Source organism: Eulemur rufifrons, chromosome 8 (assembly GCF_041146395.1).
Source record: "Eulemur rufifrons isolate Redbay chromosome 8, OSU_ERuf_1, whole genome shotgun sequence".
Lineage (NCBI taxonomy): Eukaryota > Metazoa > Chordata > Mammalia > Primates > Lemuridae > Eulemur > Eulemur rufifrons.
The window spans coordinates 21462906-21523853 of NC_090990.1; the positions used below are offsets into that span (position 1 = coordinate 21462906).

General features: G+C 53.4%; 3 protein-coding genes across 3 annotated transcripts; 2 read left to right on the forward strand and 1 right to left on the reverse strand.

Moving 5' to 3' along the window:
* The first annotated feature begins 2768 nt into the window (after nt 1–2768).
* TINAGL1 (tubulointerstitial nephritis antigen like 1) lies at nt 2769–12787 on the forward strand. Its single transcript, XM_069477585.1, has 12 exons — nt 2769–2822; nt 3370–3687; nt 4637–4700; nt 8673–8765; nt 8985–9099; nt 10178–10301; nt 10385–10535; nt 10641–10830; nt 10938–10983; nt 11248–11371; nt 12198–12243; nt 12328–12787. Exons 2-12 carry the CDS (start codon nt 3378–3380, stop codon nt 12466–12468), a joined length of 1404 nt encoding a protein of 467 aa, XP_069333686.1. The 5' UTR covers nt 2769–2822; nt 3370–3377; the 3' UTR covers nt 12469–12787.
* Nucleotides 12788–32961: 20174 nt separating this feature from the next.
* Nucleotides 32962–40365, forward strand: HCRTR1 (hypocretin receptor 1). The gene is made up of 7 exons (XM_069477586.1): nt 32962–33160; nt 33361–33539; nt 34696–34939; nt 35294–35409; nt 37042–37265; nt 38286–38407; nt 40181–40365. Exons 1-7 carry the CDS (start codon nt 32962–32964, stop codon nt 40363–40365), a joined length of 1269 nt encoding a protein of 422 aa, XP_069333687.1.
* A 2900-nt stretch (nt 40366–43265) lies between these two features.
* On the reverse strand, nt 43266–57222 carry PEF1 (penta-EF-hand domain containing 1). Its single transcript, XM_069477588.1, has 5 exons — nt 57167–57222; nt 48247–48523; nt 46565–46720; nt 45928–46071; nt 43266–44212 (listed from the first exon to the last, which is right to left on the reverse strand). The coding sequence occupies exons 1-5, from the start codon at nt 57188–57190 to the stop codon at nt 43983–43985; spliced, it is 831 nt and encodes a 276-aa protein (XP_069333689.1). The 5' UTR covers nt 57191–57222; the 3' UTR covers nt 43266–43982.
* Between the last annotated feature and the right edge of the window lie 3726 nt (nt 57223–60948).

Sequence of the window (60948 nt, forward strand, 5' to 3'; positions counted from 1 at the left end):
AGTGCTGTTTGGGACCCAAGCACCTGAATCCCCAGGCCGCAAGCAGTGGGTTCTCGGCCAGGGACCTGGGTCGAGCAGACAGTGTGTCCTGGTCTTCCCAGCAGGCCCTGCTCAGCCCCAGAGGAGAACGGCCCTTTCCGAGCAGCCAGAGCAGCTGGGAGGGTTTGGGGTGGCGAGAGCTCTGGGCCTCTAGGGAGCAGAGGGGAGGCCTGGCCCCTGCTCTGCTGTGTCCTGAGGCTTGTCACTGCCCCTTTCTGGCTTCACCTCACCCTGTGGAAAGAAGAGAGCACGGGGCGGGGGGGGGGCCCTCTAGGAGCACCTGGGTACAGATGGGCAACCAAGGCCCGAGAGGGCAGCACTGCTGAGGGTCCCAAGCAAGGGAGGACAGAGTCACCACAGAGGCCGGGGCCACCCCCCTGACTCTCAGGAAGTCCTGCTGGGTTCCCTCACCTGTTCCTCTGTCCCCGGCCCTTGGACAAGGCCTCGCTCTGGCAGAGAATTAGACAGAGAGTGAGTCACGAGGAGGGAAAGGGTCACAGAAAAGGAAAGTGAGGGTGTCCCGCACCCACGGCCCTGCCCTTTTCCTCTCCTCCTGGGCCAAGGAGCCCAGTGAGTCACGAGATTCCACTGGGGCGGGCTCGGCGCCAAGCTCAGTGATGACGGAGGATGCCGTGTCCCTGCCTCCTGTGCACAGACCGACAGACAGACAAGGACAGGCAGGCGGCCCAACCCCCCAAACAGACACAAGCAGACACCCATGCAGATGCATAGACGCCTCTCCAGACAGGCAGGCAGACACGGACAGGGACAGCCGCACAGCTACACACAGACATGCACGCCAGTAGGAACACAGACAGCGGCACAGCGACCCCTGACCCACAGAGACAGCATCCAGTCAGATGCGTACACAGACACCCAGGCACACAGCAGGCAGGCGGGTAAATGGATAGACAGACACAGACAGACAGGGACAGGCAGACAGCCAACACGCAGACGCACAGACACACAGGCACGTAGCAGCTAGACAGGTAAACAGACAGACAAGCAGACACAGACCGACAGACACTCAAGCAGGAACACCCCACAAACACAGCTACTCAGATATACGCATGCACACACACAACACACACAGACTCACACAGTTAGTCTCCGTGGGTGATTTTGGGCAAAAGACAGACCAGATGCCCCAGGCCAGCCCCCAGCCCCAGAACCATGAAACTGATCCATGAACGTAGGCTGCCTGGCACGAGCTCTTCTGAAGGCAGCCACAATCTCTGGCCCTGAGGATATGACATTTACCAAAACCGAGGGGCCCACCCTGCAGTAAGAGGAGTGGAGGTTAGATATGAAAAGGGACTTCCCAACCAGGAGAGTGTTGAGACCTGTAGTGGGTGACTAAGGTTGACGGGGGAAAGGGTGGGTTGGTGGTAAGCAGGAATCCTGTTCTGGCTGTGTGACCTCGGGCAAGTATGTTCTCCTGAGCCTCAGTTTCCCATCTAGGCTTTGTCCTCCCAGGTCCCTGCAGGAAGCAGATGGGCAGCTCTTAGGTGTGTTAGTGCCAATGCTGGGGCCCCAGGACGTTACCTCCCAGCCCCACCACCAGGGCAGGACCCCCCCTGGTGACTTGCTGCCCAGTGCCCCAGGGCAGGGGTAACCCAGCCACAGGTGTCTGTTGTCCTGGTCTGTCTCTCCTCCCCCAGGGCCTGGGCTGCTGAGGATGGCCCCAGGTTTGGGGAGGAGTGAGGGGAGGTCAGTGAGAGGGCAAAGGGAGTCCCCGATGCCTCTGCACTGGGTGGCATGTGAGGCTCAGGGCCGGGGACAAAGGGACTGTCCAGGTGTAGGCTCTTTCATCCTCTCTGCTGGTAGAGTCCTCTGGCCGGGGCCCAACCTTTGGAAGCGAGGGGATTGCGCAATGGGGAGGTAAAAGGTGATGGCGGGCCTGGCGAGACAGAAACCCCATTGTTTGGGGCCCAGGCCAGCCTGGGCAAAGGAAGGGTTTATGCCCGGGGCAGGAAGGAGGGGCCCTGCAGGGGCGCCAGCTGGCAGGCTCTTGCCTATGGACCCACGGAGGGGGACAGGTGCCAAGCAGGATGCCCTTGGGTTCGACAGAGGGGGCAGTGCTCGGCGAGGCACCCAGGCAGCCTGGGGAGGGCAGACTCCACCAGGGGTGGCGGGGTGCAGAGGCCGCCCCCACACCCCACCCAGCCGCATCCTGGGATGAGCTGCCCGGGACGTGTGCAGGGTCCTGAACTATCCTCCTCCGGATTCCAGTCATTCCTGGGAGCTGAGGCGGCTGGGGGTGGGGGGCCCAAGCCTGGGGGGTACTGTGAAGAGGGATGTGCATGGCTGTTTTTATTCCTGGGGGGTTAGAGGGGAGCTTAGAGACTTTTGCCCCGCCCACCCTATCATTTCCTAAACTAGTGTCTAGAATTCAGAGCTTGATTACCCCTTATCTCTACCAGAGCTTCTCAGCTCCCGGTTAAGCCCACTGGGAAGTCCTTCCCGGTGTCAGAACACAATCCTTTCTGTTTGGGTTCCATCCAAGGGAACGGCTTCCACCACCACCGGAGACCCGGCCAGGCCTTCACGTGCTCCCGCCCCCCACCCCGCAGGCCGGGTCCTGGGCTCAGGGCAGCCCTCCAGGTGCGAACCAGCCGGCCCCGCCCTCCCGCCGAGGGCCGGGCCGCGCGGGCGGCGCCGCGGGCGGGGCGGTACAAAAAGCGTCCCGCCCCGCGCTCCTCGCTTGACTTTGAGTGTCCGGCCGCGCATCCGGCAGGCGGGAGGCGCGTGGGGCAGCCTGGGCCCGGCCACACCCTCACCAGGTAGGGACGCTCCCCTGCTCAGAGGGCAGAGGTGCAGACAGAGAAGGAGCAGAGAAGAGGACGGGCAGGCAGAGGGACCTAGACAGATGGCAGAGCGGGGCAGCGGAGGGGGCAGAGGGACACAGGGGAACGGAAGAGAGGAGGACAGGAGAGACCGGGAGACACCAGCGCGCCGTCAGGGACCCAGGTCGGGAATGGAGGCTGTGGAGGGCAGAGGGACCCAGGACAGGACAAAAGACCTTGGGTGTGAAGGATGGGTGCTGGGCGGCTGCCGGGGGCACCAAGAAGGCCACAACCCCCATTTCCTTGTCCTTGAAGGTCCCTAGGCAGGTCAGGGAGGAGCTCCGTTTCTGCTCAGTCCCCTTCCCCCTATAAGCCGGGGCACACACGCTGTCTCCTCTGCCGGTGTCCTGCCTGGGGACTCAGGAGTCGAGGTCTCCCACCCTGACTCACAGCTCCAGGAAGCTGGGAGACCTGTCTCCCCGTGTGGCGGGAGTCTCTGCTGCCCACCCCCTCTGACCCCCGACCTCTGCCCTCCTGGGCCCAGGAGGCACCATGTGGAGATGTCCACCGGGGCTGCTGCTGTTGCTGCTGCTGGCTGGCCAGGTGGCCCCGGGTACCCGGCAGGGTCGTGGGCGCCGGGAGCTAGCACCGGGTCTGCACCTGCGGGGCATCCGGGACGCGGGCGGCCGGTACTGCCAGGAGCAGGACCTGTGCTGCCGTGGCCGTGCTGACGAATGCGCCCTGCCCTACCTGGGCGCCACCTGTTACTGTGACCTCTTCTGCAACCGCACCGTCTCCGACTGCTGCCCTGACTTCTGGGACTTCTGCCTCGGCGTGCCACCCCCTTTTCCCCCCATCCAAGGTGGGCACCAAGATGGCCAGGAGGGTGGGTCACTTTGTCAACTCCAGACTCAGCAAGGCTCAGGAGCAAGGCTGATGCAGTGACATTTCAGGTGTGGCTTTGCAGAATCTGGGAAAGAGAACCTGCCTCACTCCCTGCTCCTCTGTGAGGTCCCTGCTGTGGTCTAACTTGACTCTCTCCAATGAGACCAAAGGAGAGAAGACCCTTGGTTGGGACTCTAAGTTGGCCCAGGGAAGGCAGCCTCCCGCCCTTTCTCCCGGTCCTGTGGCCCCACCTGCTGACTCACCCTCTGCTGATAAGGCACATGGGGCTCGGTCAGGGACATCTTAGCCGTTCTCCTGCCTTTGCTCAGGATTCTGTGCCCCTGGGACGCTGCTCATATCTGGGTCCTGGGTCAAATATGTTCTTGCTTTCAGCCCTCACCACCATCCTTTTCCACCCACTTACCCCTGTCCAATGGGAAAGTCATTTGAATTCCTTCCCACAGTTCTCTGGGCCCTTGGGCCAGGTGACTGCACACCTGAGTTGTCATCCCAGACTGCTGTGTTATCTTAGGGGAGTTGCTTACCTTATCTGTGCCTTGGTTTTCCCATACTCCTCCCACTCCCCATCTCCAAGCTCTAACTCATTTAAATGGCAAAGGATCCCAGGAATGTTGTGGCTGGTATCCAAGTGAAGCAAGAGGAATCCAAATTAGAGTCACTGAAGAACTTCCTAAGTAGCAATTGGTGTGTGACCCTATAGGAGAAGTCTTAAGTTATAGTTTGGCTCTAGTTTCAGTGAGGGCAGAACAGTTGGGAGGAGCTGTGTGTGTGAGAGAGAGAGACAGAGAGAGAGAAAGACCGAGATGACCTGGGCAGGGTTGAGGGTACCTGACTCTGAGGACCCGGCCATCCCAACCCATCCTCTGTGGCCCTGGTTCCACTTCTCTCCTCTTCCCTCCCACCAGGATGTATGCATGGAGGTCGAGTCTATCCAGTCCTGGGAACCTACTGGAACAACTGTAACCGTTGGTGAGTGCGTGGGGCCTGGAGAGGGCTTGCCTTGTGGCCAACAGACTTGGTTCCACCCCTGTGCCTGTTATTCGTTTGCTGGGGAGAAGTCCTTTTCCTTCTCTGAGCCTCAGTTTCCTCATGGGAATAACATGGGAATTTTAACACTGACTGTGTGAATTTGCATAGCAACATTCCAACTACATTCCCAGGGGTGGTCAGCCATGGATGCCTGGCCCAGGTGCCACCCTGGAACTGGGAGTCGTCCCTGCCCCTCCTGGCTTGGGCTGGGCTGCCCCTCCCAACTGTTCCTGCTGTCACGGGAGAGTCAGGGAGAGAAGGGGGCGCCAGGAAGGAAACCTCTGACTGCAGCGTCCACTGCCCTGGGCCAGCGAGGGTCAGGGATGGCTGGGCTGGCGGCTGGCCAGCCTCTCGCAGGGCCTTCCCTGGAATGTGTCCCCGGCTCCCGTTCCCACCCCTCCCCACCATTCCCGCCAGGAGGAGGCAGGGGTCATGAGTGCCCCCCTCAATCTAGGATGAGAAGGGGAGCAAGGCTGGGTAGGAGGGCTGGAATGCCTGAATGGGAATAGTGGGGACCCTGCCACTTGTGGGGGCACTTGGAGGAGGTGGCCCTGCACCCCCTCCACCCCTATTCCCTCTTCGCCTGGGACCCAGAGGCCCCAGGGAGAAGGAAACTTTTAGGAATGCATTGCACATAAGCTGTTTCCATTGCCTCACTGGGGTGAGGGGTGCCTGGGTCACAGTGAGGGGAGGACACTGCGTGTCAGCTGTCAGCGTGTGTCTGGGTGAGAGACTTTGCGCGTGCAGTGTGGGTGTGTGCAGGCTGTGTGTGTTCAGAAGGATGGAGCGTGCCTGCCCGGTGCCACGGGGCCCTCTGGCTGCTGAGGGGTTAACACTCTTTCCCACTTCAGGCCCCCTCTGGAATGCTGGGACCTGCTGCCACCAGCCCTGTCTAGACCTGTGCGGGCAGCCCTGGGGGCAAAGGAGGAGGTGGCAGAAGAGGGCTGACCAGCCCACTGCCCTCCCCTCAGGACAGCTCTGGGTGGCTGTGTTCTCTCTTGTCGCCTGAGTGGGGGTGGGGGATGTCTGTGTGCCTTCCAGGGTGTGCGAGCCTTCAGGGATGCGTGGACAGAGTCCAGTCGCTGCTGCCCAGTGTGCGGAGGGGAAAGGAAGGACTGGAGAGCCTCCCCTCCCCCGCTGGCTCCCAGGGCGGCAGAGCCCGGCCTTACTGGGTCCTGGTTCCCCCTGGGGCTCCTTAAAAGGCAACATTGGAGGCGGGAGCCTCGGCGGCTTGGAAGGAGGCAGTTTAGCATCTTGTAATAGCAGTTATGAGCTTGTAAAAGCATCATAGAATTCATAGAATTCACCCCTTCGGTGGACACCTATTTATTAAAGACCTACTGCGGGACGGGCACCGTCTGGGCCGGGAGATGCAGCCAGAACACAGCAGACTCAGTCCTGGGGCCCCGGGAGCTTCTAGGCTAATGTCAAAGGACATGGAAAGACAATAAAGAAATAGATCATCACGTGCTGTTTTAGGTGTTACAGGGGAAAAGAGAAGATAACGGCGGAGTCTTCGTTGAGAGTGGGGCAGGGGGAGGGAAGGCCACTCTGAGGAAGGGACATTTATGCTGGGACCTGGGAGATGGCCGGAAGAGAGGCCCAGAGGCCCGGGCCTAGGCAGAGGGAGGTGGCACCAGCTCATTGCAGCTGCAGCTGGGGCGAGGGGGACTCACAAGCTGTGCTGAGGATTTTGTATTCTGTTCCAAGTGTCATGGAAGCCACTTAGGGAGCACACCGTCTGATGTGCACTGTCCAAAGATCTCTCTGGCTGTGGAGTCGGTAGGGAGTGGATTTGTGGTCAGGGGCGGGAGACTTGATTAGGAAGCCATTGCCTGGTCCAGGTGAGAAGGGACGAGGGGGGGCCCCAGGGCAGCAGTGGAGGGGTGGGTGAGGGCAGGTGGATTCCTGATGTGCCATCCCCAGGCCCTGCTGATGGGGGACATGGGAGGGGACACCGCAGACCATGTGGTACTCTGATTTCAACTGGGTGCCATTGTCTGAGTTGAGGATGTGAGGGGAGGAGCAGTTAGGCTGTGAGTTTGAGGTGCCTCTGACACATCCAGCGATGTCGGGGGCAATTGGAGATGAGTGTGAAGCTCAAGAGAAGGGGCTCTGGGCTTCCTGTAACAAGAACGATAACAGTAGATATCAATTCTGAGCACTTGTGATGGGCCAGGCCCGGTGCTAAATGCTTCACAAGGCTGTCATTGAATCCCTGGAAAGTGGGACTATTACTATCCTCTTTTTTTTTTTTTGTTTGCTTGTTTTTTGAGACTGAGTCTCGCTTTGTTGCCCAGGGCTTGAGTGCAGTGTCATCATCACAGCTCACTGCAACCTCCAACTCCTGAGCTCAAGGGATCCTCCTGCCTCAGCCTCCCAAGTAGCTGTGTGTGCGCCACCACGTCTGGCTAATTTTTCTATTTTTTGTAGAGACAGGGTCTCACTCTTGTTCAGGCTGGTCTAGAACTCCTGACCTCAAGTGATCCTCCCGCCTCGGCCTCCGAGAGTGCTAGGTTTACTGGCATGAGCCACCGCGCCTGGCCCTATTATTATCCTCATTTTGCAGACAAGGACTTTGAGGGAGAGAGAGCTTAAATAATTTTCCCAAGATCACTTGACTAGTAGACTAGGACTGGAACCCAGAATTTGCATCCCAGAGCCCACGTTTAGTCATGTCCCTATACTGCCCCAGTCATTCATTCATCCCACAGCTGGTTATTGGGTGCCTACTCTGTGCTAGGTTTGGTTTTCCCAGGCATTAAAGATACCAGAGAACACCTGCCCTCAAGGAACTTAGAGTCTATGAGGAAACAGGTATAAGCACCACAAACAACTAAACATATAGCATGTCAGGTGGTGATGACATGCTAAGGGGAAAAATAAAGCAGGGAAGTGGGATAGGACATGTAAAGGATGTTGCATTTTAAGATGGGGTGACCAGAGGAGGCCTCCCTGGGAAGGTGACATTTGAGTACAGACTTGGAAGAGAGGAGGGTGAGCCCAGGGGATGTGGGAGGAAGAGCAGCGCAAAGGCCCTGGGGCAGGAGGATGCTGGCGGAGCATCAGGGGCTGGCCCAGCTGGGCCTTAGAAACCAGGATTAGGAGGAGGAAGGGGTCAGAGAGAGAGAAACCAGGATTAGGAGGAGGAAGGGGTCAGAGAGAGGACAGGAGGACAGCCAGGCAGGGCCTTGTTGTCACTGTAAGAACTTTGGCTCTTACTGTGTGATGTGAAGCCAGTGGAGGGTTTTGAGCAGAGGAATGACACGATATGACTTAGGTTTAGCAGGGTCACTCTTGCAGCTGCGTTAAAAATATACTAGGGGGAGGGGAGGGAGCTGGTGCAGGGCAGATGCTAGAACAGTGAGGAGGCCACAGCAGAAACCCAGGCGAGAGGGGAGGTGATCAGCCCAGACTGCGGTGGCTGCAGGAGAGAATGAGAGTGGTTTGGATCCTGGGGGTGTGTTTTAAGGCAAATCCCACTGGATTTGCCGATGAATTGGATCAGCATGTGAGAGAAAGTCAAGGGTGACCCCCACGTTTTTGGCCTGAGCTCCAGGAAGGATGGAGTTGCCATTTTCTGAGAACTCTGGGGGGAGCAGTCATGGGAGACCAGGAATTTGGTTTGGGGTGTGTTAGGTTTGACCTGCTGTCACACACCCCAGTGGTGATGTTGAGTAGCAGTGAGACGCTCAACTCCGGAGTTCAGGCAGCGATCTGGGCGGTAGATATAAACTTGAGAATCGTGAACTTGAAGTTGACATTTAAAGCCACCAGGCTGGACGGGATCACCTAGGGGTTCTCCTATAGCCACTGGTACAGAATCCCAGGCCCACGTTGACCTCTGGGGCCACATCCCTTCAGAGGGCCCCGGGCCCCCACCCACCCTTTCCTTCCCTCCTTTCTTGCCAGCACCTGCCACGAGAAAGGGCAGTGGGAGTGTGACCAGGAGCCATGCCTGGTGGACCCAGACATGATCAACGCCATCAACCAGGGCAATTACGGGTGAGAGGCACTGGAAATGCTTCCAGCGGGCACACACGCATGCGCACGCACACGCACACATATGCTCTGCCAGAGGTGAGTGTCGGGCCAGGCACACCTGCGCTCAGGTGTTATCTCTGTGTGCACTCAGCCACCTTGCATCTCTCCCACCCCCGTCACATGCCCCCGGGACCCCAGACTGGGCAGGTTTGTGACTTCCTTGCATCCCCTCTCCTTCAGGTGGCGGGCCGGGAACCACAGCGCCTTCTGGGGCATGACCCTGGATGAGGGCATTCGCTACCGCCTGGGCACCATCCGCCCATCTTCCTCTGTCATGAACATGAATGAGATCTACGTAAGTCCATCCTTGCCTACAATCCCACCATCTCCCCATGACTCAGGGACGCTGGCACCCTATGCGTGGCTCCTCCAAGGGCCTGGACCTATCCCCTACCAATAAGCCGTGTGTCCCTGGGCAAGTTTCTCCCCTTCTCTGGGCCTTTGTTTCCCGCCTATAACAAGACTTGCTGCACTGGAAGAACTGATGCTCAGATTCTGAGTTTTGAGGTTCCAGCATCAGCCCCCCTGGCCTCCCCAGCCTGGGAAAAATGCTGTTGGTCCTAGTACAGCTGGGTTAGGGCCCAAGGGGCCAGGAGGTCACCTTGGTATTTTAGGAAGGGAGGGACAGACACTCCTCCAACTCTGGCCAGAGGGCAGCAATTCTCGGAAATGAAAGCCCAAGGGAGGAGAGGGCTTCTCCCTCCCCCCAGTGGGACCCTCTGGGGGACAAATGGGAACCGGACCCAAACAAAGTGTGGGGAAGGGGAGCTTCAGCAAGCTGGGCTGGGGCACGCACGGGTGGCTCTGTCCGTCAGTGGCAGGCAGGGGGAGGCAGGGGCTGGCCGGAGGGTCCCTCCCTGCAGGGAGACTTCAGCCCGGGGTTGGGATGACCAGACCCTGCCCTGTCCTTACTCCCCTGGGCCTCTGGCTATTTTCTGCCTCCCGCTGCTTGCCTTGGCAGCCTGCCTGGTCACGAGACCCGCGGCTTATTCCTGCCCCTCCCTTTGGGGCCTGAAGCTCAAGGCCCCGTGGAAAGAAGGGCGTGGCGGACCAGAAGGTGCAGAGGAAAGAGGCAGGGGTTGAGAATGGAAAGCAGAGTGACCCTGGCCTGGCCACTTCCCTGTTCCTGGCCTGGCTGCCTCATCTGTAAAGAGGGACCGGTCACCCCCACCTGATACTTGGGAGGCACTACATGGTGCCTGGTTCTTCCACTCAAGTTGAAGTTGGAGGTAACTGGAATCCCACAGCAGCAGGTGGGCTCAAGATCAAACTGCACAAGGCCCTGGACTCTTGGTGGCCCTCCAATGCCAATGGGCCCCTGAGGGACAGACCAGGGCAGGCAGGAGGCAGACAAGACAATCTTTGTCTTGCAGACAGTGCTGGGCCCCGGGGAGGTGCTTCCCACGGCCTTTGAGGCCTCTCAGAAGTGGCCCAACCTGATCCATGAGCCTCTTGACCAGGGCAACTGTGCAGGCTCCTGGGCCTTCTCCACGGCAGGTACGTCCCAGGCCGGGGGCTGGCAGGGTGGAAAGACGGCCAAGGCCTGAGGCCCCTGACAGCCCCTCTGCCTCCCCCATCAGCTGTGGCATCCGATCGGGTGTCAATCCATTCGCTGGGACACATGACACCTGTCCTGTCGCCCCAGAACCTGCTGTCTTGTGACACCCACCACCAGCAGGGCTGTCGAGGCGGGCGTCTCGATGGTGCCTGGTGGTTCCTGCGTCGTCGAGGGTATGCGGCAGGGGTGTGGGCAGGGAGGAGGGCAAGATATCCCGTGAGCAGCGCCCCGGCCGCGCTGCACTGAGTCACCCTGCCCTCCTCTTGCTGCCTCTCCAGGGTGGTGTCTGATCACTGCTACCCGTTCTCGGGCCGTGAGCGAGATGAGGCTGGCCCCGCGCCCCGATGTATGATGCACAGCCGGGCCATGGGTCGGGGCAAGCGCCAGGCCACTGCCCGCTGCCCCAATGGCCATGTCCATTCCAATGACATCTACCAGGTCACTCCTGCCTACCGACTGGGCTCCAGCGTAAGTGGCCCCTTTGGTGAGGGGGCAGAGGCAGGAGGGTTGGGAGGTTAGCAAAAGGCTGGAGCCTCACCCTGAAAGATGCTCTCCCTCCACCCTCCACCCTTCAGGAGAAGGAGATCATGAAGGAGCTGATGGAGAATGGCCCTGTCCAAGGTCAGTGCCCCTCTGCCTGCACCCTGATTCCAGAAGCTTGTGCCTGCTTGAGACTGGGCACAGTGGCACGAGTGGTCTGCACAGCACTGAGCAGCAAGTCCAGTGGGGTGGGAGTGGGGGAACCATGTCCCCCCCCTACAGGCAGCACCTGGGGGGTACTTAGAGTCTGGGTACAGAGAGGCCTTGGTGTCTGGGCGCATATCGACAGACTCAGGCATCAGCACTAACAGGCCGAGCGGGCCCTACTTTGAAATCTGCCCACAGCCCTCATGGAGGTGCACGAGGACTTCTTCCTGTACCAGGGCGGCATCTACAGCCACACACCAGTGAGCCGTGAGAGGCCGGAGCGATACCGCCGGCATGGGACGCACTCGGTCAAGATCACAGGGTGAGGGGCTTGTGGGCAGAGCGGGTTGGGGACAGCAGGGCTCGCACTGGGGGGGTCTGGGGCCTGCCTGGAATCCTGACAACCTCTCTGGAAAGCCAGATTGCTCTCCCCATTTCCAAAAGGAGGGAGCTGAGACTCAGAAAGAGGAGGGACTCATCTTGGGTCACGCCAAGGGTTGGGAGCCTTTGAAGGTTTTCTAGGAAGGGTTCCTTCCTGACACACGGGGAGGCAGTAACCCCAGTGAAAGACAGATAAAGATTCAAGAGTTGCTCAACCTTCTCCCATCTCAGCACCTGTCCCAGCTCTGCCTGACTCACTGAGTGACCTGGCCGGGTCACTCCCCCAGGCCTCCGTTTCCCCATCTGATATAATGGGAGATGTCAGTCATTGATTCCAATGAAACCAATGACATGTGCTTTGCAGTGGGACTTTGGGGCCTCTAAGGTACCCACATTCTCTGAGTCTCTTCCTTCTGGCCCTTGGCACCCACCCCTCCCTCGCTTCCCGAGTGAGGTGGGGCAGGCGGATGTGAGGTCCCACAGAGCTGGTGCCTAGGCTGTGGGTCCCTGGAGGACCGAGGCCCAAGTTCCCTCCCCTCCTGCTCACCCCCCTCCCATGTCTCCTTGGCGCGTGCCCCCCATGCTGGGCTTGGGAACACGGACTCACAGATGTGGAGAGCAAGGGAGGTGCAGAGAGGGACAGAGACGTGCTCAAGTCCTAAAGATGCACCCAACCTTCCCAAGGGCCTGGGATGGGGAAGGCCCTGGGTTGGAGCCCCTGACAGCAGGTGGACTCAGCGCCTCCCTCTCGCCCGCTCTGCCCACAGGTGGGGCGAGGAGACGCTGCCCGATGGAAGGACGCTGAAATACTGGGTGAGGCTGCTGTCCCCTTCCCCCGCCCCCTCCTCCTCTTGCCCCACTCGCATTCCCCTGCTCACCCCCCCTCCTTATGCCCAGACGGCGGCCAACTCATGGGGCCCAGCCTGGGGTGAGAGGGGCCACTTCCGCATCGTGCGAGGCGCCAACGAGTGCGACATCGAGAGCTTTGTGCTGGGCGTCTGGGGCCGTGTGGGCATGGAGGACATGGGTCATCACTGAGGCCGAGGGCAGCTGGCGGAAGAGCCCCCTGTGTGGCTGTGCCCCCAGCCCCGCCTGACGGAGCCCGGGGCACAGGCGGGCGCCAGGGCTCTAATCCCAGCGTGGGTTCCGCTGACACAGCGCCCAGCCTGGGAGCCGCGGGCAGGCGAGGCTGGTGGAGCCCCTAGACCTCCCAGCGGGGACGGGGCAGGGCCTGGCCTGGGAGGAGCAGAGCCTGCCGATCCCAGGACCCTGGCACCCCGACCCGAGATCACCGAAGCCAGGACACCCCCAGGTCTCCATCCCCACACTCCTGTATTCTTATTCTTCAAAGATATTTATTTTTATTTTCACTGTTTTAAAATAAAACCAAAGTATTGATAATTGCAGTGCCTTGGAACCTCTGGGAATAGAAAGCCAAGCCAAAGCAAGGTGGCAGGTGGTCAGACAGCAGAAAGGACTGCCTGAGCCGCTGATGGCTGGCAGGGGTGGGCGGACTAGAAATCCTAGCCTCCAGTCAGCCCTAATTGTCAGCGCCCTGGGCACTGACCCACTTGGAGGAGGAGCATGGATGGCGTGGCCTTTGGCTCCAAAAACGTGGGCCGTGGGAATCACCTTTCAGACGCTGAGTCAGCGCTACCTGCAGGGGGAGCCCTGCCCACCAACCAGCTGCACTGGCGCCAGGGCCCAGCGGGCAAGGGGGGCCCGGCCCACAGAAGCTGCAGCCTCTGTCTCTGCAGATCAGCCTCTCCAAGCCACCCAGGCAGGGGGGCCCCTCTCCTTCCCCGGGGCCAAGCTGAGCATGCCTCCAGAGCCCGCTTCCCACCCCACCTCCCCTGGCTCCCTGTATCAGCAAAATAAGCCCAGGCCTCGGCCTGGCTTCCAAGGCCCCCAGGACCTGCCCTGCCAGTCCCTCCCCAGCTTCTTTAGCCTGTGCTCAGGCAACTCCGGAGTCTGCACTGCCCTTCAAACGCCCAGTACCCACGCAGGCCACCAGGCATTTGCACATGCTGTTCCCCACTCCAGATGCCCTTCCATGCCAATCCCCCCGGTCCCACTCCTACTTCAAAGACAACTCCAGGGCTCCTTCATCCAGACAGTACCCGTGGAGGGTGGCTGATGGGCCAGGTGCTGTGCAAGGGACTCATGATCCCCCAAGCACTCCAGCCCCACCTAGCATGGGTGACACCCCCTCCCTCCCCTCATCTGCACTCTGCCCTGCCACCCACTGTGTCCCGTGTCTGGGTGTCTACCTACCTCCCCCACCAGGCTGGACGTTCCTCGAGGGCAGGGACTGGGTCTGGTTCAGTAGTGGGTCCTGGGACCGTACTGCTACCCTGGTATAGGTGGCATTCCAGTGTATGGAATGACTGTGACCCAATCTTTCACCTCCACTTCCCTCACAAGGCTCTGGCCACGCCGTCCCTCTAGGCACAGCGGCCGGCCTGCCGCTCCTTCCTTTCCAGGAGCCCCGGGGTGGGGGTGGGGTTTGCCTGGGGAGGGTCATCCGGGAGCGGGAATCCTCCCCGCGGCCACCAGCACACAGGGAAGTCAGGGGTGGCCGGAGTCACGGACGGGGCGCGGCGGGGATGTCCTCCTCCCGGGGCCCTGGCAGCCCCTTGGGGCCGCCGCGTCCCCCGTGTCCCCCGGTTTCGGGCATCACCTGAAAGGAATGCGGGGCGCCGGATAGCTGCCGCCTTTGTCTCGCTTCCTGTTTGCGGCCCTGGAGCCCTCAGGGGGGCGGCTTCCGCCCGAGGACGGGCCCCGCCGCAAAAACCTCCTTCTGGAGCCGCTCTGGCGAGGCTGGAATTTTCTACAAGGACCTTCGGAGGAAACCATGGGGGGCGGGGCAGGGAGGGGAACAGGCGCGCCCTGTGGAAGGCCCAGCCCTGCGGACCGACCGAGAGGTGGGCCTGGCCCTTCCTCAGCCTCGGTCCGGCCCGTGAGCCCCGGGCCGCCCTGGCACGGCACAGGGTGCGGATGGGGGCTGGGGAGGCCTAGCGGGTGCCTCGGTACCTCGTCAGCCACCCCTGCTTCTCGGCCCTCGGTGATGGACGTGCTCGTGTCAAGAGTGAGGCCCAACCTCCCATGCCCTTGAGTTGACTCAGCTGAAAGAAATGCTGGCACCCAGCCCCGGGCTGTGTGTCCTGGGGCTAGTCCTTTCCTTTCCTGGGCCGAGGCCAGGGGTCGTTAGGCAGACCTGGGTCTCAAGCCCTGCCCTGTTTGGCTCCAAGCAATCCTGGACCTTTCTCCATCTGTAGTGCAGGATAATAGTACTCACCTGCCTCCTGGGGCTGGTGGGAGGATTAAATGAGACAAAACATGCTGAGCTCTTAGCTCAGTGCTTGGAACTTATTAAGGGCTTAATAAATGGCAACAGCTGTGGTCATTTTAAGGAATTGGACTTGAGACTGCGAAGGCTGTTCATAATGAGCTAAACATTTACTGAGTGCTTAACCACAGGTTTCAGCCAGCACATTGTTCTCGATGATACATCATCTCATTTACGCCTCAAACAAACAAACAAACAAACAACAAAAACTATTGCCAGAAGCACAAAGTAGCAAGAAAGTTGCTGAAGGTCAACAGACAGGATTCAAACCCAGGTGTCTAAATCCCCATCACACTTGTTGGCTCTGAACTAATGATGGGAGTGGTTAGGATGGATAGTGGTAGTTCAAGGTCCCTCCCCAAGTGCCCTGTCTGGCAAACTCTTACTCATTCTTCAAAACCCAGCTCAAGTCTTCCTCCTCTGGAAAGCCTTTCCTGACACCCATCTTCATGTATCCTGGGCCCAGAGGAAGTGCCTGTTGACAACTTCTCCTCCCACAAAGGGGCGGGGCAGTCATTTTTCTTTTTCTTAGCTCCATCCTTTCCCAGCCACCAAATGTTCCACTTGGGCATTCGTTCTGCTCTCCTGCGGGGCCTTGCAGGGTCCCAGGGCACCTGACTCTAATCTCGCAGGGGCTGCTAAGTTACATTGCTTCACCAGTGCTGATGCCTCACATCTTCCTGGTCTCTTGCCAACCCCCCAACCCTGCCTGGTGCCCATTAAGGGAAAGGAATTCCTGCCTACTGAGCCCGCAGTGGGCCAGGCCTTGGGCTGAGCGCTCCACACACGTTAGCTCATTTGCTCCCACCCACATCCCTGGGAGGAAGTGTGTCTCTAGAAACCCAATGTCAACCATCTAGGCAACTCTGAGAATCCAAGGGAGGGGTGGACCTCCCAGCTGTGAGGAGGGCCAGTGGGCCCAGGCACAGCTGGAACCCAAAACTGCCAGGACACACACTCTTTGTTTCTCTCTCTCTCTCTCTCTTTCCTGCCTTTCTAGACTAACTCTGCGTGAGGAAGGACATGGGGCCAATGACGATGCCTGAGCCTCCCAGCCCATAGCCATTTTCTCAGTTCTGATTCAAAACATGAAAGTTTCCTGATTGGCCTGGCTCCTGTCAGGTGTCTGCCTGAGGGCAAGCACCTGTGGCCAAGGGGCAGGGTCATGGGAGCCATGGCAGCCCTTGCTGAACTGGCATTTGGGGGAGGAGGAGAGCCCCAAAGAGAGGGTTGCTGTTCCAGAGGAAAGAAGGCATTTCTGTCAACAGAAATGCTCCACAACAGCTAGGGGCTACTCTCACCTGCATTTGACAGATAAGGAGACGGAAGCTCAGGGAAGGGGCGTGACCTGTCAGGTCACACAGCTAATAAGCGCTGGCGCTAGATGCAGACCCCACTTCATGAAAACCCTGTGGCTCTGACACCAGCACCCGAGACAGCCTCTTCCCAAAGGAAAGCAAGGCCGAGTGGAGCAGGCCTTCCCGGGGGCACCCTGCTTGCTGCCCCTGGGGCTGCAGCGGGGCTCCCACCATGGGACAGGATGGGACGGCTAACAGAATATGCCAGTTTATAGATCAGAGAGGTGGGTGCCAGGCGAGCCATCCTGAAGATATGCACTACGAGTAAGGGCTCTCATTACCCCCTTTTTACCGAGAGGAAACTGAGGCTGGGGCTGGGGGAAGGCAAAGTGACTTGCCCACTGCTAGGAAGTGGTGGGGAATCTCATTTGTCATCCAAAACCTGAGCTTTCACTAAGCTGTGTCCAGGCGCCCACGTGGCCACTCTTCACCTCGTACCCAAGCGGGCTCTTTGGCCTCCAGCTCTGTGCACAGATGGCCGGGCCTGAAGTTTGGGGCTCATGGAAGCTGGCGATCAAGGTGCACCTGGCAGGAGGGGGAGGGGCTTATATAAAACTCAGGTGGGCTTGGGCTGGGGCTGCAGGGGACTGTCAGGGTCTGCAGAGTGAGAGCCGAATCACTGCTCATCCTCTCAAGTCAAGTTCAAAAGCCTCCTCCCCTGAGAAGCCCTTCTGGCTTCCCCAGACCGTCCTCACCCATCCTCTGAGCCCCGTTCTCAGCTCACTTCCTCCGTCACAGTCCGGCATGGCAGCTGTTGGCACTCCTTCCTGACGCAGGCTTCTCCAGAACGGGGCTGTGCCTCACCCGCCCTGCTCTCAGTGTTGCCTGGGGCTGTCTGCTGGGAGGACCGGGAAGTGAGTGAACCGGATGTCCCCGTGCAGGGCCCAGAGGCAGCGTCCGCCTCGGAGGTGGTGCCCCCTGGTGGCTGGAGAGGCAGCCAACAGAAGCCACCTGCGCAGCTTCTCCACCTGAGCCCTGTGGTGGCTTCTGTGACTTCGTGTTTTCCATACCTTCCCTGAGTGCGTCATAACTGCTCTGTGAGGCCTGGCGCAGGGGACAGAGCAGGAAGCGGCTGGGCTGGGCATGGATCTCAGTCTGTCTGACTCCAAAGGCCAACGGTGGCCCCACTGCTTGCCTCTCAGCCAGATGTCCTGCCCCCGCCTGGCCAGGAGAGGGTCCAGGTCTGGCTTTGGGGTTCCCCTCACTTCACGGCACTGTCCTCCACCTGGGCCTCCATTCGGGGGCCCCGTCTCCTCCCAGCACACACACACCTCCCTCAGAAAGCCTCTCACTCGGAGCCAGACAGACCCAGGGTCAAGTTCAAGCTCCTCTGGTCACCCTGAAGCTCACTTTCCATGCTGAACTTCAGTTTCCCAGTCTGTAAGGCGGGAACAGTGGTTTCTGCTGTTTCTGTGTGGGAGCTGCGCTAGGCTGAGGGATTGCCTAAGAATGAGGAAATGGGAGAAACAAGTTTGCCCACTGAGGGTTAGACCGAAGAAACTGGTCTTAATGAAGAGCAGAGAGGTGCAAAGTCACCTTAAAGGGCCAGGCTAACTGAGTCCTGACAAAGATTCTTTGCTTGGCCAAACTTCATCCAGGCTCCTGACCCTTCTCCTAGGCCCACCTGTGCACTTCCTTGTGAACTCCAGTTTTAGTAAAAGAACCTGCTTAGTCAGTTTGGCCAGAACACCTCGTCGTCGACGTCACACCATCCTCGATATCTGACCAGGTCTCCCGTCCTCTGCCATCCCTCAGGTGATGTCCGGTCACCCTGGCCTGTCTTCAGCAAGAATCCCGTTAGGTCGTTTTAGCAGAACTCCCCTTGCCCCGGATGTCTCCTGATAGTAATTTTCCACCACTGCCCCCCACGCTGCTCCTTGGCTATAAATCCGCACTTGCCCGAGCTGTGTTCAGAGTTGGGCCCAATCTCTCCTCCCCCTGCAAGACCCTGTTGCGGGGGACCCCGTGCCTATCTCAGTGGTCCTGAATAAAGTCCTTCTTATAGTGCTAAACAAGAATCACTGAATAAGTTTTCCTTTAACGGTCTTGCAGAAGTTGACAGGCACCACAGTGAAAGTACTGACCCAACAAAAGTAGTGAAGTATCCACAAAAGTGAGTCCCTGTGATCCCGAGATGCTACACATTGTCCAGGGAGAGGCAGCCTTGGCCATCAGAGCAGTGGCCAACCTGAGCCTTGTGTTGAGATGGACGTGGGGGGTGGTGTTCCTGATGGACTTTGAGTAGCTCCTTTCCCTGTGGCAGGATGGCGATCTGCAGACCTGGGTGTGATGGGCTCTCTTAGCCTGGGGCCATAAACACAGGGTCTCAGCCTCAATGCCTTTGGGACTAGGCAGATGCAGGAGTGAACCGGGAGTGGCGGAGAATTATGGAGTAGTGGGGTCTGTGTCCAGCGTGGACCGGAGAGTGCACATGTGCCTGAAGGCGCTCAGAATCAATGACTTCTGAAAACACAAGCCAGCCTGCATCACCGAGGGTCTCAACAGGAAACAGATGGTGAACTCTAATTCGGAGAATTGGGACAGAGTTTATTTTCAAAAGGACTAATGACAAAGCAGAGTGTAGGAGGGTCACAAGAGAGAGTGCAGGACTCTGGGGTTAGCAGCAGCCTGCGGGTCACTTCCTTTAGGCCTGCAGGGCTAAGGGGAGGGAGGGAGAGGTCACCAAAAGGAGAGAGTCATTTACAGCAGCGGTGACCTGCCAGGGAAGGAGCTGGAGAACAAATACCTCATCCTCCCTCCCCTTCCTCCCTCTAGCTCCCCATTTACCAAAACCCACAGGCAGCTCGCAGGCAGGGAAGCATGGCTGTGGATTTTTGCATGAACAATGAATAAACTTCCAGCTTATTTAAAACGATATTTTTTAGGGTCTTTTGTAACAGCAGCCAAACCCATAACCTAACCAATACACGGACAACAGGAAACATCTGCCAGAAAGGTGGACTTACATATATCTGGCATGTAGTAATCATGAACTTACATTATCTGGCAGTATATATTTATTTTGGTGAAACATATAAAGCAAATCTGGCAGAATTACAAGAGAAAGTCACGAATCTATAAACAAAGTGGGAAATTTTAAATGCACTTTCTTAAAACCAACGGATCAAGCAGCAAAACATTAGTAAGATACAGAAATTCGAACACCGTAATTAAGGAGGTTGATCGACTAAATAAATATAAACTTTACACCCTCCCCCCCCCCAGAATACCCATTGTTTTCCAGGCCATGTGGAACATTTTTAAAAAATACTGCAAACATGGCAATAAAGGAAGTCTAAAATTTGTTCAAAGAATCAATATCATGCAGTCACATTCTCTCATCCTAATGTAATAAAATTAAAATTCAACAATAAAAGTTGGCCAAGGAAATCCAATAAAACTTAAAAACTCATTTCTAAATAATTATTGAGGTAAGAAGAAAATCATAATGGAAATTACAAGAGATTTAAAACTGAATAACAATAAGCTAAAGTGGAACTTGGAGGAAAAATTATAGCCTTGAGTGCATTTATTAAAAGCAGGAAGAATTGGTAACAAATGAATTATGCACCCACTCAAGACACCAGGACCAGACAATCCGAAGACCCAAAGAGAGTGAAAGAAAGGAAATAATGAAAATAGAGCAGAATGTAATGATATGAAAAACACAAAGTTGAGTTAATTCTTTTAAAAGCCTTCATCAAATAAACAAATCATTAGCACAAAATACACATTACTGGGAACAAAAAGGATATGACTAGAGATGCAATCAAGGTTCTAAAAAATCACTAGAAAACATCGTGGGGACCCACAGTTCTGGCAAGACATCAGACGAAGACAACGCAGAAAACCTAGGGAATAAAACTCCGAAGGAAGAAGAGGCTTGCAAGAGGAAAAGACCAAAAAAAATTATTAAATGCAGAACATTCAAGCAAGCACAGACTTTAAAAGAAAAAATTTGTAAAGGCTGATGATTAATAAAAAGAAAAACAAAGCATGACTTAAAAAACTGGAAAACAATAAAATGTCAGGCAGGAAACTATGATGAGAGTTCAAAAGCATCCTAAGATTGCTCCAGAGATGGATATTGATTAACTTCAGACTTTGTTAACTGAAGTGTACATGTTAAAAATTTAAGGATGACTAACAAAAGAACAGAAACAGAATGTATTCTAAGCCAATAGAGAGAAAACAAAGGCAATGAGGAAAATCCAATCAATCCACCACCAGGCAGGAAATGACCAATAAAAGAAGCAAAGAAAAACTTGATGCAGTTGCTAGTATCCAATGGCACCGATGATCCTCGCCTCTTGGGACCCATGCCCTTGTGTGGTCCCTTCCCATAATGTGCTGCCTGGACTTAATGACTTGTTTCTGTCCCATAGAATATGGCAGAACTGGTGTTACGTCACTTCGGAGCAGGGCTGGCTGTATGGGCACCATCCTCAGAAGGGTTCCATGCTTGGTTTCATGTTTTGCTCTTGCTGACTTGCAATTCTCAATACTATTTTAACAATGGGCCCCACAAATTGTGTTGCTAGTTGTGCCCAAGATTAGGTTACAAATAGGGTTACCAGATAATGTATAGGAAGCCCAGCCAAATTTAAATTTCAAATAGGCGATGAATAATTTTTTAGTATAAGTGTGTTCCATGCAAATATTGCAATAATCTCTAAAATTTAAACTTAACGGGACATCCTGTATTGTTACTTGCTAAATCTGGTAACCCTATTAGAAAAGACCTGTGGCTTCGTTTTTGGTTGTGCTCGCTCTGTGCTCACTCTCTGTCGTGGATCACTCGTGCTGGGAAAGCTACGTGGTCAGCAGCCCGAAGAAGGGGCCCATGTGACCAGGAACCGAAGCCTCCTGCCCCCAGCCATGTGAGTGCACACTGGCTGCAGCCCTGGCCGACAGCTTGGCTGCAACTTCAGAGAGTCTGAGCCAGAATTGTCTAGAAACATGGTTCCCAGATTCCCACCCTGAGAAACTGTGTGAGATAATAAATGTTTGTTGTTTTGAGCTGTTCAGTTTTGGGGTAATTTGTTACCCAGCAATAGATAACGATTGGTAATACACATGGTAAATGAAAAACACAAGATCAGATGGTAGAAATAACTTTTTTAGAGTTATAGGGTCTTACTCTGGTGACCAGGCTAGAGTGCAGTGCAGTGGCATCATCATAGCTCACTGCAACTGCACATTCCTGGGCTCAAGCGATCCTCCTGCCTCAGCCTCCCCAGTAGCTGGGCCTACAGGCATGCACCACCATGCCCGGCTAATTTTTTCTATATATATTTTTAGCTGTCCAGATCATTTCTTTCTATTTTTAGTAGAGAAGGGGTCTCACTCTTGCTCAGGCTGGTCTCGAACTCCTAACCTCGAGCGATCCTCCCACCTTGGTCTCCCAGAGTGCTAGGATTACAGGCGTGAGCCACTGCGCCCAGCCCATCTGGGTTTCTTGAATGGCCATCAATAAAGTTTTGTAATTTTTTCCATAAAAATCTTGCATAACTCTTAGATTTATTCCTAGGCACCTCATAGTTTTTTACACTTTTATAAATAGCATTTTCTGCTTGTTTTTTGTATAGTCATACACCACTTAATGATGGGGACACATTCTGAGAAATGTATTATTAGGAGATTGTGTCTTTGTGTGAACAACGTAGCATGTACTTATACAAACCTCGATGGTACAGCCTTCTACACACCTAGGCTATACGGTACAGCCCATGGCCCCTAGGCTACAAACCTGTACAGCATGTTACTGTACTGAATGCTGTAGGCAATTGTAACACAATGGTAAGTATTTCTGTATCTAACCATAGAAAAGGTACAGTAAAAATACAGCATAAAAGATAAAAAATTGTACACCTGTATCGGGCACTTAGCATGAATGATGCTTGCAGGACTGGAAGTTGCTCTGGGTGAGTGAGTGGTGAGTGAATATGAAAGCCTAGGACATTACACTAATGTAGACCTTATAAACACTGTAAGTAGCTTCACTAAATTTATTTAAAAAATTTTTTCTTCAATAATAACCTTAGCTTACTATAACTTTTTGACTATATAAATTTTTAATTTTTTAAAACTTTTTGACTCTTTTGTAGTAATATTTAGCTTAAAACACAAACATTGTACAGCTATACAAAAATATTCTTTCTTTATATTTGTATTCTACAAGCTATTTCCATTTGAAAAATTATTTTTACTTTTTAAACTTTTTTGTTAAAAGGTAAGACACAAACACATTAGCCTAGGCCTACACAGTGTCAGGATTATCAATGTCACTGTCTTCTACCTCCACATCTTGTCCCACTGGAAGGTCTTCGGGGCAATAACATGCATGGAATTGTCATCTCCTATGATAACAGTGCCTTGTTCTGGAAGACCTCCTAAATGGACCTGCCTAAGGCTATCTTACAGTTAACTTTTTTTATAAATAGAAAGACTACACTCTAAAACAACAATAAGAAGTATAGTAAATATATAAACCAGTAACATAGTCATTTATTATCACTATTATGTACTATACATAACTGTATGTGCTAGACTTTTCTATGACAAGTAGGGCAGTAGGTTTGTTTACACCAGCATCACCACAAACATGTGAGTAATGTGTTGCTATATGATGACTACACCATCACTAGGCATTAGGAATTTTTCAGCTTCATTACAATCTTATGGGACCACTGTTGTACATGTGGTCCGCCACTGACCACAATGTTGTTATGCAGCTCATGACTGTATTTAGAAATGAGATGGCTGAACTGCCAAGTCTGTGAAGGGTCTGAGACTTTACCAAACTCAGACCCTTGGCTGCCATGGCATTGTGGACGCTGGCAGAAGACTTGAGAACCGTGGGTCAGAGACAAAAGACTTTTTCACTCATGGCCCAGCAGGGAGCATGAGTTTCATGACTGAGTCAGCAGTTCCACTTGCCACCCCCCACCCACATCCCAAAGTGACATTGTGGGCAGCAGGGGGGACAGATGGATGATGCACATGCAATGACTTTGCATATTAGCTGAGGAACCCTGAGTTTAGGGAGCTCAAATGTCCGACCTTTGCTACTGTGAAAGTTGTCAGAATCAAAACGAACTCACTTGTGCTAAAAACCCTGACAAATAGAACAGGGGAGGGCCAGGAAGGGAGGGCTCTCATGCCAGATTGCCTGATAACAAGAACTGTCACAAAAGACTCTGCAAAACCTATCACAACCTTATGCAAAAAAATACTTCTGCAAGGACATCTGCCCAGCAACTGCCTGTCCAGCTTCGTACTGGCACCACCCTTGTTATTGATCCTTGCAGCCAAGGAAAATTATCTCAAAACACTTATATAATCTTCATCATTTTTCCTTTAAAAACCTTTGTCTTCCTTTATCTCCCTAAATACACACATAATTCACTATGACACACGTGTTCCCATTGCAATGCCTGTTCCCGAGTAAATATCATTTTGTTTTAGGGAGCCTCTGTCTCTGTTATTTAGGTTGACACTACAGATGGGGACATTATCTTTATTATACTGGACAGTGAGCAAACCTGCCTTCAGCCCCACAGGGAGACACTAACTCTGTGTTCCAAAGATGTTGATACACAAACATCCTTGAAAAGATAATCCAAAAAGATAGTCCAGCACAAAAGGGCAGTTAGTGACATCCAGAAATGCAACAGACCCATGGAAAATTCTCTCCGCATAAACCCTCTCAATAGTTTTAATAGTTTGTAGGATCTCTCGGATTCTCTTTGTAGACAGTCACATGATCTATAAATATCTAATGACCATTTTGTTTCTTCCTTTCCAGTGGTTTACACCATTTGTTTGCTTTCTTTTTCTTATTGCACAGGCTAGGAGATCCAGTACAGCTTTGAGCAGAACAGTGACAGTGAACATCCTTTTTGGATCCCTGACTTTAAAGGGATGCTTTTAAGATTTGACCATCCAGCCTGGGCAACATGGTAAGAACCCACCTCTATGAAAAATTTAAAAATTAGCAGGGCATGGTGGTGTGCACCTATAGTCCCAGGTACTCGGGAGGCTGAGGCAGGGGAGGATCATTCGAGGTTGCAGTGAGCTGTGATCATGCCACTGCACTCCAGCCTGGGCAACACAGTGAGACCCTGTCTCTAAAAAAAAGATTTTACCATTACTGTACGTTGTAGAAAGAAACCCTTTTATCAAGTTAAAGAAGTTCCTCCTGTTCCTGTTTAAGAATTTTTATAAACTGCTTAATTTTATCAAATGCTTTTTCTCCATCTGCTTTTTGTCTTTTAATCTGTGCATGTTATGACTTAAAATGACAATTTTCTAATGTTGAAATACTCTTGCATTCCTGGAATAAACCCAACTTGGTCATTATGTATTTCTTCATACATTGCTATATTTATTATATTGTATATTTACTATATTGTATTTAGTTTGATAATAATGTATTTAGGAGATTTGCATCTATGTCCATAATAAAAATTGACCTGGCCAGGCACGGTGGCTCACACCTGTAATCCTACCACTCTGGGTGGCCAGGGTGGGAGGATCGTTTGAGCTCAGGAGTTCGAGACCAGCCTGAGCAAGAGCGAGACCCCGTCTCTACTAATAATAGAAAGAAATTAGCCAAATCACTAAAAATATATAGAAAAAAAAAATTAGCCAGGCATGGTGGCACATGCCTGTAGTCCCAGCTACTCAGGAGGCTGAGGCAGAAGGATTGCTTGAGCCCAGGAGTGTGAGGTTGCTGTGAGCTAGGCTGACGCCACGGGCACTCTAGCCCAGGCAACAGAGCAAGACTCTGTCTCAAAAAAAAAAAAAAAAATTGACCTAAAATCTTCCTGTCTCAAATTGGCCTCATCTAATTTGGGTATCAAGGTTACACTTGCCACAAAAAACGCAGTGGGTAGTTTCCCTCTTTTTCTGTTATTTGAGTCAATTTGCACAAGAGATGGCCTGTCTGTTCCCTGAGCCCAAGGAACTTGATTGCGTATCTATGGGCAGTTCCCCCAAACCCACTCCCTTCTGATGACAGAGGCTTTGCAAATGTACTACAGATTATACTTGTAGGACTAGCGTAGTCAATTTAAACAAAAATAATACCACAAGCAAATAATAATAAAGTAGCAAAAAGATATGGCAAAAAGTGAGCTGCAGTATGAGAATAACAAAAGTTTGGAAAATACTCAAATAAAAGCCTATTTAGTGAATAACAAGCCAGTGTCAGCCATAAGCCTTCCCCCTACGAACACACAAATGCACACATCTGGAACATGGAGGGGGAAAGGTTTAAAAATGGTAGAGAATTACTTTCTAAAGAAATTGAGTGCTCTTTCTCATAAGGACCAGAGGCCCTACAGCGAGTATCGGTATCTAGAGTAAATCCCTCTTTAACTGGGCCCAGGTGGGGCCTGGGGCATCTCCTTGCCTATCTGCCCCTTTCACGTACTCTAAACTGAAGCCTGCTGGTTGATCCTTCAGACACAGTAAGCGAAAGAACAAACTAAAGACATTTTCAGACATGCAAAGATTTGGAAAGATTTCCTTCCATGCACTCCTTTAAAAAATGTTATTTGAAGACACACTCCAGCGAAACAGAGACATAATCCAAGAAAGAGAAAGAAAACAGATTCACAAAACAGTGGAATTAACCCAGGAGTACAATGAGTAGAAATACTAGTGGACCATAAAGCCATCAGTCAAAATTAGAACAGGAAGTCAGAGGGTTTGGAGAAAATGGGCTTCATTCAACAAATAATGTAATTAAGAAGCTGGAATATTTTAATGACCTAATTTAGAAGGCATATGTTTCTTCTCTCCAGAAGGAAAGAGAAAAGAAATCAGAAACTCCAGGAGAACAAAAAGTTGTATAAGAAGGTCATGGTCCAAATATCAAGTGAATTAAAATGTCACGTGACTTTGAATAGGTGAGGGAGTGTAGGAGAATGCGCTTGAACTTGAAGCCTGGAGCACTTTTCTTCAAGCAGCATTTAAATCATAAGATTATGGTTCCTTGTTATGTGTCCCAGGATACTACTTGGCTCTGCAGAGAATAAGGTTTATAGAATCATAATATTTTTGAAAACATTTTTATTGATTTTCAATATTTGAAATTCAGAGATGGGTAACACACAAAACTAGAATATTTTAATTATGAATACAGAACTAGATGCAAATGGAGTGGTTTAGCAAGAGGAGTTAGGAGGAGAGAGCAAGAGTGATGAAGGGTGTCTCATCTTACACAGTGGGGAGTCAAGAGGTGCCGCATAACATTAATGGCACAAGAAAGCAGAGCTGGAAATATGCGCATCTAACCAAACCCCGGGGCGAAGGTCTCTTTGCTATAAACGTCTCATCTTTCATAGTAGGATTTGTGCCGGACACTGCTAGTTCTTCAATAACCACCTCCCCTTCTTCCTTTAGTCATAGAACTCTTACATCTCAGCTGGCCACCAGCTGAGTTATATTTTCCAGCCTCCCTTGCAGCTACATGTGCCCAGGTGACCAAATTCAGGTCAACTTGATGTTAGTAGAAGTGAGGTGCCTTTCCACTAGTGGGATTGCGGCTGTGACCAGCCATCTCTGACCAGACTAAGAGTTTTTCCAGAAATAATAATAGGCAACATATGTTATATATGCTAACTATGTGTCAGGCACTTTTCTAAGTGCTTTGCATATAGTAACTCATTTCACCTAATGAAGATGTGTATTTGTTTCCTATTGCTGCTGTAACAAATTGAGCACCAAACTTGGTGGCTTAAACAACACAAAATTGTTCTCTCACAGTTCTGGAGGTCAGATGTCTATAATCAATGTGTTGGCTGGGGCTGCTTCCTTTGGAGACTCAGGGGAAAAGCCATTTCTTTGCCTTTTTCAGTTTCTAGTGGCCACCTGCACGAAACCCCATTGGCCTGTGATCCTTTCCTCATGTCACTATACTCTCTTGCTTCCATCATCTCATGTCCTATTACGACTCTGATTTCCTGCCTCCCTCCTGTGAGGACTGTGTAATCAATCACACCAGGCCCACGTGGGTAATCCAGGCTAATCTCCCCATCTCCAAATTCTTAATCACTTCTGCAAAGTCCCTTTTGCCATTTAACATATCTGCAGGTTCTGGGCATCAGGATGTGGACAACTTCGGGGCCATTATTCAGCCTACCATAGAGGTGGCGGAAGTGACGAGCCCAAGATCACCCCGTACACATGGCACAGCGGCAGTCTAACCCAGCCTTTCTGGCCCAAGTCCTGTGCTCTTAACCTCCCCTCAACACCACACTCAACGCAGTGTGCGGTTGGTTGGTTTGTTCTGTGCGTTCTTGTGCATCCCATTCCCCCTCCCGCCTCTGCAGGCTCCATCCTCCTGCATGTGACACCACCCTGTCCGTCTGCTACCTGAGGGCCTCCCCAGCCTAAGCAGGAGGCCCCATCTCTGCAGCTGACCTGGCCGTCAGCGTTTGTTGAGTGTGCCTGTGAGTAAGCCGACAGACAGAAGGCCGCTGGCTCCTTCTCCCTTGCTTCCGCCACTGGCTTGCAGGTGCTATCTAGCTTTTGGTGTCACTGGGGATGCCTGGCTCTGAGCCCTGGTCTCCTGCTCTCCTGGAGGATGCTGGTCCCCTTCAAGCTGCCCAGACGCTGAAGAAGGGGCCTCCCTGAGGAGAAGAGGTACGCAGGCTGAGGGCCCAGCCTGACATGGGAACACGAGTCTCTGAGTCCCTCCCCTGGGCATGAGCTCCCAGAGGCCAGTGGTGGTGGACCCAAGGACCACAAAGCCACAGCTGCCTGGGGCTTCCCTAGACTCAGCCCGCAGAAGCCCCCTGTCCCGCCCCACAGTCTGCTGGTCCTCCCTCCCCCACCCGCACTCTGCTTGGCGTGTGGTCTCCGTTCCTCTGTAAAGCGCCTCTGCCCTGCCCAGAGTTTTCCATCCACGGTCCCAGGTCTGAAGCAGCATTAGCAAGTTGAAAATCCAATTGCCTTTCAATTACTCCAGTCCTAGCCAGACAGGGGTTACTGTAAGTCACATCGGAAGGGGGAGGGAGGAGGAGGTAGCACCTGGGGCCAGGGCCCAGCTGACACTTGAAGATGGATGTGACAGGGACCTGTGGCTCAGAGGCTCAGGATTAGATCAACAAGGCTAAGGCTGGCTGGTTCCGGGAAAGAGGTCTTGTAGGCCCTGGCTGACAGACAGCTCAGGCAAGGCAAGGGCTTCGGGCCAGGCCTCCCTGGGCAGAGGAGGCGCCAGGGCTGAGGGTCCAGCCTGGAGAGGGAGGGCCTGAGGTCCCTGGGTTCCTCCCCTGGGCATGGGCATTTTGCCAGGAGTTCCCAGAGGCCAGTGCAGTTGTACCCAAGGATTAAAACCCCACGGCTCCCTATGGGACTTCCACAGCAGCTCTGGCCCCTCTGGGGCCCCCAGGATTTTCTGCGAACACACCTCCACTCTCCCTCATGCCCAGGCAGGCCAAATAGCCAGCCTCTCCCACCTGCAGCCTGTGGCTAAGTGGGCCACTCATGATCTCTTGTCCTGGGGAGCAGCCATCTTTGGGGTACCAAGGCATGGGGGGTTGGCAGTGGAGACCTCTTTTAATGGACGATGAGCCTGGCTCTGTGAAATCGGATGTTGCCAGTGGGAGGGTTCTCAGCTGCGGGTCCCTCCCCGCACAGACAGGTGCCCTGCCATGTATAATGACCACAGGAAGCTGGGGAGCCCCCTGCTCACTCCAACCCAGGGGGTCTGGGAGGCCCTGAATGATGGAGTTCTGAGCTCTGGGCTGAGTTCTGAGCCTGGGCCGCGCCGGGCTCAGCGGGCGCCCACTGCCCACGCAGACACACACAGATCTGTACCTTCCGCATCACTGGCTGCACCTTGTTTGCTGCAGCTGTCATTTGAGTGTCCCTGCACGATCTGCCTCCCATCCCCCCACACGCAGCAGCCCCCTCCCCAGCCCCTCCATGGCAAACAGTCACCGTTCCAGATTCAGGGGGGCATTAATCTGGGGTGATCTGATGAGTCATTGCCATGGGAACAGATGTACCAAGTTCCGTGTACACACATTTGCAGAGCCACGGACACAAAAGCGTGCCCACACTCACAGGGAAACACGCTGGGAGACCAACGCTAGTCACCACAGTTGCACGTGCAGGTCCAACCCCCCGCCCCCAACACACACACACATTCCTCATAGACGCAAACACCAAAATACAAGGACAAATCAAGACCCAGACACATCCCACTCGGGTGACTCCCAGTCATCAACCCAGAGCCTGTCCCCTACCCATATGCACAGAGACACAAACACACACACACACATTCACACATTATTAATAGATTCCCTAGACACACACAGCCCTCACTGGAGTACAAGACTCAAACACAAACACACACATATGCACAGGCACGCAGATGTGTACAGACACACACATGCACACACACACATGCCAGACCCTCTTCTGAGTCTGCCATCCGTCGTCCTACCTCGGTCAGCCCCTAGGGCAGGCAGGACAGATTCTGGAACCACAGGGATGCTATGACCCATCACCCACCGGGAGGGTGCCATATCTGCCCCCAAGGACGAAGCTCTGCCTTAGGTTGAGCTTCAGTCCTCCCTCCTGTTCTGCAGAGGTGAAGGTCACTGGCCTCATCCCTTGTGCCGCCCCAGCTCCCCTCCCACACGTTCTGTGCCTAAGAGTGCTTCTCCAGAACCTTTAAAAAGGGCTTTGTGGCTGGGCGCAGTGGCTCACGCCTGTAATCCTAGCACTCTGGGAGGCCCAGGTGGGTGGATCGCTCAAGGTCAGGAGTTCGAGACCAGCCTGAGCAAGAGCGAGACCCCGTCTCTACTAAAAATAGAAAAAAATTATATGGACAACTAAAAATATATATATAGAAAAATTAGCCGGGCATAGTGGCACATGCCTGTAGTCCCAGCTACTCGGGAGGCCGAGGCAGGAGGATCGCTTAAGCCCAGGAGTTTGAGGCTGCTGTGAGCTAGGCTGACGCCACGGCACTCACTCTAGCCTGGGCAACAAAGTGAGACTCTGTCTCAAAAAAAAAAAAAAAAAAAGAAAAGGGCTTCGTCTGTGACAGGGAAGACGATGGTTAATCTCAGCAATCACCTCCCAAGAGGGAAGGAGTGTGAGTCTCAGAGGGTGGGAGAGGAGGGTGGGGTTTGACGTGTTAGGAGGTCCTGTCCTGAGGCAGGGGACGGCCAAGGTGACTGCCTGATGCCCAGGAGGCCACCCTTCGCCTACTGTGATTCCCAGAGAGCCCTCCCTCCAGACCTTCACACCTGCTGTTTCTTCTACCTTGAATACCACAATCCTGTGGCAGGGTCACCTTCCTGCTCATCAGGTCTCCATGGAAATGCTCCTGTTCCAGGAAGCCTGTCCTGATGCTCTGGCTGAGTTGATCTGCCCTTCTGTGCTCCACAGCCCCCTAGGCCCCCCTGGGGCTCCCCTCACGCCATAGGTCAACTGTCTGCTGTGCACCTGCCTCCCTGCAGCTGCCAGAGAGACTCAGGAGGGCAGGGAAGGCAAGGGAGGCCAACAGATCTGAGAGGAGCCTGGGCTTGAATCCCAGCTCTGCCTCTGCTGTGTGACCTTGGGCAAGTCACTGCCCCATGTGAGCCCAGTGTCCTCATCTTTAAAGTGGGGACAATAACTACCTCACCAGGTTGATGTGGAGATTAAATGAGACCACGCATCACGTGCACTGTACAAATGGCACCTGTATAATTATAGCTCATTGCCTGGCACGCAGCTTAATAAATAGTATTTGTTGAATTAATGACCCCCCCCACCCCCTTCCACCTCACGTCCTTGTCTTTGGAGGGAGAAAGTAGAATGAACAAAAAGAAGGATTCGAGGCAGATAGAATCGAGGGCTGGGAGATGGGCGAGCAGGGCTTTCTGGCATCGCTGGGAGCTGGCTGTTCCAGCAGCATCCGGAGCTTGGCTGGAGGCGGTGCAAGCGTTCTCCCTCTCACCGCTGTGACCCACCTGTGCCATCGTCCTCATCAGCTAGGTGAGGCAGCCAGGGGGGTGGGGCTGGACTCCATCTCTGCCCTGTGGCCCCCCGAAGCTCCCCCGGGCCCGCGAGCACACACTAGGTGCGCCCTGAGCGCGGAGTGGCCAGGGGCACGAATGTTGAATGGATGCAGACGGTGTGAATGAGTGCAGGGGCGCATGAATGGATGGACGCGTGAAGTGGGCGGCGAGGAGGAACCGGAGTCTCCCTCCTCCCTCCGGGTCTCGGGGCTGGGACACACGGTGCGGAGACCTCCGGGGGCTTCCTCCCCGCGCGGCCCCTCCCGCCTGCCCCCTCCCCGCGGCGCGCAGCCCGGCGGAGCCCGCGCACACCACAGCCCGCCCTGGAGTCGGGCCGGGGCCCAGCCCCACGAGCCGAGGCGGCGCAGCCTTGGGAGGGGGTTGCCCCAGCCCCCTCCCCCAGCCCCGGTCCCCCTGCAGGAAGGCGGAGACCCGGGTGCAAGGTTAGGGGACCAGCAGCCGAGAACGCCTGGTTCCCGGAGCCAACAGGTGCGGGGCGTGGGGGACCCCCAGGCCCAGGATGGGGGTTCCAAAGGACGTGCGGCGAGGGATGGGGGAAGCCAAGAGTCTCGGGGGGTAACCTGGGTGCTGTGAGACTGGGTCCCCAGCCGGTTCTGCTTTCCTCCGGGCAGGCTCCTGCGGAACCCCTAGCATCCTCTCTCTCGCCCCCGGAGCCCCCCGCAGTCCCCGAGGTGCAGAGAGGTCCCGCCGAGGGAGCGGGTCTGCTGGCGCTCTGTGGGGTACAAAGAGTCCCCTGTCCCTCTCCCAGGGGTCTCCAGGGACCGGCAACCCTCCCGCACACGTCTGGGGTCGTCGCGGCAGAGCGAGGGAGGGAGGGGTCTGCGGGCGGGAGGAGGGAGGGGCGGGAGCGAGGCCGGATTTATGAATGGAGCGCGGCCTGCGCGCCGGCCCAGCGACTCCTGGCGGCCGCCGGGAGCGTCGCGGCCCAGGGGACTCCAGGGGGGCCTGGCAGGGGGCCTGAGGGCCGGGCTGCTGGGCCTGGGCTGTGCCCTCGTTCTCAAGGAGGTCGTCAGTTCCTTCCCACACGCACCGGCCCCCAACCCCGGCTGTGTGCGTGTGTTTGTGTGTGTGTGCGCGCGCGCCCACCGGGGAGGGTCTGGCGGGTCTGGTGGGAGGGGCCTGGGTCTCTAACACCTCCCTGGACCCCTTTTTTCCAACCAAAAATTTAGGCCTGTGAACTGGCTCACGAGAAAGTATTTGCAATCGGAATGGCTTCCCCTCCCACATCTGTGGCGTTTGGTGGGTTCAGACAGACCTGGCTTAGCAGCTTTGTGACCCTGAGCAGGGGGCGCAACCTCTCTGAGCTTCTGTCTCATCTGCACAGCAGGGCTCCCTAAGCATGGTAACCAGCAGTCCGCGAAGCCGCCTTCCCGTGCCAGGGTCCTGGTGACACGCATTCGAGCTCGGGACTCCTTGCCACGGCCCTGCAAGGTAGGTATGACTACTGCTCCGGGGACAGATGGGAGAACCAAGGCTGAAAGAGGCAGGGACGTACCCAAGGGCAACCTGTGTGGAGCCGGGATGCAACCCAGGTCTTGCTCCAATGATGTCACGACCGTGAGAATTAAGAGGGAGCTTATATGCAAATGCCTGGCACACTCCCTAATGTGTCCTTCCTTTTTTCCTTCCTTTCCCCACCCTTCCCTCCCTCCCTTCCTTCCTTCAGGAAGTTTGAGTCTAGGACCCCACAGACCTGGGTGCAAGACTGTGGGCCCCCGAAGGTAGCGGGCTGAGGGCTGGCCCGGGATGCCCCTCAGCTGCCCGGGCTCCTGAGCTCATGGAGCCCTCGGCCACCGCAGGGGCCCAGATGGGGGTCCCCACTGCCAGCGGGGAACCGTCCCCGGTGCCTCCAGACTATGAAGACGAGTTTCTTCGCTACCTGTGGCGTGATTATCTGTACCCAAAGCCGTACGAGTGGGTCCTCATCGCAGCCTACGTGGCTGTGTTCCTCGTGGCCCTGGTGGGCAACACTCTGGGTAGGTCTAGGTCTTGCCCTGTGGTGCCGCGGACTTCCCCTGGGGACTGCAGGGGGTCCTGGGCCTTGCCTGCGCCCACCCCGCCAGCCCTTACCTCCAACTCCAGGGGTAGTGGGAGGGGAGGGGGCTCGCTGATGGGGCAGAGCTAGGGTGGGCGTGGCTCTGCCACCCGCTTGACCTCACCCCACCCCACCCTGCAGTCTGCCTGGCTGTGTGGCGGAACCACCACATGAGGACAGTCACCAACTACTTCATCGTCAACCTGTCCCTGGCTGACGTGCTGGTGACAGCCATCTGCCTGCCAGCCAGCCTGCTAGTGGACATCACTGAGTCCTGGCTCTTTGGCCATGCCCTCTGCAAGGTCATCCCCTACCTACAGGTGAGCTCTGCCCCACCACCCTTCCCCACTCCGTCACACCTGTACAAACCTTATGGCCTTTCGTAGGTCTCAGTGACCCTCAGACTTGCCTTCCAGACAGGTCCCAGTGGCTCAAAACCCCTTCAGTGTCATTCTCTACTCCCAGCGAGGGTGGGCCACCAGGTCAGACACTCAGGACAGACACAGCCCCACATACTCATACAGAGATCCCCTCCTGGTCACACCCACAGACATATACATGGACACATGTGGACACATACAGTCACCTCCAGGTACCTGAGCACACAATAGAGGAGAGGAGCACAAGCCCACAGTGACACGTACACATGCGGGGCCTGCTCCCTGATCCCAAGGGGGGAAGATTTGGGGGCCCTGTTGGAAACAGTCTGCTCCCCTCCCTCCACCACTGGCCAGGGTCCTCCCTCCCCCAGGGGTAGGAAGCAAGATGTCCAGATGGGGTTGGTGGGCTGGAAGGAGGGCTGGCCAGAGGCCAGTATTTACTCTCCGTTGTACCATTCCACCCTCTCCCTGCGCCCCAGAGAGCAGGGGCACCACTAGAAACCATGCCCACACTCACTTCTGACTCAGAGTCATCTCTGCCTCCCAGAGTGAGGACTCCTTTTCCCAGCAGCTTTTCCTAACAGCCTGGGGAAGGGATGGCACCCCAGGGCAGAGAGAAATGGCTCCTGGACTTCCCACTATTTTGAGGTTTTCTACTCACCTGCTTAACTCTGGTGACCCTAAGCATGGTGGTTACAGACAGGTGAGGTCTGTGCCTCACCTACATGGGGGTGATAGCCCCCGCCTTGTAGGGTTGTTGTAAGGCCAATGAGAACAGTGCCTGGCACGTAGTAAGTTCCTTAAGTGTATGTTATTATTCATAGTACAGGGCACCTACTATGTGCCAGGCCTGGAGCTGGGTATTTTCCATACATGATTTCACTCACTCTTGTAAGAATCCTGCCAGGTAGATGGTACATTCCTGTTCTGCAGATGAGGCTCAGAGAGGGTGAGTGATTTGCCAGTAAGTGGCGGAGTCGGGATTTGCACCCCACCTGGCTCCCCAGTATCTCGGGGCTATGAGCCCTGTCACTCACCCACCCCCACGTCTCTGAGTGGCCCCCAAAAGGACTGATGTTGTGTTCCCACGGGGCAGGCCGTGTCCGTGTCCGTGGCAGTGCTGACTCTCAGCTTCATCGCCCTGGACCGCTGGTATGCCATCTGCCACCCGCTGTTGTTCAAGAGCACGGCCCGGCGCGCCCGTGGCTCCATCCTGGGCATCTGGGCTGTGTCACTGGCTGTCATGGTGCCCCAGGCTGCTGTCATGGAATGCAGCAGTGTGCTGCCTGAGCTAGCCAACCGCACACGGCTCTTCTCTGTCTGCGACGAGCGCTGGGCAGGTAACGGTGGAGCCTTGGGCAGGCATCCTTAAGGTGGGCAACTCTGGGACGCATATCCCTAGGGCAGGTGTCTATCAGGGGCACTTCCAGGGTGGGGATGTCCCTAGAGGACACTGGGCATCTACCAGGGATACTCCCAGCATGGGTGTCTCCTCTAGTCTAGATATCTGCTAGGGGTCCTTCCAGGATGGACACCCCCAGGTTGGGCAACTCCAAGGTCTCTCTACTTTGATGCCTGTATGGGGTCCAGCTGCCCATAGGCCTTGCTTTGGCCCTACTTGGGACAGGGTGACAATGCTAACCAGGGTAGCCCCTTGCAGAGGGGCCTGATGCTTGCTTCTCTTGGCCCTGCAGATGACCTCTACCCCAAGATCTACCACAGCTGCTTCTTCATTGTCACATACCTTGCCCCGCTTGGCCTTATGGCAGTGGCCTATTTCCAGATCTTCCGTAAGCTCTGGGGCCGCCAGGTGAGGCCCACTCTGGTGTCACTGTCTGGGCCAGGAGGGGGTGGGGCCGCTGGGCTAAGGGAGTGTTCTGCCTTCAGCACCTGCCACCCTGGCTGCAATCAGAGAGAGACAGACCCCAGAGACACGTTGAACTCAAGGTTGAAAGTGCTAGTGGCCACCTGGAATGGCAGAGTAACTCACGTCCTGCTACAATTAGGAGCTGCCATTTACTGCGCCATTCACACCCAGCTGGTCTTGCACCCTCTTACCACCGTATATTAATGTCATCTCCCACTTACACATGACAAAACCGAGACCCAGAAACTTCCCCCAAATCACTCAGTTAGTGGGTAGCAGATCAGGGACCAAAACCCAGACCTGTGGGATTCCAATGCTCAGTTTACAAAATAATAATAGCAACTCCGTGTTACTAGCCAAATTAGGCACTTTGCATTGATGTCTTAACAACTATCTAACAAAAGAAGCAATTTTATCAACTTCACAAATGCCCAATAAAGGCAACAAACTTGCCAAAGCCAGTGAGTGGCAGAGCCCTTCTGGTTCCGGGCCTGTCTCCTTTCCTCCACTATGGACTGCCCCATGGTGCGTTTCGCGGGGTTTTGTGGGGGCGGGGTGCCCAGGGGCCCTTGGCAGTAGCCAAAGTGAGTCCTGGGTTGGTGCCTGGGCAGGGGGAGGATGCAGGCCAGAACACGGGCAGGCCGGGGAAGGAACGTTCACACGCATTCCACATCACCTACACCCCGCAGATGGTTCTGCCTCGCACCCGGCCCATGCAGGGCAGTGGGTGGGGAGAGCACTGGCTCAGACCCAGGCCCTGCCTTGGATGAACGCCCAGTCCAGCGGGGCCCTTCCTGGCTGGCCAGCCTTGCAGTCCACCAATACTTGCCATCTGCTCCTCACAGACCCCCGACAAGCGGGGCACAGGCACTATCCAGACAGGAAACCGAGGCTTAGAAAGGAAAGGGAGTTGGCTGGTGAATGTCTGAGCTGGCCCTGGACCTCAAGTTTCCTGAACTCTAGCCCCATGCCCCTCTGTTGCGGGGTGATGTGGGGGTCCAGTGGTGGGAGAGGCTTTGAGTATGTCTGCGGCTACTCCAGGAGCCCAGCACCACCCCAGGCTTATGGGCATTGACCCAGGCAGGGATCTGTGCTCTGAGGCCCAGGCCATTCCATGTTGCCCACCTGCCCACCCCTCCTTGCCCAGGCCTCCCCCAGTGTGGTATGAGCCAGGGAGGCCCAACTCACCCCGACCCCCAACCCTACCTGGAGATTTAAAAGGGATGGATGGGCAGCTGTGAGGATGCTGAGACCCTGGGTTGTGGCCTGGGGCCTTATCAAGAGTCCCCTACCTCTCTGAGTCTCAGTTGCCTCATCTCTGACTAAGGGCCAACATTCCTTTCTAAAGGCATGTTGTAGGAGGTTTCACCATGAGCTCATGGAAAATGAAAGTGCACTGTTCACTCTTGAACCCAGTGTTAGTCTTTATCACGAATATTAGGTCCCTTGCTATGCAAGGTCTGTTCCCTTTGCCCAGCTGCACCCTGCCCCAGTGTCCAGGCCAGAGTGGGCCACCCAAAGAGAGCAACCCTCCCAAGGGCGACACCCACCGCTGCTGTCGTGTGTGCTGGACAGATCCCCGGCACCACCTCGGCGCTGGTGCGGAACTGGAAGCGGCCCTCAGAGCTGGAGGACCAGGGGCAGAGCCCGAGCGCAGAGCCCCCGCACCGGGCCCGCGCCTTCCTGGCCGAGGTGAAGCAGATGCGAGCGCGGAGGAAAACGGCCAAGATGCTGATGGTGGTGCTGCTGGTCTTCGCCCTCTGCTACCTGCCCATCAGTGTCCTCAACGTCCTCAAGAGGTGAGAGCGCGGGGGAGTGGTCGGGGGTGGGGAGAAGTTTTGGGGTCAGAGGAAGGGGCTCTCCTTGCTTTGGGGAAAGGCCTGGTTCTATCACATCTCCACCGTGTGACCTTGGGGCAGGTCGTTTCTCTTCTCTGAGCCTCAATCTCTTCCTTCATAAAATCAATGGAAATTCACACATTCATCAGATTTTAGGGGGCTGGAAATACAGTGAACAAGTGCACAAGACAGACAAGTCCCTGCCTGCATGGAGGCTGCAGTGTAGTGGGAGAGAAGGGAAGTCTATAGAAAAATCAGCGTACATGAGGATGTCGGGCAGTAATAATTGCTATGAAGAAAAATAAAACAGGGAAAGAGGGTGGAGAGTGACAGTGACAGAGGCTGGTAGGGTTTGGAGTTTTGTTTCAGATATAATGATTTTTTTAACAAAAGCCCACTCGGAGGAAATGACATTTGAGCAGAGACTTGAAGGAAGTGGGAGAAAGAGCCACACAGGTGTCTGCAGGGACTCTAGGCAGAGGGACACTGGGACACAGCAAATGAGTGTCACAGGGTGCCAGGGAAGGAACATGGCCTGTTGGACAGGAGACAGTCTCACTTGGAGTTTGTGCTCGGCTAGTTCCTGGCTGTGTGATTTGGGGCATGTCACTTTACTTCTCTGAGCCTCAGTTTTCCTAACTGAAAAATGGAGGATGTCTGTGACTCATGTTGCTGCAAGGATGGATGAGAAGTGGCTGGGGAGCCCCAGGGGATCAGATAGCCAGTGACTGAGCAGATATACCCTGGTGCCTGTCCCCAGGCCCGCTGTGGTCACATGCTTGAGGCCCCCCAAACTGGTGGAGATCTCAGATCCAGAGGCCCAGGAAAGGGCTACCTGGTGGACGGAAGTGTGCAGTGGGAACTCTTGCACTTTCCAGCTTGGGTTCTACGAGCAGCACCCTCCCAACACACGCGCACACACACACACACACACACACACACACAGCTACCCCATCCTGACTGCTGTCCACCTGGTCCTAGGGTGTTCGGGATGTTCCGCCAAGCCAGCGACCGGGAAGCCGTCTATGCCTGCTTCACCTTCTCCCACTGGCTGGTGTACGCCAACAGCGCCGCCAACCCCATCATCTACAACTTCCTCAGTGGTGAGTGCGCTGGCGAGGCAGTGACTGAGGGTGGCCAACAGTCCCCGGGACAGGTCTCCCCATCCCCAACCCAGGGCCCAAATAAAAGATGGGAGGGTAAGGTGTACCTGCGGTCTCCTGGCATTGTGACTCTGCTCTGGGAGGCTTTGCTCAGAGGAGCCCTGGTCCGAGTGGGAGACAGGCCACGCTCCCAGCAGTGGCCGGCACCCAGGATCCAGTTTGGCAGATTCTGCAGACCAGTGAGTGAGTGGAAGGGCAGGGGCTAGGCCAGCTGTCTCCACTCGCACTCCGGTGCAGGCACGGTGGGACCTCAGATCGGCCCCTCTCTGGCTGGCACGGGCAGAGGAGTCCATCTTCCCCAGAGGGAGCCAGACCTGTGGGAAGAGGGCCCGGGAGCCCCTGCCTGAGGGGATGATTGCACAACCCAGGTGAGGGAGGGTCACCGGCAGAGACAGCCCAGGCCTGGGAAAGGGCTGCCCCTGCCCAGCCAGACACACACTGGCAGAGGGGCCAGAATCTTGGGGGCTGTCCCTGGAACCACCTGCCTCCAGCACCAGCCCTCCCACTCTCCCCTCTGTAAGTCCTGGTCCCCTAGCCCCCCACTCCCACTCCGGCCTCCTCTCTCTGCTGTGCCACAGTTCCCATCCCTTCCTGCTCCCTCCCAGTCTCAGGGTGGTAATGGCCCAGCACCCCCCCAACACACACCCCGCCCCCCAGCTCGGCTCGGCTCAGCAGAAGCGTGACTCACCAGGCCTCTGACTTTCGGACTAGGCTTCTAAAGGACTGGTCCAGATGACTGTTCAAGCCTGGACACAAATAATCTTTGAGAAATTGTTAAAAAGTTAAAGAAGGGATTGGGGTCAACAGTATAACCCTCACTGAGACTCGAGAATTACTCAGCAAAGGCTGCCCGCTGGTTTCCAGCTCAGGGGGCAGGGGAGGGGAGGGCAGTAGATGCCCTCATGCACGTGCGCTTGTCTGGCCTACCTTTGCTGAGGACCTACTGTGTGCTTGCCTACCTTTGCTGAGGACCTACTGTGTGCTTGCCTGTGCTGGCCAAGGAGAGGCTGGCAGGCTGATGACACACAATCAAGGAGGTTTCAGTTCCAGACACAATCTGTTTCCCTGGGATACGTGGGCTGAACAGGTGTTGTAGTGGTCCCTCCTTCCCCATTCAGTCCTCTCCTTTAAAAGGGCTTTGGAATTAGGTAGAACCAGGTTTGGCTCCTGGCTGGGTGGCCTTGGGCAAGCTACAGTAACTCTATGTGGTCTCATCTGTGAAGTGAAGATAAAAGACTCGAACCTGTCGGGGTGCTGGGATGCTCTAGGGGACAGAGGCTGAGGCACCCGGCACAGTGCCTGGCACAGCGTGACTGCCATATGCAGGGGTGGTGGCTGCTGTCATTTTCATCATCACAGGGCAGAGATGGGAAAAGCCTAGCAACAGCTAGCGGGCCCTGATCCCTCTCCCCATACACACACCAAGGAGGGCAGGGGTGACCTGAGGCCCCTGAGCCAGACACCACGTTTTGAGCCAGGCTCTGAGCCAGAGTGCAGTCAAGGAATCAGATGACAATTGCATTTCTCCTCGGGAACCTCTGTCCTCACTCTCCCTGGCAGAGGTTGCCTCAGGGCTCTCCATCCCAGCTCTACCCCTCCCTCTCTGCCCTCTCTCAGGCAGCTCGGCTGGAGCTGCGTGGGTGGCCCTGGGCTCAAGGCCCTTTCCTCCTGCATTTGTCTCCTTATGGCTGTGTCTTTTGTCTCCCAACCAAGGCAAATTCCGGGAGCAGTTTAAGGCTGGCTTCTCCTGCTGCCTGCCTGGCCTGGGTCCCTGCGGCTCTCTGAAGGCCCCCAGAGCCTCTGCCTGCCACAAGTCCCTGTCCTTGCAGAGCCGGTGCTCCGTCTCCAAAGTCTCTGAGCACGTGGTACTCACCAGCGTCACCACAGTGCTTCCCTGAGTGCGGGCTGCCTTGGAGGCTCCAGCTCTGCGGGTGCAACCTGTTCCCTGCTCGGGCTGCTCTCTGGCTCCTGGGGGATCCACTCATACCCCTCAAGGAAAGACTGCTGGATGCGGTGAGAGGCTGGGGCTCCAGTGCTGGTTTTCTGCCTGTGTGACTCTGGGCAATTCACTTCCCCTCTCTGAGCTCGTGTCCCCTAAGCAGGGTTGATGTGAGGATTAAGCATGCTCAAGAAAGTGGAAAGTTCTCTGTAAACTGTGAAGTGTTGTGAACATGATTACTGTACTTCTCTCACTTGGCCATACCCCACGGTATCATTCATCCCCATCATCCTTCCGGAACTTGGCCTTCCTCCCAGAGACCCCTCTCCTACCCAATTACAGGCCTTCCTCGGGGTCCCCTCTAAAAATCCCAACAGGCATTTCCATCTGGTCCAGTGGCTCCCTAAAGCCCAGGGCTGCACTTGGCCAGCTGCTCAGATGCCTGTGTGAACTAATCCGGGCCCAGCCCTTCTCCAGAGAGCCACGGGCACAGCCCCACCCTCGCCAGGTGCCGAGTGCACACACCATAGACTGGACCTTGTTGGCTTTGTGGTGTGATAAAACACTCTCCACGGCCATTTGGCACAGAGGCCAGCAGCCCGAAGCAATTGTAATTAAAAGCCTGGCACTGAATGTTCCCTTTCCTTGTCATTGCACAAAATCTGTGCTGCTTAGGTTAGGAGCAGAGGAAGGTGGGGAAGCCGGGGGGAGGGCAGAAGACAAGAAGGCACTGGAATGCTATTATTTGCTGAACTCCCACCCGCACCCCCACCCCACCAGGTCCCAGATGGACTCACAGCCAGGCCTCAGAGCACGCACGGCGCTGCCTCCTCAGGCATTGCCAATCACGGGATGCCCAGGAACTCGCTCCTTGACACATCTGTCTGCTCACAGGCCCAGCGGCCCGTGGAAGGTGGGAGGTGGGGGGTAGGGTGGGCAGATAGCAGGTTGACAGACTGATTTACTATTATCTTCACCTTCTTGGAAATCAGGGCTTGCATCTATTTTCTATGAATTCAGAGGATAAAAAGAAAAAGCCACAGACTTGGCCAGACGTGCTCCGTCTGCCACCGAGATGATTACAGGGCTGCCAAAGGCCCTGATCCTCATTGCCAGAGCAGGACGTGGAGCGCAGGCTGAAGTGCTACTCTGCTGAGAGGAACGGAGACAGCTGTGCGCACCACCAGCCCTGCTTAACTTGATTAATGGAGCTGCAGGCCCCTCTGACCTCACCCGTCAAGAAGGGGGGCAGAGCCATGGTGCTGCCAGGGCCCAGCCCAGGAGTGCTTCAGCACCGCTCCTCTCGGGCGCCCTGCTTTGCCCAGAGCAGGTGGAAGGTGTGGTCTCAGTGTGTCACCCGCTCTCTGGATGACTCACCAGCCCAGCTCTCTGTGGATGGTGTGGCTGCCAGGAGGGATGGGCTGTCCTGCCCATTCCACACTCCCCCTGGCCTTAGATCCAAAGCTGTTGGCACAGTCCTAGACAGGCCTTGGAGGTGCAGTGTGCAGAACGAGGTGTTGAGGGCTGGCCCCCAAGCTCAGTACCAGCCATGCCCACAAGATCAACCCAGGTCTTGGGCCCCTCAGCCCCAGCTGAGCACAAAGGTGAGCAGCTCTGACTGGCACCATTGGGTTTCAGCAGACACTTGGCTCAGTAGGAACAAAGAAACGACAGGCACTTCTTCTAATGGCTGCAGCTCTACTCTACTTCCTGCTGGCTGAACCCAGCACCATGTAGGCCTTCAGCCTCCACTTCAGGGGAGGTGACCAGGATGCCAAGGGGAGTGATGCTCAGTGAGGGGTTGCTGAAGAGCCTGGGGCTATCTGCCTAGGGAGGGGAGGACTTGGGGGGATGTGGTGGCAGGCCTTAGAGCACTGGCAAGTAGTAAGGGTGATGTAAGCCCTGGGTGGCCCAAGAGAGAAAACCAGAGCCAATGGGCAGTGTTTCCAAGATGGCAGGATTTAGAATTCACATCAGAAATTTCTACCAGTCAAGGAGGAAACAGGCTGCATTCTTTGTCACTGGAGGCTGGCAAGCAGAGGCCAAACTCACAGGGGGGCCATGCAGCAGATTCTAGCTCTGGATGGGGGCTGGCCCTTGGGAACTGGACTCCATCAGACTCTGGGATTCTAGCACTACAGCAGCCCAGAGAATGGGGCTGAACTGGCTGAGCCCCACACACCTGCTGGGCCTCACTGACCTGCAAAATAGTCATAGCTACTTCCTCAACCACCCACTGCAGGGAGGAGAGCCCTGCTTAGGGCTGCAGAGCTCTTATCTTCATCTCAAAAAGCCAAAGGATAATCACACATTACCCATGATAAAGCTCCCTGGAAAACCAGAATGTCTGGTGTCTTTGGCTTTTGATTGAAATTTTGTCAGCTCATTATAGACACTCAGTGTAGACTGGATATCATGCTGATCTAAAGATCCGACTGGCAAGTACAGATGTCTGTGCTTAATAAAAATGGGGGAAAAGTTATGACTTGATAAATGGGGTTTGTCTGGAAGATAAAACTAGGTCCTGAGACAATAAAAAGGCCATGCTGTGAAAAGTTTGGGGTGGCTGCTTCCAGCCCAGAATGCCAGCCCCAAGACTGCTGTGGAACACACACAGCTCACTGAGCTGACTCCAGGCCACACTGAACTGAACCAGCAGGACTCACACCAGCTGCCCTACACTTCGGCTTCACCCTGGCAAATGAGAGAAACCCTATATAGGCCACATCCCCCCCGAGCTGCTGCTTTCTGCATAGGCTGGTATACAGTATGTATTTAACATTCACTGAATGAAAGAATAAATGAGTGAATGAATGGATAAAGCTGTAGCTGGGAAGTCATGGAGGAAAACATGGACCTCCAGAGTTTCATCCTTTTATTGAAGCTTACAATTTCAATGGACTTTTGGCCCCAAATGAAAAAAACCACAATTAAAAAAAAAAAAGCATTGGCAGGGGGAGGTGACAACTGTCCCCTGGGGACTGAAGCAGAGCAGAGCAAGGCAGGCAAGTGAGGGGTCCGAGCTACAAAGGGCAGTAGCCTGGCCCCAGATGCCCAGGGAGCAGGGAGAGACCCCAGGCAGCTAGACGTTAACACGCAAGGACCTGTGGGCGTGGCAGAATCCAGGCCGCTGGTCCCATGGGCAAATCTCTCATGCTTGGTCAGACTGCACTTTGGAGAAAATGGACTCACCTGACAGGACAGCCTGGGTGGGGGAACACAGGTGCCAATAGTAACAAGCCGATGAACTCTTACCACTGGCATCAGGGCAAAGAGGGGAAACTAGAGGCGGGAGCCCAGCTGACCAGACACTAACTCCATTATAAGGACTGATATCTCCTGCTCCTGGTGCAAGGCTGTGCCATTCAACTTCCAGTCCTCTCGCAGGTCGGGCCCATCACTATCTGGTGGCTTTGATACAGGATTACCAACCCTCTTTGGGAACAGTGCTGCATCAAGCAAAGGAGAATCTTTTTTTAGAAGGGGGAGGAAAAGAAGAGAGGTCCACATGCTCCTCCCACTGTAAGGAGCCAGGAAAGGTCCCTTGTGCGCTCCACTCTCTGCAGATGGGCTGGGTCATAGCATCCGGGAAGCTGTCATGGTGACGAAGTCCTCAAAGCTGAGCCGAATGTTGCCCTGCACAGCTGTGTCCTTCTCCCGGAAGGCCTCCGTCAGCACCTGCAGCTGGGTGCACACCTGGATGAAGCGGTCGAGCTGCATGGCAGGATTGGCAGAGCGCGGGCAGTAGCGGGAAACCAGGAGCTGGGTGAACTGGGGGCTCAGGTTGTAGCCCATTTGGGACAGAGCTGGAGAGGAGGGGCATACAGAGCAGACACACAGAAACCTGCCATGAGCACCTCCATCGGCCAGCAATACCAGAGCACAGCAGCTCAGGGGACTTCGAGGGGATGTGCCCAGGAGCATAAGGAAGTCAGACAAGTCCCAAGGGTCTGTCCAAGATGTCAGAAGCACAACAGGGGCTCTGTCTGGATGCTCCTCATAGCTGGAAGGCCTCCAACCTTCTTTTTCCAAATCTCCATTACTGTGTGTTCAACTGGGGCTCATGGGATCCCAGAGATGACAACGGTCTATCCGTAATCATCTCTGACTCATCTGCATTTCAAAAGGAAGTCTGAGCCCCCTAGGACCACCTTGCCTAGAGCAGGCATCAGAGGCAGCACAGCACAGAGGTTATGAGGACCCGCTCTGGAGTCAGACAGACCCTGGGCAAGTCACTGAGCCTCACTAGCCCTCTGTCTTAGCACCTCTAAAATGGGGATGATACTTAACTTGCAGGTTCTAGTAAGGATTAAAGGAGGTGATCATGTAAAGCACTTAGCACAGTGCCTGGTACATAAAGCACTCAGTAAAGGTTATTTTAATAAAGTCACCATCACTTCCCCAGACAAAGTTGCTGGGCAGTTCCAATGTCACGGCCTACATGCTGCTCCCATCCCTCACTGGGATGCTTCCTTCCTTCTCTGCATAACTTACCAGCCCAGGCTAAAATCTCAGCTCTCCATCGGCTATGCGGGCCCTTGGGCAGGTTCACTACACTAAACCTCAGTTTTCGCATCTATAAAAGGGAGATAATAAGGGATCCTTCATGGAAGGGTGTGGATTAATAAATAGTAGCTAGTACATGGGAAGAGTGAACTATATAAACCAATTAAAAACACTTATTACAGTGCCTAGGACATAACGAGCATTAAATAAAAATCAGCTTTGTTGTTGTTAGTATCACCCTGACCAATATCCATGACAGAAGCCAGCAAAAGAGAAGGTGATCAGTACAGGTCAACTCTCCCTTCTACCAGGGGGCAGGTGTGGTGCACTCACCACATCCGCAGACCTTCCTTAGTCTGAAATCCACACACAAGGCAAGGGACTGGACTGTCTGGGTAGGGAGTCCTTTCCCCCACTGGGTAGCAAAGTTCCCCCTCGGGTTCTTACAACCTCATTAGCCACCTGTCCTTTCACTGGCCAATCTGAGCCCAGGCTGCAGGCTCCAGCCCCATAGAGTCAGACTGGAATGAGACCTGGGGCTGTGGCCTCAGGTCATCTTCCATAGCTGCAACTTTTAGAGTCCTTGAGGTCCCAGAGCTGGGAATGAAACTGCCTTCCAGCAGAGGTGGCAAGAGAACCCATCTTCCCGAGCCCCTATGTGGGGCTCTTTCCATTCTACCTGCTAGAAACTAGAGAGGAAAGAGCCACCCAAGCCACACACACTGATCTCAAAGTGCCCAAAGGTGCTGAGTTTCCACCCATAAGGGTCCTTGCCGGCTGGGGCTGTCTCACCCAGCACTGCCAGAGTCCTGTCATCAGGGAGTCCAGCCCTGATTCTGGACCCAGGATCATGAAGGTCACAGAAGGGGTGGGAGCAGTAGGCCTACACGAAGGACAGCATTTGGCAGTGCAGGTGGACCTCTGGTGGTGAGAGGAAAACCCCTTTTTCTGTGTTAGGAAGTAAAGAGAAGAGTCTGGCGCTACCCGGCCCATGAGCCCCTGCCACGGCCCTCACCTTGCTGCAGCTCTGTGTAGCTAATGGAGCCCGAGCGGTCCCGGTCATACTGCTGGAAGAGGTTCTTCCACTGCTGGATGAATTTCCACAGGGCCGAGAAACCGTAGACATCGATGCGGCCTGATTTAGTCTTATCAAACATGTCTGACGGGGAGGAGGGAAAGGAGAGGAGGAAGGCTTCAAACTGAGGGCCAAGGGTCCTGGGCACCACTGAGGCAGCCCTCCTTCCCAGGCTGCAGTAGGAGATTCTACAGAAGCACAGGCCTGAGGCCCAGGAGCCCGTCCCCAAGACACCTGCATCAGTGTTGCACTAGCCTCCTGCCCTGGCCGCCTTCAGCCAGAACTGCATTTTCTCTGCAGGCTTCGCAGCAAACCCCTCCCTGCTGTTTCCTACCAGGGGAGAGAGACCCATTCTGTAGCATGGGAACCTGAGTTAGCCTGTAACTCAGCAGGGTCTAGAACTTGAGAAAGACCTAAGGGAAAGAGCTCCCAGTCTAAGGGATCTCACCTTGAACCCAGCTTCCTCCTGGAAATGCTCCCTAGCCAAACGATTTCTCCGCAGAATGGCTGCTCCCCCACCTCCTGTCAACCAACAGGTGGCTCTGCCCCAGCTCAGGCCCACAGGGAAGGAACTCACTTATCATCATGAGGCACGTCTCGTCATTGAATGAGGACCAGTTGGAGTTGACCAGAGCCTGCTTCAGCTCCTTGATGGAGATGTAGCCGCTGTGGTCGGAGTCCACGGACTGGAACCAGGAGTAGGCCTCAGGATCCACGTTGGGGGGGACGCCACCTGGAGGAAGGGTGTGAACCAGGGGAGTCAGGCCCAGGTCTCAAGGCCAACTGGCAAAAATGCTGGGATGGGCTGGCCTCGGTGCCTCCCTGGCTATAGGTTTTCCCTACACACCAAGCCTCACAAATTCACCCACCACCTGCCTTCCATCAAGCTGACATCCTCACTCTGATGCAAGAGGGCCACTCATATAGACTCACGAGTATCTGCAGTAGATTTCTACTCCATGAGCTCTTTGGGCTTTTCATATAGTGCTTCAGTCACTTCTCTGTTTGATTTTATGTTTCTAAAGAACAGGGAACGGTTTGTACCCCTCCAGTATATCAAGAATTCTCTGGAAAAGGTGAGCTGGGAACGGGTGGTTGATGAAAACAGAGAAGTAGAAAAGTCTATCTTAGGATGCTGAGTTAACTGGCCATAAAGGGGCTCCTTCACACAAGAAAGTACCAGAGACAGCCACAAGCAGCTGTGGAGGACAGAAACCACACTGCCCAGTCCCAAAGCCCAGTGAGGCCAGAGGGAAAAAGGACTGCCTGACTGAGGGACTAGTCTGACCTCTTTGGATGGGAAATTGAGGCGGGTTCCACCTACCCTCCTAAACAGCAGTGTCCTCCCCCCGCAGGAGAGTTTCTGTAACATGTGTGGTCTGTGTGGCTTGTACAGAAGAACTTGGGCTTTGGAATCAAAGCAGACCTGGATTCAAATCCTGGCTCTGATACTTACTAGCTTGTGTGACTTTAGGCAAAACATATAATTTCCTGAGTACTGATGTCCCAATTTCTAAACTGAACCTATTTCCCAGGGCTGTTGTGATGATTAAACAAGATAACAGCAAAATAAAGTTCTTAGCAGAGAGCCTGGGAACGTGTGTAGTCTGACACATTTTACAGAGTAAGGGATATTTAAACCGGGTTTCTCCCCATGGTAGACTACATTATTACCTCCAATTATTTGCTAATGTCCCTTCCCTCTGAGAGCACTGTGCATCCTCTCCCACTGCCTGGTGGCTTGCAGAGCACCACGAGAGGAGCACCCATTCCCATCCTACTGATGTCAGGCTTATCCAGGGGACGTGCCCTGGCCAAAAGAATGTGGGTGCACGAAACATACAGAACTTCAGAGCAGAAACTTTAAGAGGCATTGTGCATTCCTGCTAGCTCTCCTGCTTTCTTTCTGTCACAAAGATAACATACCCCAAATATGGGCTGCTCCTTCTGTCTGGATCCCAGAATGAGAAGACAAGTGGAACAGAAACTCAGCAGCCAGCCCACAGCTACTGAGATGTAAGCAAGAGTAAATAAGCTTGAGCAAGCAATGGAAATAAACGCTTGCTGCTGTAAGCCAAGGAGATTTTGGAGTTGTAGTTACCACAGCCAAGCTACCTGACAGACTTCTCACTCTGCAGATGCAAGCTGAAGCTGGAAGCAAGACGTTAAGGAGCTAGAGACCAGGGTGCCTGCTCACCCATAGGAAGGACAAGGATGGGCTGTAGAAGAGGCACATGGAATCCGAGAATCCCTACTTACCCTGTCCATAAGGCCCGGGCTGCTGGGCACCATAGGAATTTGGAGGTGGTTGACCATAGGGGCCCCCTGGGGCCGCACCGCCATACGGTCCTCCAGGACCAGGGTGTCCATAGGGCCCTCCACCAGCTGGTGGTCCGTAAGGCCCTCCGGGGGCAGGACTGCCATAACCAGCACCGGGAGGTAGCCCACTGCCATACTGCCCTCCGCCATGCGGGGGTCCAGGGTAGTAGCTACCCGGAGGGGCTCCTGGGGCCTGTCCTGCAGCTCCTGGGCAGCCCTGCAGGAAGAGCAAGATTATCAGTCAGAATGACGAGGCCAGAAACTAGCCACAGCATGGCACTTTACAGCTATAAAGCACGTCCACTGCCATTCTTTCAACTCATCCTATGGTAGGGTTGGAATTACGATCCCATTGCTCAGATGGGCAAACTGAAGCTTCTAGAGGAGCTACGAGTTACCCAAAATCAAGATCTGCAGAATCAGGGCTGGAATCCTGCCCTCCTGACTCCCCTTTTCTGTACACCACGGGGCTCCACAAGGGCTGGGATCACGTCTGGTTTGCCACTTCATCCACAGCTCCCAGTGCAGGATGGATGCTCGGTACATATTTATTGGATGAATGAATAAGCAAGTGAATCAAATAGAATTCCAAATGCCCACCCTGAGGTACCCCCATCTCTATCTGCAGAATTCACAGCACAAATGCAGTCTCCGCCCAACATCCCCAACCCTCATCAGTCACAAATGATGTATCCACAGCATGGATTCATCCACAGCATGTCTTCCATGCCCTACTGCAGCTCGCTAAGCAAAAACATTTCCCTGTCCTCCCTCATGACTCATGAGGCAGGTAGGGGAGACCCCATTCTTAAGGCAATATGGTACAATGGTTAAAAGGACCAGTTCAAGTTCAGGTTCTTCCAACTTAACTGGACTAATGATTTAACCTCTCTAAGCCTCAGTATCTTCCGCTGTAAAATGAGAATAATAATAGTGCCTCCCTCTCAGGTTGGTGTGTGAATGAAATGTGAAGCATTTTGACACAGGGCCTGGCACAGAGTAAGCACTCAATACACATTAACTATTAATAGCAGCCGCCCACAGAAGACGAAACTGAAGTCCACAAAAGTCACACACAGACTGTGTGGAGGGGCTGGGACCAGAACTCAGGTCTCCTCTGGTCCAGGGCATTTGCACAATAGAGCTCACATGGGAGCATCCCTGTCTCGTCTACATCCCCACGCCACCAGCCAGGGACCCCTGAGGCTAAGAGCGTTCCGCTCCATCTCCCTAAATGACCAGCACAGGGCCTGGCAGAGCACAGCCCTAACACATCTGCAACAAGCAGAGCTCAAGGGCACAGAGAGCAGCTGGGCCCAGCTATGGGGAAGGTCCCATCCAGACACGTCCTAGCTCAACCTGGAGGCACAGCAGTGGCCTAGCCACTGAGAGTCTGGGCTTTCTTTTCTTATTGTGTTTGATAGCTTCTGGGACCACCACCCTCAATGCTAAGACCAAACTGATTGTCATCTAAAAGGGGCCTGCATGTCCAAGGAAGAGAGGCTTTTTGGGGGAGGGCAAGAGCAGGCCCTACTACCTCCCCTACTCAGCATCGTGGGCACTCTTCCTCCCTAGAAGCTGCCATAGCTATTATAGGAGCTAAAGTCACAGACAGATTTCAATTCAAAACTCTGCTCTCACCAGCTGAGTTCATGACGGGGCCAGTGGCTCAATCTGAGCCTGCTTCCTCACAACTAAAATGTAATCATCTCATCCTCACTGGACTGTTCTGCAGATTATGAGAAATAATCTTATAAAATTCTGTTAGTTTCAATTTTAGCTATAAAATCTTTTGATTTAAAAAAAAATAAAATTCATAAAAGAAAGTTGCTCTAGTTGAAGCAAGGTGGGGGTTCCAGAGACCCAATCATGAGGGGGCCCCTCCCTTGATAGATTCTGGGGGGGCTGTAAAGAACCCTCACGGTGACTCAAAAGACAGTCTGAAAACTACTAATATAAGACAACTTCTTTTCACAACGGTGCCTGGCATAAAGGAAACGATCGATAAATCATACATGAAACATAGCTGCTATTGCTATTATTATATTATTACTGTCGGCAAAGTCCTGGGCCAGCTAAACTCTGGGGGACGGGCATATAAAGGAGAGTGCAACAATCTGAAGGCGCTCACAGCTAACAGGAGAAGCACGGAGACACTCCGTAACATCTAACAAAACAGCACAAGGAAACAGGTATTTAAAATGGACACATAAGCCGTGTGCCACGGGGGCTGTAAAGGAAAGAAGGTAAAATCAGGGAGGGTTTCCACGAGAAAGCGGCATTTGAGCTGGGACTTAAAGAACGAACAAGATTCCCAATGGGGCTGTAGTGGTGTGACAGGAGAGGTGCCCAGAAGGCCAGTCACTTAACCTAACCCCCTCATTTTACAGATGGGGAAACTAGGGCCAGGAGAGGGGAAGGGACTTGTCCAAGTCATACTGCGAGCTGGAGGCAGAGGTGGGCCTGGACCACTTCCCCTCTCCACGCCTGCACCCAGTGCCTCCCACTGCCTCCTGCTACAGTGCTCTTTCCTTAAGCAACAGGGCACAGGATTCCAGTGTGGGGTGGAAAGGACGTGGGGACTATGCAGATTCTGGACACACCCAAAGAACAGGCTGGACACCAGGCCAGGAAGTAGCTGTTCCACTATAAGCCCTGTGAGCAAAGCCATAAACTGTACCTAGCAGGGGTACCTGAGGCAAAGTGCTTCCACCTGGGAAATGTCCCCAGGCCAACAAGGCAGGTACTGCCAGGCAGGTCTTCTGCCCTTCCTATCACATTCTGGGTAGCGGGCAGTCTGGCAGCACCTAAACCCTCTCCTTTCTGCCCTGCATTAAAGCCCTTCTGTGTTAAAGCCCAATGCACTTTCACATACACAAACACAACTGGCAGAATCTTGCCTAGTAGGAAAAAAGGAAGGTGTTTAGTAGGTCTATTTTTCAGATGAAGAGACTGAGGTACAGTGCCGTTCAGTGACTTCATTCAGCAAGCACTTGCAGAATGACGATATTGTTCTGGGCCCAGGGACACAGAACTAGATGAGGCCCTGCCCTTGAGGAGCCCATAGGTAATTATGATACAATATGATCAATGCCATCAGAAAAACTACTTACACGCTATGAAGAAGCATGGACAGAGGAATTTGTTCTGTTCGCTGAATGACTAAATGAATAATCAAATGAACAATGCATGAAGTGGGTCAAGGAAGGCTTCCTGGAGGAAGCAGCAGTGATACTGGAGTTAGTCTTTGAAGGATGCACAGGATTCCCCAAAAGGAAGGCAGGGAAGGACACTTCAGACAGAGGGAGAAGACAGACAAAGGCTTACGTGAGCAAGCGTGGTGTGGTCAGGGGGGCTACGCAAAGGCAGGCCTTTTACGCAATCCTGGACCAAGCACCTCTCCTGCTGCATTTCAGTTACTGGTGAGTCACTGGTGTCTCAGAGTAGTTTCTGTCTGTCTGGTATCTTCCCCCGCCAACAGTATGCTGCCCAGGCGCATCTGCTGGGCCTCATTCATCATGGTACCCTAGGGCCCAGCACAGTGCCAGGCACCTGCAAGCCTCTATAAATATTTGAACAAGTGAACGCCACTCTAAAGTGTTTGGGCTTTATGCTGGAGAAAACAGAACACCATAGAAGGGTTTCCAACAGGGGAGAAACGTGATCAGAGCCTTGTTTAGAGAAGTAACTGGCAGCGGCGGCGGCGGCAGCAGCAGCGTGGAGGATGAGCTAGCGGGGGAGGCAGCAGCCCAGGTGCTGGGCAGGCAGGGCATGAACCAGACAGCAGACTTGGGGATGGAGAAAACGGAATGGATTCTGAAGCTATTTCAGAGATAGACTAGACATGACTTGGTGACTAATTAGATTAGGAAAGAGATGGAGGGGGAGCGAGGAGAGGAAGTGTTTAGAATGACTCAGGTTTCTAGTTTGCACAGGACGAAGGAGGTGGAGCTACCAACTGAGGCGGAATCCAGGCTGCAGAGGAAGTTTGGGGAAGACGATGAGATGTTCCCAGGGTCACTGAGCTGTTAGCAAGGGTCTGACCAGAAGTGAAAACCAGAGTCCCCAGTTCCCTGTTATTTTATACTAACTCTATGCTGCCAACCCTTTTGAGAGTTTTCCCAGGAGTATTTAATACCGATAAAAACAAGATTGTGAAGGGAGAGGGGAGGGGAAGACAGGAAGTGTTCAGTAACCATGGCTTCCAAAGCAGCACAGAAAATTATCTCGAGGTCTTTGGCTGATTGCAAACAAGCTACATTTGATACCTTGGGAGAGGGGTAATTAATATTTATTGAGGCTCTGCAAGCTGCTTCCAGTTCAATCAGCTCTCACTGATCCTTAGTCCTTTGAGGATAGTGCTATTATCCCATTTTACAGATAAGAAAATGAAGGTGCAGAGAGTTTAATAATGTGCCTGAGATCACGCAGCTAGAATGGGTAAGCTGGGATCCAAACAGGGTCTGTATGACTCTGCACCGCCTCCTGTTTGTTCACTCAGTGAGTGCCTAGCATGTGTCTGTGCCAGGGACTGTGCTAAATGTTTCTGTCACATATGACAAATTTCTACAGTAGACGGGGGCAGAGGGGGAAGGAGGTGATCTTTCAGAGCCTTCAAGGCCAGAAATAAGAGTCTCAGAAGAATCTTTTCTTTTTTTCACCCTGGCACCTAGACTCAGTTCGAGAGCCACATACTGGAAGAAACCTCAAAGATTCCTCAATCCAACCTCTGAGTCAATAATGGAATCTCTATTTGCATTCCCACAAGGGGTGGGGAGCTTACTTCCTCTCAAATAACCCACTCAGAAAGTTCTGTATTTTCTTTCGGTTCTGAGGGCTCATTCTTCTACCCCCCAAACCCTTGTGAGGCTCGGATGAGGAAGGGAGGAGGTTGCATGGCAAAGACCAGCCCCAGAGCTACCCCTCAAATGCCTGCTGAGGAGGTGGCAGCCCAGGCTAAGGGGTTAAACAATCACAAGACGGCAGAAGGAATGGTTCAAGCATTCGCCAGCAGAGCCTCCTAAAACATTTAAAGGACAGAAACATGCAACCAATAAACAATGAGCCAAGAACTGTCCCAAGACTTCAATCACTACCTCTGTGCTGACCCTCCAAAACCTCTCTCTCCAGTTTCATCTCTCCTGAGCTACAGACCCACATAGCCTCTGGACATGGCCTCCAAACCCATTCCTCCCACTGCGTTCCCTTCTCAGTGAATGGAACCCCTTCTGCCCAGTCACCCAAACCTAAAGCCTTAGTGCCCTCCTAAGCACCTCCTCTTTCCTCCCCTCCGTCACTTAAGCTAGGCACCAAATTTTCTCAACTCTATCTCCCAAATGCTTCTCAAATCCACCTTCGCCAGGTCACTGTTCTCTTTAGCCTAGATTAGTTCAATAGCTTTGAAACTAATCTCCCTGCCTCAATCCATTCTCACAGTGCCCACGGTAATCGCTCTAAAGCACAGATGGGACAAAACTCTTCACTGGTTCCCTTGCTACTCTTAGGATGAAGTCACACTCCCCCAAAAGGCATACAAGGCCCTTTGGGATCTGGCCCTTGCCTAACTTCCTGGTCTCATTTCTTACTCCTTTTCCCCTCATCACTACAACTAGACTGATCTTAAAGTTCCTCCAAAATACTGAGCTGTCCTACTTGCTTCCTGGTCTTTGTGCAGCTATTTTCTCTACCGGAACACCATTCCTCTCTTTACCCAGCTAACTCCTACCGGTGATTCAGTTTTTGGCTTAAACATCACCTCCTTTAAGAAGTCTTTATGCACCCTTAGACCGAGTTAGGTATCCCTCCTGTGCTGTGCTAGTACCTTACACTTACTCCCATTTAATACTTGGCACACTGATTCTTCAATTTACATATCTGCATTACTCTTCCACTTGGATTATTTACTACATGCCAAGCACTTTATGTGGATTATCTCATTTAATCTTTGCAGTAACTCTGAGGTAGGTACTGTTATGACCCTATTCTAAAGAAGGGGAAACTGAGACTCATATTTGCAACAAACTCCTTCAAGGAAGTGGCAGAGCAGGGATTTGAAGCCAAATCTCTCTGGCCTCACAGACCAAGCTCTTAAACCCAGAAATCCATCAAGATGGTTCCCTCACAGAACCAAAGGGTGCTTGAGTTTTACTATTCCAACGCCCAGTCCATGCTTGAGTACCCTGGGCTGGAGGCAGTGGGAAATTACAGGAATTTTGACTCTTACCAATAGGCTGGAATCCTCCAGGGCTATGTAGCGAGGGGAGGGGATGCAGCTCTGACTGAGATGCTTTAAAACAACCCATTTCCTTTTTAGAACACGTGGGACTAGGAGGTGGACAAGGGTATGGTGGGGGAAAACAGTACCATTTCTTCTTCTATTCCAGACACTTTCTCTCTGTACTACCTTTCAGTATTTCACTCCTGGCACAACCCAGGCAGCACGGCATAGAAAGAGCAATCACAGCAGCCAGAGCTGCCACCAAGCACTGGCATGTGCCATGTACTAACAATGTGCCACGCTCCCTGCAGGGCTTCCTGCACTTCATCCTCCTGTCAGCCCTTACAGGTATTACTTCTTCTTTTTTACAGGTGAGGAAACTGAGGCTTAGAGCCCTTAGATGGTTTGTCCAAGGGCATACAACTATTAACACATTGACTGCCACCCTAGAAAAAAAATTTTTTTTCCCTTGGGACCATGGTCTTTTATTAAAACAAAATGATCCTTTCTAGTTTGTTATTTTTTATTGTTTTCTGTGCATGAGTTATAGGCAACACAATCCGTTTTTAGAATTGTCAATATTAACTGTAACAAAAAGAACATCAACAAGTAAGATTTTCACAAACTAACTGCAGGGTTTTGCTTCATGAGACCCCGGGCTCAAAATTAGCTCAAGTTAAATACAACTCACATGGCAGCTAATGTGTTAAGTAATAGGATTCTAGCCTAGTTGTCTAACCTGTCAGTGCTTCTAGGATGCATACAAATTATCCCCAAAGCTTATTAAAATGTAGATTCCTGGGCACAGAACAGGTCTGAGTAGTACCCAAAAGTGTGCTTTTTTAACATGCCCTCAGGTGATTCTAAGCCAGAAGACCAATCACTGAGAAACAATAAACTATGGCAATATTTTCCTAAACTGGGTTACTGTGTTCCTCAGAAATACCAGTGTCACAAAAAATGAACAGGCATTAAAAAAAAAAAAAAGAGGGGGACGGAAGTTCCATAATTAAGTAAATTTAAGAAATACTGCACATTCTATTCCTTCCTGGAAGATTTACAATGTCCAATAGCAAATTAAGAATTCTGAAATGCCCTGGGAACATACTTACTCAGCTATATTTAAGAGTGTTTCCCAAACGTAATTAACCACAGAATCGTCCTCTACTAATAATACCTTTTTAATATCTTACAAGACTCAGAGAATGGAATTTGGGAAACACTGCTACGTACGTTATGTGTCCTTCTAATCCCAGCCCACGCTGGCCTCTCTTCTTCCCACCTCTGCTAAGCATGCAACGAAAGGAGTCCTACTCCTGGGCTCACCCTCACTTGCGACATGTGACCTTTGGCAAGCCACTTAACCTCATTGGGTTTGTTCCTCAGCTGTAAACTGGGTGTAATAATCCCTGTATGCCTATAGGGCCTTCACGATAGGGACAAAAAGGTCCAAATACTATGTAAACCGTACAGGGCTACACGCCATCTTACCTCATCTTTGGCACGTAACTATACTCAGTCAAGCGTTTTGTAATATCCCATTCGATCTTGTTTTCCAATTTTTCTACATGGTTTTAACTCCTAAATCACTGTGTGATCTTGGGCAACTCGTGAGCCCTCTCTGGGTTTCAGTTTCCTCCTCTGCAATATGAGGGGGTTATTTTGAGGGTCCACTCAGCACTAACCTTCCAGGAGGCTAGTAGAAATCAAAACACTAAAAGGCAAAGCGTGTTACACCTTATTATGCACCAAATACTTAATAAGCATCACCTCATTGCTCTTCGTAATAGCTCTGAGGTAAACTCCATTAGGCCCCATTTTAGAGGAGGAAACTTTTGACTCAGAAAGGCAAAACATCTTGCTCAAGGGATCAAAACGATTTGGGTGATGGAGCCAAGATGTGAACCTACCTCTGACCCCAAACTGCACTTGACCATCCTACTATTCTGTCACCTGATAAAGTATTCTGGCCACAGCATCACCTTGCTGTGGTGTTCCTGGCTAAATCAAGACCGGCTGGCCAGTGGGGAAAAGGCATCTGCAGAAAGCCCGGGTTCTGACCTCGGCTTTGCTGCTGCCTAACTGCCTGGTGACTTCAGATAAATTCTATGTCTTCTTGGGGTTTCATTTTTTCCTATATGTGAAACGGAGCTGCTGGATTAAGTCAGTGGTCAAACCGGCTCACTTGTGGCGCCTGCTACAACCACAGATTCTCCTGATTACTCTGACGCAGCAGGTGGGGGGTGGGTCGGGAAGCCTGTATCGCCCAAAATCATACTGATGGAACCAGAGCTCTCCACATCCTGTCAGCAGATGACACCGGCCAGGGAACCCGCGGGAGCCTTGAGAGGGTGTGGACCCCAGGCAGGGACCAGCATGGACCTGTGGGGTCCAAGGTCCCCAAAGCCTCGCCTGCGCGACGTCAGAGGGGGCGCGACACAACCTCCGGGACGCGCGGTCCTGAGTGACGTAAGCCGGGCGCGACCGATGGTCCCTTTTGCGTTCTCTCCCATGCGAGGTCTCGCTGAAGCGAACCCAGCGTGGGAAGGACACGGAGAAAGGCGGGGGAAAGAAGAGTCGGGGGCGCCGGGCCTGGGCTTGGCACGGGCCCTAGGTGCACTCGCGGGCCCCTCACACACTCACCTGCCCGTACGGATAGCTGGCCATGGCGACTCTGACGTCACACGCCTGCGAGGGGCGGGGCCTCCGACTCTCAGACCCGGCCCTCGCCAGGGCCTGGGGGCGGGCCCGCACTTGATTGGACGGCCATGCTCTCAATCTTGGGCGCGGTACGACGACGGAAGTGACGGTACAGGGCAGCGGGCGGGGGCCTACCACACAGACCAGAGGTGCTAAAGACCTGGTGGAGCCTTCCGGAAATCTTGGTGGCTGTACTGGCTCGCCTGTTTCTCCCTTTCCTGACCTGGAGTAAGCCCCAGGGCTGGTCAGGCCGGGATATTTAGTGAGAAGCCTAGGTTGGGTGTTGCTGCGGCGGCCATATTATAACCTGGCAAATGGGACGCACGATAGTGGCGTAACTGTTGTTGTCACTTCGAATTTCCGCCGGGTGAGGGCCCAAGCGGTTGCCATGACAATGGGAAACCTACAAAGGCCTCCTGGAAAGGATGGAGACGATGGCAGAATTACTCCTTTCTGACGTCAAGACGCTGGGTGCAACTTAGTAGCCTTGGGGTGAGATACAGATCTGTGGTTTTTGAAGATGAAAATCCCGAACCGTTAGCGCTGGAGGAAAATTAGATTATCTAGTAACTCTTCATATATGGGGAAATTGGGAGGCAGTGACTTGCCCTAGTTCACAGTGGGTTAGTGGCAGAGGGTGGCCTAGAACCAGGGTCAGTGGATGCCCAGTTCACAGCAGGGAAGTCTAGATTGATCCCTATAGGAGGTCAAATCCTGGTTTCTAAGTGACCTCAGCACCACGTACGTGCCACTTGCCCATTGCACAGCCTACAATGGTGCTCTTCATCCACAACTGCAAAGTAAGGCCCACTCTCTTCATCCTGGCCCTCCAGTCCCTTCGCAGTCTGGCCCACCCTCACCTTTCCAGTCTCATGTCTTACAGCTCTGGTCTGTCTTCCACTCTGTACTGCTCAGTTCCATCACGCAGCACCTCTGCTTTGGAGTGAGGGTCACTTTCTAACTGTGTGACTTTGGGCAGGTTAGAGACCTGAGTCTCAGTTTTCTTAGCTGTCAGAAACAAACATGTAATTTGAAAATGAGCGATTGCACCTGCTCATACCTAGAGTTATGCTCAAACCACTTCTTTCTCCTGGAAGAGAGGGAGCAGCCCTCCCATCTCCAGTCCTACAAGGATCAGTTCCAATCTCATCTGCCACCTAAACCTCCCACAGTCCCCTCAAGCTTCAGAGTTAGCCACCCTCTTGCCAGTCTTTCTCTGCACTTGGTACTATCACTGCCATAGTCCAGCTTGCCTTGTATAAAGAGTTCTCTTTTGATGTTTTCCCCCAAAACAAAACCCATTCCTCTCCTTCGTCTCAGAAAATCCACTCAGTCAGGCCAAAATCCTAGGATCATTCTTGTATGTCCTCTTTTTCTCTATGCACTTCCCCACCTCCATTTGCTCTAGTTCAAAAATATACCCACATCTGCTCTTTTCTCCCTGTTCACACTATCACTCTAGTCCAAGACACCATCATCTGTGCCTGAATCACTGCAATAGCCTCCTGACCAATGTCCTTTTCACTCTTTCCCTCACTATAGGGCAGCCAGAGTGATTGCCTAAAAATGTCATTCCCTGGCTTATACTCCGGGGGCTTCTCATCACTCTTACAATAAAAGCTAAACTCTCCTTATGACCTTCATGGTCCTACATGACCTAGACCCTGCCTGTCTCTCCAGCCTTATTTCCTGCCATTGCTGTCCTCCTTGATACACTCCAGCCACGCTGGCCTGGTCGTGCCACCCCCAGAACATGCTGAGCTCATTCCCGCCTCCATATCTTTGGATTAGCTCTTCCCTCTCTGTCTAGAACACTTTGACTTTTCATTGGTTGAAAAGTTATCCAAGTCTCAGTTCAAATATCACCTCTTGGAGTGGGGAGCATTCCTTGACACCACAGCTAAAGTACATGGCCCCCCTCCAACATCCAGTCATCTAGCATATCATTATATCATATTTTTTCATAATATGTGTCACTGCTTGAATTGTCCTCTTTAAAGTTTACATGTATGTTGTAAGGTTTACATATATTGTAGAATTGTCCTTTTCCTATTTATTCTTCTATCCCCAACACCTAGAGTAGTGCCTGGCATGAATTCAATAAATGATAGTGGTTATTATTATTAATATTGTGTACTGAATGCTTACTAGGTGCTGAAATTTGTGCTAAGTACTATGTGTTGTTTAATTTTCATCACAGTCTTTTGAGAGAGGATGCTATTACCCATTAATGATGAGGAACTGAGGCTCAGAGAGGCTAAGTGACTTCCCTAATATCAAAAAGATAAATGGAGAAGTCTGGATTTGAACTCAGGTCTACACTCATTTTAACTACTCAATATTTAATAGTTAGTAGGCCATGTCTTCTTTACCTTTATAACCTCCCAGTCCAAAAAATATTGGTGGAATTGAACTGAAAAATCTCAGAAAGGAAGACGTCCTGAAGTCCAGGCTGAAGTTCAAGGCTGGGAGAGAGGATAGTGACACTTGGCCCGCAGATTGGGTCCTGTGACACGTGCTCATTTATTCCACAAACCTGTGAGCCTCTTGAATTCCCCCCACTTGCCAGGCTCTGTTCCAGGTGCTGAGGATTCAGCTCCTATGAGACTTCTTTGCCTCCATCCCCTTCTGCCTAGTGAAGGGCTCTTAGGGGAGCTTGCTGTTGGAAGTCTGTGCTATTTGAGGGCAGAGGCATCCAAATCTTCCCTCAGGCAGTCAGAGACCAGCCAAAGCCGACATCCAGGGCTGTGCCTCTGAGGACCTGCAGCACACCCAGGTGTGTTTGTTTTGGAGGGGGCTGGATGAGAGTGAGATCAGGATCTTCCAAAGACTGAAAAACAATCAACTCATTTCTAAAACCTCAACTACCTGAGGCAGACAGAGGTGGGTGGGGAAGTTCCTGTTATTGTTTCAGTTTTAGCCAAAGGGGAAATCTTGGATTCCAGCCCTTTCTAGAGCACAGAGCACTTTCCTGAGTTCATGGAAGCCCTGTGGTTGACTCATTAGAGGTGAGGCAGAGCTTGGGAACGAAAGGCCCATCCACTGGAAAATATTGCCTCCCCTAGAGACATCATCCCCAGGCCTCCTGGCTCTGCACCAAGCCCCGGTATGGCTTACTGAGAAGGAATACCAACACCCACCTAATTATTATGGAATTAATTCTCTTTGATTCCAACCAGATCCAGTTCTGAAATTTAAATTCCAGTTGGGTATTGTGGATCAGAGGGTGATTTGCAACTTTCCACAGAACCAACTGAAAAATGAGAACTGCGTACAGTGTGATGTGGCCGCACTCCCTTCCGTTATGGTAGCGTAGGGGGAGCACAGTGACAAAAGCTATTCCCATGCACTACTCAGGACAGCCACAAAAAAAGATCTAGTCTTGTAAGGGATTAACAGACCCTATGTGAAGTCTAATTAGATTCTGTTGAATTCTGGTGACAAAGGAAAACATGGTGACAAAAAGGAAGATTTAAATTCCAGAGGCATCAAATTTGGGACTTTTCCTTGTGGAATAAATATGCAGCAGCCTTTTTCTCCATCTTACAGAGCAGAGAGTTTCTCAAATTAAGGGTCCTCCAGTCCATTCTTCGCACTGCCATTGGTGAACTCCCCGTTAGGCAAACCGGACGCGACATACCTTTGCGTGAAACCTGTCAGTGACTTCCCGCCGTGTCTCCCCTGCGCGTGCTCCGCAGTCCAGCCACACTGACCTGTGTCCCGTC

Excerpts from the sequence above, each read along its gene's own strand:
- TINAGL1 (XM_069477585.1), top strand. The coding sequence starts at position 3,378 with ATGTGGAGATGTCCACCGGGGCTGCTGCTGTTGCTGCTGCTGGCTGGC. Across the intron at positions 4,701-8,672 it reads TGGAACAACTGTAACCGTTG|CACCTGCCACGAGAAAGGGC; the intron begins GTGAGTGCGTGG and ends CTTTCTTGCCAG. Across the intron at positions 10,302-10,384 it reads CTGGGCCTTCTCCACGGCAG|CTGTGGCATCCGATCGGGTG; the intron begins GTACGTCCCAGG and ends CTCCCCCATCAG.
- PEF1 (XM_069477588.1), bottom strand. The coding sequence starts at position 57,190 with ATGGCCAGCTATCCGTACGGGCAG. Across the intron at positions 48,524-57,166 it reads CCAGCTATCCGTACGGGCAG|GGCTGCCCAGGAGCTGCAGG; the intron begins GTGAGTGTGTGA and ends CTCTTCCTGCAG. Across the intron at positions 46,721-48,246 it reads GCCCGGGCCTTATGGACAGG|GTGGCGTCCCCCCCAACGTG; the intron begins GTAAGTAGGGAT and ends CCCTTCCTCCAG.
- HCRTR1 (XM_069477586.1), top strand. The coding sequence starts at position 32,962 with ATGGAGCCCTCGGCCACCGCAGGGGCCCAGATGGGGGTCCCCACTGCC. Across the intron at positions 37,266-38,285 it reads GTCCTCAACGTCCTCAAGAG|GGTGTTCGGGATGTTCCGCC; the intron begins GTGAGAGCGCGG and ends ACCTGGTCCTAG. Across the intron at positions 38,408-40,180 it reads CATCTACAACTTCCTCAGTG|GCAAATTCCGGGAGCAGTTT; the intron begins GTGAGTGCGCTG and ends CTCCCAACCAAG.